Source organism: Arachis ipaensis, chromosome B1 (assembly GCF_059453495.1).
Source record: "Arachis ipaensis isolate K30076 ecotype BB chromosome B1, ASM5945349v1, whole genome shotgun sequence".
Taxonomy (NCBI): domain Eukaryota; kingdom Viridiplantae; phylum Streptophyta; class Magnoliopsida; order Fabales; family Fabaceae; genus Arachis; species Arachis ipaensis.
In genome coordinates, this window is record NC_142436.1 from 25262599 (window position 1) to 25334687 (window position 72089).

At 37.0% G+C, this 72089-nt stretch overlaps 1 protein-coding gene and 2 non-coding genes across 3 annotated transcripts; 1 reads left to right on the forward strand and 2 right to left on the reverse strand.

The window, feature by feature from the left end:
- Window positions 1–17786: 17786 nt before the first annotated feature.
- LOC107627595 (LOB domain-containing protein 38) lies at window positions 17787–19485 on the reverse strand. Its single transcript, XM_016330426.3, has 2 exons — window positions 18833–19485; window positions 17787–18661 (listed from the first exon to the last, which is right to left on the reverse strand). Exons 1-2 carry the CDS (start codon window positions 19014–19016, stop codon window positions 18135–18137), a joined length of 711 nt encoding a protein of 236 aa, XP_016185912.1. The 5' UTR covers window positions 19017–19485; the 3' UTR covers window positions 17787–18134.
- Window positions 19486–32416: 12931 nt separating this feature from the next.
- LOC148576000 (small nucleolar RNA R71) lies at window positions 32417–32524 on the reverse strand. Its single transcript, XR_015903190.1, has one exon. It is a non-coding gene; the product is annotated as a small nucleolar RNA R71 (small nucleolar RNA).
- A 36203-nt stretch (window positions 32525–68727) lies between these two features.
- On the forward strand, window positions 68728–68835 carry LOC148576001 (small nucleolar RNA R71). Its single transcript, XR_015903462.1, has one exon. It is a non-coding gene; the product is annotated as a small nucleolar RNA R71 (small nucleolar RNA).
- The last annotated feature ends 3254 nt before the right edge of the window (window positions 68836–72089 follow it).

Genomic DNA, 72089 nt, shown 5'->3' on the forward strand with positions numbered 1-72089 from the left:
ACCCGTCCTCCCTCAGTTGTTCGAGATCACTCTCTCTCTCTTCTCTCTCTCTTTCTCTCTCTCTTTCTCTTGCTCTCTCTCCTCTCACTCTCTTTCTCTCTCTCTCTCTTCTCATGTTCTCTCTTCGGAGGAGGTGCTGCTGGTGTCACTGCCACTTGCCAGAGCCTCTATTGCCTCCCCATTGGAGCTGTCGATTACCGCCAGAAAGTTTGGAAACGCCGTCACGACTAGTACCACCATGCCTTTAGCATCCTGCAACCACCATCAAAGGTAACTTTAGTGTAGTGTTTTAATTTTATTAAGATTTTTATGAGTTTAGGTTTTTTGTTAAATAATTTATAAAATTATTGATTAAAAGTGTAATGAAGTTTGTGATTAGGATTTGGTATGGTTTTTGTACTATTTTCAGATTTTATAGTGACTTTAGAGTTTTGTTAGGTAGTTTACCAAATTATTGATTAAATTATGGTAATGGTGTTTGTGGTTAGGGTTTGGTTTGTGGTAAGGTTTTGTTATGTATTTTATTACCAAATTATTTATTAAAATAGGGTAACAAAGTTAGTGATTAAGATTTCTTATGTTAATTTAACATAAATAGAAATTATAATTAAGGTAGGTTAAGTAGGGTGAGATTAAGAGTGTTTGACTTTTTATTGGATGACTTTGTGTAGGTTGTTGAATTAATTTGTTTTACGTTATGAGTTTAATAAGTTTTTTTTTATCAGGAGAGTGTTATTTCTCTGAGACTAATTGGATTTTGCTTTTTTCGTATTTTGTGCATCCGTGTTTCAGGTAGATTTTCTATCTCTAACTATAATCAATTATTTAAGTTTTATGTTGGACTTACTTTTTCTAGGATAGCATTTTAGGACGAAAGTAGAAGAAGGTCGCATAGAGGCGCCTTATCAAAATTCTTATTTGCTAGAAAATTGTGGAGTTATAAGGGGTTGCGCACTAGAACGGTTAGGATTTATGTGTTATTGAATTTATGTTTGTTCTAATTTATGCTTGCAGCAATTTTCGCTGTAAAAATTGCTATATTTATTTGATGGATGCCTCTAAATTAAGGAAAAGTTCTGCCGAAATTTTGTGTAATTTGTTTTAAAACTTGTTTGGCTTGTAGAAAATGATAACTGTATTTAGTGGAAGATTCTAATTATAGGGTATGCTCTACTGGATTTTGTAAAAAATTTAATAATTTTGTCTTATTCGTTGAATTCTAGGGTGTGTATTTCAATATGATTTCAAGTCATCGTCGATGGATGTATGATAGGGATAACGGTGGATGGGGGAATTAAAACCTGAATTCTTTGATGGGGTTAGTGCGTTTGTTGTGCATGTGTTCATCATGGAACTGTTTAGGTTTGAAGGGGTATCTAGGTGTCTGTGTGAAAAGTGTCAGCTCACTAAATGGTTAAGACACATAGATATAATGCTCCACCTTTATCGTAGTGGGTTCAAGGATGGATATTGAATGTGGATGGAGCATGGAGAAGTGGACCAACAGGGAGTTAATAGGCCTGCCCCAAATTTGAATAGGCCAGGCTATCAATCAACGAGGATTCGGGTGGAAAGAAAACTAAACATGGAAGACATGACTTGGGAGGGTAACTAAGAGAGATACAACGAGATGGTGTTTGATACAATAGGTGTTAAGAAATTGGAACAGGTTGAACAAGAGCGTAACCCCGAGGCAAAGATATTTTATCATCAGTTAGAATGTGCTGCGAGACCATTGTTTGAGGGTTGCGTTCATTCAGAGTTGTTTGCATGTGTTAGAATGATGACTATTAAGTCGGAGTCAAATCATACCCAAGAGTCTTTTGATAAGTGGGCCATCGTTTACAACGAACTGGTACCTGTCAGGACCACTGGCATCCCCCAAACCACTACGAAACAAAGAAGCTACTTTTGAAATTGGGTCTAAATTCGTTAAAAATTGATTCTTGTTTGAACGGGTGTATGCTGTATTACAAGAGGGATGCAGACCTAGCTGAATGCAGATTCTGTAAATCATCGAGGTTCCAAGTTGAGAGAGAACAAAATGGTAAACGTGAGTTAAAGAGAGTTTCGATGAAATGGATGCACTGCTTGCCTTTGATCCCTAGGCTAAAATGATTGTATCCATCGATGAGTTCGGCCCCTCACATGACCTGGCATAGTAACAATAAGCGGGATGATGTAATTATGACACACCCGTCACACTAAAAATCCTGGAAGCATTTTGATCGAGTACATCCTACATTTGCGAGGGGGCCGAGAAATGTTAGACTAGCTTTGTGCTCTAACGGGTTTGCACCGAATTCTAATTTCGATAACGCGTACTCTTGTTGGGCTGTAGTCGTGACACCGTATAACATGAGTCCCAAAATGTGCATGAAGGACCTATATGTGTTCCTAACTTGCATCATACCTAGTCCCAAAAATTCAAAGGCCAAAATAGATGTCTTCTTGTAGTTCTTGGGGAATGAGTTAAAGGAGTTGTGGATTGATGGTGTAGAAACGTATGATATTTCGATGAAGACAAACTTTCAACTACAGGTTGCGTTGATGTAGACCATTAACGATTTTCCTGCATATGGCATGTTGTCAGGTTGCTCCACTCAGGGCATAATGGCATGCCCTATTTGTATGGAGGATACGAAGGCATTTTCGTTGTCGAATGGCGATAAAAATTTATGGTTTGATTGCCATCAAAGATTTCTCAACTTTGATCATCCTTTTCGGCACAATAGGGACTCATTTAAAAAGAATACAACTGAACACGAAGAGACACCCATAAATTTGAATGGTAGGCAAGTTTGGCATCATGTCAGTAGAATTCCAAGGATCGTAAAAAATAGGACAGGTTTGAGACCTCCGAGATGTGGCAAGGAGCATAATTGGACTAAATAGAATATATTTTAGGAGTTGCCTTATTGGAGAGACAACTTGGTTCGACATTGTCTTGATGTGATACATATTGAGAAAAACGTGTTCGATAATATCATGCGCACAGTAACACACGACGAGCAAACAAAGGATAACGATAAGGCACGGTTAGACTTGATGGACATTTGCAGGCATCCAGATCTAAACTTAAAAAAACTTGATAACGGGAGGTGGGCTAAACCAAAGGCAGTGTTCGCTCTAATGAAGGAAGATAGGCAAAATATTTGTAGGTGGATTAGGGGATTGAGATTTTTTTATGGTTATGCCTCTAACTTGAGTAGGTGTACAAACGTGTCATAAGGTAGGTTTACTGGGTTGAAGAGTCATAATTGTCACATATTCATGGAGTCTTTGCTTCCGATCGCGTTCAGAAAACTTCCAACCAACATCTGAAAACCTCTCACAAAAATAAGTAAGTTCTTTAGAGAGTTATGTGCTACCAAACTTAGCATTAATGATCTCACAGTCATGGACAAGAACATTCCCATCATACTTTGTAAGCTAGAGAGGATATTTCCTCCATCCTTTTTTGACGTTATGGAACACTTAGCAGTGCACCTACCGTTTGAAGCACTACTATGTGGGCTAGACCAATTTTGGTGGATGTACCTATTCGAGAGGATGATTAGTTCATTTAAGCGCATCGTGAATAACAGGGCTCGGATTGAGGGCAGCATATGCAAAGCATTCCTAGCTAAGAAAATATCTGCATTTTGCTCATTCTATTTTCAACCTCATGTTGAGTCACATAGAACAAGAATTGCAAGGAACGATGAGAAGGGAGAATCATCGTCGGGTGGAACAACATGCCCAATCTTTGCTTCAGAAGGAGCTACAATGGGTGCAGGCATGACTACTGGTTAGAGCAGAAGGAAATCGATGCCGCACATCTGCATATGTTGCTTAACTGTGACCAGATTTCACCATACCTCATGTGAGTTTTTTAAGTCATCGTAAATATTGCAATTAGTAACATTATAACTTCTTAATCTAATCAAGACTTCTTTATCCTATTCTATCATATAGGTTATTCTAAGAGGCAAATCCTGATACCTCATCGAACAACTTTCCACGTTGGTTTCGAGAATATGTCAGCGTACATCTATCTGACCTAACAAATTTGGAACTAGTTACACTTAGTTGGAGCCCAATGAATAAGGGAATTAGCTACCCAATGTACATTGTTAATGGATATCGGTTCCATACATTACAGTGGTCGATTGGAAAGAAAACGTATAACACCAGAGTTTGGGTTTATGGAGTTTCAGGTGGTGGTCATTCTGATTGGTTTGGTGCGTTTCACAATATAATTGAATTAGAATATTTCTGTCGCACTACGTACAGGGTGTGCGTTTTTAAATGTGAATGGCATGATCCAAGTTCGCGACAAGGAACACGAAAGCACAAGGATTACGATATCATGGAAGTTAATGTAACTAGAAAATATAGGCACTACGATCCTTTATTCTACCTCAAAATGCACGACAAGTGTATGTACCCTTTGCCTTATCAGAGTTCATGTAAGTCTACTTGGGTAGTTGTAGTTAGGACTAAGTCAAGAGGCCGCATCGAGTCTGATGATAGGACAGAGGATCAAGAACCTTACCAAATTGATGACCTAACTCCTTCGAAAATGGTGGTTGATACCGGTGAGCCAATTACTCTTAGCTCGGCTGTTACGGATGATGATATCATTGACCTTGGAATACATGATGACGCACTACCACAATAGGACGATGATCTTCAAGAAGACGGGGTCGATAGTGACGAAGAAAAGGAAGATGAGTTCGATGATCAGGAAACTATCTCAGAGGAAGAGGATGGTGAACCAGAGGAAGAAAATAATGAATCTGAATATGGTTAATGTAAATATAGTTCAATGATATGTATAATTCCTTACCAAATTTTGAGAAGAATGTAATATAATTAACATTATTTCAGATATATCAATTACCATCATTCTGTATTTTTACTTTGTACGTTTGATATTTCACATTAGGTTTAAAGGATTATGTAAAGCACTCTTTCAATTATGCTATTATCAGGGTACACAATAAATGGACGGAAAATGATTATGTAAAAAAAATTAAAAACTACTACCATCGGCATTCCCGTCAAAATTTACTGACGAAATTTACCAATGGCAACAGCCCATTTTTTTAAATCTCCAAAAACAATTCCGTTAATCCGACAGTAAAATGGCGTGGATACTTACAGAATGGCGCCAACATTACATTCGGATTAATCCGATAATAACTTTCATAATATTTCATTATCTTATCGCCTATATTTCGTCGCTAATTCCCACGGAAATTAGCGTTGGACATTAAAACTCTGCCGATAATTATTTACTGACGAGGTTTATACCATCGCATTTATTCTGCCGCTAAATTCGATGATAAACAGGTTATCGATGGATTTTTTAGACAAATCCGACACTAAATTCGACCGTATTCGATGACTTTCTTCTAGTGACTAATGGCACCTCAACTCCAACTGATGGAGGCAAATGTTACAATCTTAGAGTTGATCCTCTAAGTCATAGTGCAAGCTGATTCACTTGTTCGCAATTTAACAAGGTCGTCAAAAAATGCAAAAATTTTTGCAAAGACGTAAAGTTGGCATGAGAAAGTAGAAGTGGTATTTAGAATGCCATGTGTTGGTTAAGTATTTGTAATTGTATGTTGTACTTTGATAACAATTTGAATTTGTTTGTTGATGTAGTTTCTTAAATATTACAAATGGTTTGCTATGTTGTTTGATAAATTATTTTAATTCCAAGTTGGCATCATGGAATATATCTCACATATTCTCGTTGTAGAACATGATAAATACTTGGATACAATTTAAAAAATATAAACATCATAGACCTCAGGAATTTTGAGCAGCACCTGCTGCACTTGAACTCTCACGTTGTCAGCATCTACTACGTTTGTAGCCCTCCGCACAACATTGCCTACATCACCTTGGATCATGCATCATCACATGTCTATTTCATTTAAGAAGCGGGTTATCATTGGCCGATCTTTAGTCATTCGCTTAAGAAATGGACTTGGTATCAACTGAGGTCCGTGATACACAGGTCATATTATGAAATTTTCAGTGGTCTAACCTTAGCTCTATATATCCTTCATACTTGATCCATCTTGTAGATCTTATGAATGTACACTTGCCAATCCTAGCGCTGATTCGCGCAACAAGTAAAAACATGGTGACAGAGAATTTAATATACTTGGAATTCATCACAATCACAACATCGCTGACGTAGATTCACTGTATACTCCACTCCACTAGGTATCTCACGTACCTTAAATACCTCATTACAGCTGTCAAAATAATTAAGCTGAATATTTCCCGCCATGCCAAGGACGGATTCAGGAATCTAAAAGTGTAAGGGTCGAAAGTTAAAATCTTGTATAATCAAATATAATGTCATATAATTTGATAATAGATATAATTATAATTAGTTTTTAATTAAAAAATTAATAAATACTTGTCAAAAATAAAAGAATTATCTCAGTCTTTATAATTTTATCGTAATTTTTTTTTGGTTTTATATCTAACAAAATATAAAATATCTATTTTTAAATATTTTGTTAATTAATTAACTTTATTAAGTATTTATGTGATGGTGAGTTATATTTTTATATTTTATATCATTAAAAAATATGACATAAAATAATATAAATTAGTTGCACTAACAATTTTGTTATGTGAATTTAAAATATATTAAAGTATTTTTATATAATAATAGAGGTAAAAAATAATAAAAAAATAACTAAATAAAATTAGAAAAAGAATATTATTATAAATAATATTAAATATTTTTTATATGATTATGAATGTTAAAATTAACTTTAAAAAAATATAAAAAAATCTAAATCAAATAAAAAAATATAAATAATATAAATTCATGTAGAGAGATTTGAACCCTAATACATAAAAAATACCAACTCTTTTTATTGTCAATACACTATTAAATTTTACTCTATACAATACGTCTATTATAATAGTATACGAATTTAAAATTTATTGGGGGACAAGGCCACTACTTGCCTCTCCCTAGTCCGACTTCTATTTTTTTATTAAAATTAAATATGAAATAATGTAATCGGGTGTCGATTAGCATCTTAATTTAAAAATCTTTTGTAACTCTCAAATCGGACAGTCCAATTTATATTTCTAGAACTTAAAAAAATTTGACTATCACAAATTGTTGGATCCGATTTAGTTATCCTTAGAAAGCATTTTTAAATCACAAAAATCAAACCACTCGATTTTATTTCAAATGATCAAATTATTGGGTTTAATTTGTATTTTAAAATTAAAAAAAATTATGCATATTAGAAGATAACAGCCAGGAGTTCAAACTTAAAATTTTTTTAAATTTAAAAATAAATAATTATGTTGCCATTTATGGTCTCAATTACCATAAGCTTATATTTTTCTGTCTAGCTAATAATATTATGTTAACAACTCATCTTAAAATGTAGTATATACACTAAACTTCATTTTTAAAATGAACTCAATATGTAAATAATATTTTTTTTATAAATTATTTTAAGGTTATATTTTTAAGAGATGTGAGACTTATAATAATTTAAATAAATAATTATTTTAGACGAGTAATAAATTATTTATATAAGACTGTATTTAATTTTGAGAATAGAATAAGACAATATACTTAAAAAGACATAAATGATCGATCGAAATATAAAAACAAATAAATTATAAAAATCTAATTTATTCTCATTTTTTTTCATACAAAAATTAGTAAAAAAATATAATAATATGATTATAAAAAAATAAAAATAAAAAAAATAAATTATGTCTTTTACTAGTATTTTTATATTTTTACAAAAATATAAAATATATTATTTTAATATTTCAAAATATAACATCTAAATTCATATCTTATTTGTTAAATATAATTTTATAATTTTATATTATCTATATCAGTATTGATCTTTGTACGTATAAATATACACACCTAATTTACTCCTTTTTTGTTCGAAGACACAAAATAATATGTTGTTGCTTTTGGTTTGCTATAATTGTTTTTCTTTTTTTAACAAAAAACTCAACACAACACAACAAGTGGAACAAAAGATAAAATAAAAACCAAAAGAACAAAAGAACAAAAATATTATAAATGTTACTTGTTAGTGTAGTTGTCTATATGAATTGTGAATGTAACTTTTTTTTTCGTTTTGCTAAAACTCTATAGAAATCAGCCTCTTCTCTTCATTTTATCAAATCTACTTTTTCAATTAAAAAGGAATAATAATTATTTTACATACTCTAAAGGTGACATAAGATAGCATTTGATTTATGTTTTTTTATCTTCAGGTAGAGACACAAAACTATAAATATTAAAGACATAAATATAAATTATTAGTGTGTATATATATATATATTGTATTTAATAAAATATTAAATAAGATACAATAAAATTAAAAAAATTTATAATTTATAAAAAATAATAAGAGATAAAAATATAAAAAATTATAAAAATTAAATGTATAAAAAATTGATAAAGAATAAAAATGTAAATATTAATTGTGTAAAAATTAATAAAAAATAAATTATAAGAACTTGCAATTGTATTTTTATATCTTAATATTTTAAAAAAATATTAAATATATGTATTTTATATATATTTATGTATTAATGTATTTTTTTAAATTTATGGTTTAATAAACAAATATTAAATTTGAATTTTTTAAATTTTAAATTTTATTTTAAAAAATAAAATATAATCTATTATAATTTATTTTATAGATGAGACTAAAAAATAAAAAATAAAATATTTAATAATAAAAAATTTTATTTTATTTTTTAAAATAAAAATTTAAAACTTAGAGGATTCAAATTTTAAATAATTGACATATACTAACGTATTTATATCACCAAAAGTTACCGAAGATAACGTGCATCTTGATTGTGATTTTGTTTTTCTCTGGCGACAATTATTGTTCGAGTGTATAATGGCGTAACCTGGCAACAAATGTTCCTAACTGATTCCAACCCTGCAAGCTAAGACAAATAAAGTTTAGAGATCAGAGTAATTTATTATATAATAGAGAAACGTAAGCAAAAGGAATGGGGGAAGAATCCTCTCCATTATGGGATAAAGGTCCAAGATGTCTTTAAAATATTGTATAGTAAGTGGACCATATTATTATGAGAAATTGTTACTTGTTTCGGCATTATTTTGCTTATTTTATGAACAAGTATAATTGTATATTCGTTTTAAATTAATAAAATAACTTTTAAATATTATAAAATTTTAAAACTATTTACTATAGACATTTATTTAAGCACGCACATAATTAAACATATTATCCGATTACATGAATCAGTGTATAGTTGCAAAAACATTTACAGAATTAATTAGGTTAAAATTGATTTTGAAATACGATGCGTACTATAATTTAAAAGAGTCAGTTGTCTGGTTATATGAACAAAAAATTGTAATAATTAACTGTAATTAAAGAATAAATTATTATTTTTATTTACAAAAATTTTAAACGCCGATAAATTTATCTACGAAAAAAATATAATTATATCTATAAAAAATAAATTTTGTACGATAAAATTATTTAAACGTTGAAAAATTGTCTAAAAAATCTAAGTTATTTATCTCCTAACCTTAATTTCAATACCTTTTTTCTAAATTTTAATCATCTGTTTATTTTTTTCAAGAATTTCACCACCTCCTTCAGTAACATCACCAATCCCATTGCTACCAACCATCAGTCTCACCTTCCTCCTTTTTTACTGTCACAATCATAAACAACTGCAAGCAATCAAACCACAAAAGCATTTAAATTTTGTTTTTCAAAAAAAAAAAGTTATAAAAGCGAAGAGAAGCATTGCGAGAGGGCCTCCAATCCATCCAAGTTGCGCCACTGCTGTCCACAATGTCCCTATTCTTTTCGGTTCCGATTTCGCATATTTGGTTTGCAGCAATAGTGTGCTGTAGTTTAATGCACAGTCATCTGCCATGGCGTTTGATGTTGTTAGTTAGAACTGATTATTGATGATTCATTCAGGAAGAATGAGAAATAGAGGAGGAGGAGGAGGAGGAGGTATCTTCTTCTGGAAAGATAAAACTAAAGAGGAAAGCGTTATTCGGAGTTGGTGCTGATAGGGACGTGGAAGTGGAAAAGAAGAAGCAAAAGATTTCGCCGGAGAGTAGTGGTGCTTCTCCTCGCCGGAAAAGGAGTATAGTGGATTTGGAGATGGAGAGGGAGGAGAAGAACGAAATAGAAAGATTGCATAGTTTTCAAGGCAGGAGAACAATTACTTTACTGTGGGATGAGCGATTCAATTTCGACAATCACCTGCGCCAACACTTATTCTTTTACAGCGACTAGGACCAATTTCATCGTGTCGGCAACTCCTCCATTACCCAGTTTGTGAAGGCCAATGCCTTTCAGATTGGGAGGGAGTTGATTTCATGAAATTCGAGATTGAAAGAAGCCGCAAAGAGGTGTGTCGTCTCACATTGAAGTTGGCAGAAGAAAAGAACGCAAGACGTAGAGTAAAGGAGCAGTTGCAAGAAGCAAAAGTTGTAGGAAGCAAATGATCATCATTATTGTTGTTGTTGTTATTGTGACAGTGAAAAAGGAGAAATATGAGGCTGACGGTTGGTGGCGGTGGTTGTGGCTGTGGTTGTAGTGTTGGTGAAGGAGGTGGTGAAATTCATGAAAAGAATAAAAGGAGGGTTGAAATTTGGAAGAGGGGTGTTGAGATTAGGATTAGGAAAAAGGTAATTTAAAAATTTTAGGTAATTTTTGAGCGTTTGGATAATTTTGCAGAACCCATCTTTCATGGTACAATAATTCTTTTTTGTGAATAGATTTATCAGTGTTTAAAACTTTCATGAGTAAAAATAGTAGTTTACTCTAAATTAAATTAGCCTAATAAATTTTATGATAAATTGTGATTTTATTGTAATTTCTTTTTTTATGTTTATTGTTTAAAATTTGTGAATTTACTTTAAAAGAAAATCTATGTTTAGCATAAAAAAATTCTATAATTTATTTCTTATGGATAAGAAACAACAAATTAAAAAAATAAAAAAAGATGAAAAATAAATTAAAAAAATATATATAAAAAATATATATATATATATATATATATATAATAAAGAAGCAGAAGATGACAATACAAATAAGAGTGCATAAATTCTTTTAAAAAAAATATAGTAAGACTTAATTTGATTTAATTATCAAAAGATTTTAACCATAATATTTTTTTATTTGCAATTTAATAGTGAGTTAAGTACTTTTTTTTTGTTTCTAATATTTTGGGACAAATTAAAATTATTTTTGATATTTTTTATTAACATCATTTTTAATATTAAAAATCGTTTTAATTTTTTTTTCACATGAAATGTTAATTTTATGACTATTTTGTCCTTAATAAAACACCACCTTCTACCCACTAACCATCTCTCTCTCTCTCTCTCTCTCTCTCTCTCTTCTCTCTCTCTCTCTCTCTCTCTCTCTCTCTCTCTCTCTCTCTCTCTCTCTCTCTCTCTCTCTCTCTCTCTCTCTCTCTCTCTCTCTCTCAAAATGCTTGTCAAAGTCTTGCATGACATCAACTGTCGTCTCCAAGATGACAACATCGTCATCCCCTTATGGACATCAGGCCCGTCAACTTCGTCGTTTTCGTTGTCGTCATCGGAAATCGTAGTTTTTGTGACAATTTCAATAACATCGTCTTAAAGAAAGTCAAAATTTGAATCCAACAACTACTACACAAGTTTAGCTTGAATTGCATTGTGGAAAGAGAGAAGTGGTGATAATAGTAATGGTGATGATCAAATGACCATGGAGTGATTAGTGAAAGGAAGAGGATATTTTATTAGGGGACAAAATCATCATGTAATTAATATTTTATGTGAAAAAATTAGTTTTAAAATGATTTTTAACGTTCAGAATGATATTAATAAAAAAAATTGTATTAGAAATAATTCTATCCTTTAATAGCAAATGTAAAATAAATGTTTCATAATTTTCTTTAAGTAACCCATAATTGATTGACGCATTATGAAACTCTAACTCATTAGAAAACCAATAACCATCCTCAAAAATGCACATAATTGTTGTCCCTCATATTTAATAGGATGAAGCTTCCTACTAATAGCAGTAGTGACCTTCCAAGCATGCACTTAACTTTAGTCATCCTTTATCAGTACTAAGTATTACTTTCTCAGTTTTAATAAAAATACACATGTAAAAAGGAGTAATGGATTGAATTTATATTTTAAAATATAATTAGAAAAATTATCATATTCGAAATAAAATATAATAAAAAAACAAATTAATATCTTTTAAAATATTATTAGACTCATTCTCTTAACTACTATTAAATAATTTTATTATTGTATTAGTCTTTATAATTTCATTAAATTTTTAAGAATTCAATTAAAAATTTTAAATTATAAATACTAAATTAAAAAAAATGATGAAACTATAACAGAATAACTAAACAATATCAAAACATTATAGATATGATAAAATTTCCTTTAAATAAACAAGAAAAGTAGTAACTAAAATGGAGAAAATAAAATAAAGAAATTTGCTGATAAGTGCTCTAAAAGTATTAGATAGACAAACAAGAATGATAAATTTTAATTTTTTTAATATATTATCAACACATTTTATACATCAAAGAACATTTTATTATATTGCAGTATTTTTCTATGTATTTGAAAACTAAAAAAATATAAAATTTATCTATGATTTATGGTTAAATATTTTCTACAATAAAAATTTATATACTTTAGTCAACTAAAAAATATGTCTAACTTTTTATCTAAATTTAATATATTTATGCTATTTAAATAATTTGACATCTTTTATTAATGGAAATTATTTTTAATATGGAGATGAAGATAATGTTTTAGTTGAATATTAATATTTGAAGCGTATTATAGTATTATAGATGTATAAAAAATGTGTTCAACATATATCTTGTGTGTTGGTTAAAATATTGACTCGTGTCCAACAGACAATATGCATCATAATGATGACATGTATCTAATACGAAGGACGACACGTGTCCAACATACACCCTGCAATACGCATCTTATATGGTAATTTTTCACCTGCAAAATTCAAAGATCCCTAATTATACTAAATAATCTCATTTTTAATAAAAGTATTAATATCTTTTTCATATAAAAAAAATTAACCTTTTATTAATGAATTCTTGCTTACAGAAATAAAAAGGCAAAAAAAAAAAAAAAAGGGTGATGACTGATGAGTCTTGACTCTTGAGTCTTGACTCTTGAGTGTTATTATTGCGCAGGTTCATCATTTTTATTCCAACTAAGGAGGAAAACGAGGGGCAACAAGAAAGAGAGAGTAGTGTAGTGGATATAATTAATAAGTTTATTAATAACCAAAGGTGAGAATATCAAAGACTCTGAGGAAGTAGTGGAAGCTGAGGTGTATGTGGGTCCCACACAACAGAATGGGGAAGGTTCCGTGGGGTCCACGATAAATGCGGCGAGACGCAGCATCGCAGAAACAAAAGAAAGAAAGAAAGAAAGAGAAAGCCATCATCTCAGTTCTCATCTTCTCCTTTGCACTTGCGTTTGCGTTTCTCCTTTCCCATTCAACTCAACCACAATTGCCTCTTCTTTTCTTTTCTTTTCTTTCTTCCACCCCTTTCTTTTCTCCGCATTTTTATTTGGATTATTCATGCTTATTTATTATTAATTTATCACCATCCGAGATTCCCTAAATATTGTACTGTCTTTGGCTTTTTGGTGATGAAGTGGATCCCACTCGCTTCACCCTATTGTGAGATTTGGAGGAGGAACCAAAGAAACTATATAGGAGATATCGATGGGAGAGAAATATGAACATGCATCTTCTAAATTTTTTCTTTAATTATTTTATTAAGTATATTTTTTTATTATATACTTTTCAAATAAAATTAAAAGAAAATATATGAAAAAATATTAAATAATAAAAAATTATAATTACAAATAATTAAATGAAAAATTAAAAAGAACTATATATTCTCGAAATATATTTACATATAAGGGGAACTTGATGATAATATTCATATATCTTTGATGATAATATTCATATAAGTCATGGTATGAAATATTAGAATTTTTTACTCAACCAATCGAATTACTTGGTTATTAATAAACCAATTTTATCATGTTTCATATTTTAAATAATTGTTAGTATATATATATATAAATTCTTAATCGAAATTATTTAAATCATAGATCAGTAAACTTCTTCACAACCTTGGACCTGAATTTCTTGTTTTCATATGTTGCTTTTATTATTATTGTGTATATTATTTTATGATTGTCATTTATCAAAATCAAATTAAATAATATAAACTTTTGGTTACATTTAATGCTTAGATCAAGTTTTAAATTTGTTTTTAATGTTTAAAATATTCTATTTTTGTTTCAAAAAATTTCAAATCGACTACTTAGCGTTGTCGCACCAATAAATATGAGAGAAATGCATAACATGGTTAGTGCATCTGTGCATGTATACTGAAAACATTATTAATTAAACAATCTCCTCTTTTAATAGGTGTGAATATTTTAATATTATGATTTTAAAAGTACGTAAAACTCTAATAATGTTTATGTTAGAATATATAAGAGTTTACCCAATGAATAAATTACATAATTATTGTACTAAATGAATATACACACGTAAATTAAAAAAATATGAAAAAATGTATACCGGGTACCAGCAGGTTTTTATGTTTAGAGACCGAGGCACCGAGCTGTCTTTTGTTCTGCTTATAATTCGATTTGTCCAAAGAGTATTAATGATTGAATTAGGTATTTGTTATGGAAAAGTATATGGAATTAAGAGGTGATTAGCTAAAAAGTAAATAATTTACTTAATTTATAATTATATTTAATTAATTTTATTTGTTTTTAATTTATAATATTTGATATTAATTATTTTTCACTCTAAATTAAAATTTTGAATGATACGTTGGAGAAATAGGGGCGAGGATTATGGAATTTCCAACAATTTCGATTCTTAGTATATAAAAAAATTTATAAAATATATAAAAGAACATCTATTTAGTATGAAAAAAAACATTCTGATATACTTAGTAGAAGAAACATCCTAATGCCTAGTATAAACACCATTTACATAGAGATTTTAGATTCATTCAAAAACATTTAACTTTTTGGCTAGTACCCTCTTAGTTCCTAACATTGTTGATTTGTTATATACATATAACTAACTTGTGTCTTAAAATACATGTTAAGAGCAAAATATAAAAATATTTTTAAATTTTTAATATATTAAAAATATAAAACAATCGTCTTAAAATATTAAATAATTTATTATTTTTTGGCCAATAGTTAGTTAACAAACTAACGATGTAGAAAGAAAGTCCAAATGTATAATAAAGTGTTATTATATAAGAGGGAGTATAGGAAGCTAATAGAGTATCTATACAATGTGTATAATGGGAATATAGGGATGTTCGATTTAGTAGAATATCAGATGTTTGTTATCCTAGTACTTGGATGGTTATTCTGGATAATATGAGTGTATTGTATTTGAAAAATTAGTAGTATTTTATCTTGGATGTTTATTTTTTAATTTATATTGAGTCAAATAAATAACCCATTATACACATTATACAAATACTCCATCGACTCGCTAGCGAGATTCATTATATAAATACAATGTTTGTTAAAAATGTTGGCCAACATATATAAAAATTATTGTTCTCTGAACCTTTTTTAATATAAAAAGTTTATTTTTTAATAATTTTTAGTAAAATACTTTTTTATAATATTTTTAAAATATATCCTTAAAACATATCTAACTAAAAAACTTATTATTTATAAAATATATAATATAATATTTTGTCTCTATCTATTTGTATAGTAGTAAAGTTTCTATTTTTAATTTTTTTAAAAATAATTATTCATTTAACAAATCTTTATAACAATTTTATTTTTTACTTATACCCATCACTAAATGAATAAAAGAGTAAAAAAAAAAAAATTATCGTAAGGAACCATTAGCATATATTAATTAATAAAAAAGGTTCAGCTAAACTAAATTATTATAAATGGATGACCTAATAACATTATATTCTTTTTAAATAAAATTTATTATGATCTTTATTAACAATTTTAGCATATTTGGCCTTTTTTTAACGGTTTTTATTTTTCATAATTCTCCCAAAAATAAACAGTTAAAATAATTAAAAAAATAATTATTAATAAAAATAATTCAATAAATTTATTTATTTTTATCATTTATAATTTTCTTTTAAATTTTAATATTTCAGTATATTTTAATTATTTTTTAATTCAAGTAAATATTTAAAAACAAAAACTTAATTGAAAATATACGGATCTACAAAATTTGTGTATATAAAATATCAGAAATATTTGATAATAAAAAAATTAATAAAAAATAATCATAACTTATTTTATTTAATATTTATTAATTATTATAATAATTAATAAATAATAAATAAAATAAATTTTGACTGTTTTTTTATTTTTCTAAAATTATAATAAAATATATAATAAGATTTGGACAGCACAAGAAAAGAGAAACAAAACTGGAAGCTCGCATAGCTGTACACTTTGAGTCTTTGGCTTAGCCATGGTAAATCAAATTATATACAGTCCAAAAAATATTTAATCCTATCCTTTGATGATTCCTTCTCCATCGTTGTAGTAACATAATAACATGCCTCTTAGCATCCTCCAAAAGACGCTTGCGATTTTAGCTTCTTCAATGCTTTTCTTTTCCCTCAATTATCTGTCACTATCTTCCTACCACTACTGCAACTATGGCCAATGCTCATTTACTCGGACAAACTATCCAACAAAATCTCTGTGCTGTCTCCACAGAGATCCTCGTTCCATTTCCAACATTAATATTAACGCCCAGCATACATTGGAGTGATTTCACATTCTCAGAGAAATTGCTGGTATTGTGGGAACTCGACAACTTTACCCACAAAGGTTGTCTACTTGTGTAGTTGTGTGTTCCAAGTTCCAACCAACTTGTTTTCTCCTTCAGTGACGTCAAAATTCAAACATATTAGTATTTTTTTAATTTGATTTAGTTATTCAACTCCAAGATTCCAACTCACTTCTTTTTCCACTAGTACTAGTGTACTACTTCATTTATATGGGTTTTATTTACGGTCAAACATGGTTTGGAATAGCTCAATCTTCCTAACTGCTTCGAATGCAAGGTCTACGGTGAGGAACCACCGTGTATATTATTATATAAAAATTCCACTGAATGTTATGTTATTGGTGGTTCATTTGCCATTAGTTCAGTACTTCAGTCAAATATGCAGTTGAAATTGGACCACGGCCAAAACTACATGAAGGAAACCTAACTACCACCGAATCATTTCATCTTGTTTCTATTTTAAAGCAGAAATTCGTCACACACAAATTGAATGGACCGCCAAAATATTTTATTTTATAGTAATTCTTTTTAATAATTAATTTTTAAATTTACAACATTGGAATTTCCTCACATGCTACCCTAGTAAAAAATAAAATAAACAATTATTTTTATGTGAAATTTGATATTAAAAAATAGTTTAATAATTTAATAAATTTAATTAAATTATTATTTACTGATTGTCAATTATCAATTCATTATCAACTTCTACTGCATGTGAATTTTTATATAAAATGAATAATGTTAATTTATATCAAGTTCTAAGCTAGAAAAGTAAAAAGCTGTAAATTCTTCCATGAATTGGGTTCATTATAATCATTCAACTTGCAGATCCATCCGTAAAGAGTTAAAAATATACAAGTGAATTCTAACACAAGTTCGTAACAATTTAAAGAACAAAATATTAATTATATTTATTAAAAATTCATGTTCCACGGTCATCACAAGACTGATTACATGTTTCATTTTTGGCAGGATAAAAAAAAAAAAAAAAAAACAAACGGAGAAAGGATAACCGACGAACCATCATCTTTCTCTTTTCCGTAGAGAGAGAAATCCTGTGCCGGTATCTCGCAAAATCTCGCTGAGTTCTCAAACCCAGCAAAAACCCTCTTCCCCAAAACAAAACACAGAGAGAAAACAAAAGAAAAGTAAACCACAAAAGAGACCTCTGCTCCTTTAATTTGATTCATAAAAACATGAATCATTTATAAGAGAGGGAGGGAGAGAGAGTTCTCAAATGAAAAGGTTGAGAACTTTCCGTTCACCGCTGTGACCCCACTGATCTCCTCCAATCTCCGCCGTGGTCGTCACGGACTCCTCCGACGTCATCGACGGCGATCCCGGACGGCGCCGGTAATCGGCGATCTTCTGAAGGAAGATCGGCGTCAGACGAAGATCAAGATCAGCCGCCGTCTGGACCCTCGTCACCTCCTCCAGCCGCTTACGCTTCCCGGCGGCGCCGGCAGCAACACGTGTAGACCGTGAGCTTGTGAACCTGCAACTCGGGTTTGGATCTCGAACCTTCTTCCATATGTCACCGCACGTGACCTCTGCCTCCGATGCTTCGTCGGTGGCCACCACCGGACCCGCCGATTCCATCCCCATAAACTCCGGCGAGGGCCTCAACGTGCCTCCGCGGAGCACCGTCTCCACTGCAGCCTGGCACACGTGCCAGTTCCCTGTCCACAAAAGCCCCACAGCACCATTAACCGGATTCACGGTTCTTCCACATGCTTCAAACAGCAGTGACTGAAACAGAGCTGAATAAGAGAAAAGAAAACACAGAAGCGTTAGTTTCTTTTTTTTTTTTTTAATTTGAATAACAGATACAGAAGTCTCAATGGAGTTGACTACCAAGAGAAGTACGCAACAAATAAAAATGATAGAAGCGTTTGAAGATGGTGTGTTTTATAGAAAGGTGGTATAATTACCGGGTCTTTGGGCCTCCGGTACATTGGAAATGAAAGACATGAGGCCGGCGCGGCCGAAGAACTTGGCGACGAAGACGGTGGCGTGGCCTTGGGCCTCGGGTGTCTCGATCCACTGCAAGCAAGGGCGCAACATGCATGTCTCGCTGCAACCCTTTCGGAGAACTCGGCAACCGTTGCAACTCATGCCTCCGGGTTTCTTTTTTTTTTTTTCGGTTCTTTCTCTTTTTTTAATTTTAATTTTAATTTTGTGGTTCTATGTTGACAGCTAAGTTACCGAATTGCCCTTACATGAACACGAATTAGGAAAGGAGGGTGAGGGCAGACGAGGAACCAGGATGGGTTTCTTTCTTTTTTCTTTGGCTACAAGGAATGATGGTGGACTGGTGGAGGTTTGGGAAACAGAGGGAGGAGAGGGGTAAAATAAAGAAAGAGAGGGAATGAGAGAATGCGAATTGAGGTGCAGCTGGGATATAAATAAAGAGAAGGAAGAGGAGTGAGGTTTGGGGGTGGTTGAGTTAGATTTAACTGTGGTTGGGTTAGTGGGTAGTGTGTGCAAGTTAGTGAGAGGTAGTGCGTGAGTGTGTGTATGTCTAGTGTGTGTCTGAGAGCACTGCTGATTTTTTTTTTTGTGTGTCATCACATGCACTCATACTTCTTTTTGGGGGGTGTGTTGACAGTGTTGTATGTATGGGAGGGTGAGATTCCAAGGTCTTGGGTGTGAGCGGCTCCGTGTTTCCGCGCATGGGTGTTCCTACACCGTTGGATCTCTATTTTTCATCATATCTTTCTTAAATTATTAAATAGAAGAAATTATTAAAATAATATTAAAAAGTTGACGTTGCTAACAAAAATAACTTCAAAATATATTAATAAAAAATAAGTTTTGAAAGGATTTAAAATTATGATTAAAAAAATTAAATATTAAATATATATTTTTAAAATAATTTTAGAAATTAGATTTAGATACAAATATTTGCAAACATTATTTAAAATTAAAATTTTTCCATCTTTAAATTTTGGTAATTTTAGATCAAATAAATATTTAAAAAAATTATTGTAAATGACCACTTTATTTAAAAAAAAATTCTAGACATCAATTTCTTTTGTGTATCTTCTAAATTTTTATTTAAATATTATCACAAAAATTCAAACCAAATAAATAAGTCGTTTGTTAAACATAAAATTTTTTTGTCACTTATAAAAATATAATATTTACTAGTTATTCTTGTTACATTTTTAAATCATTCAAAAATTATTTTGTCGATAATATCTTTTAGGGACTTTTTTATCAATGACTAAATCTTTTTCATGCTGAATTAGTAGTTAACTCTTCTTAAATATCTATGATGCAATTGACACAGACACAGAATACGACATGACACAGAACACGCTGACACGTGAATTTTAAAACATAAATTGCAGTGAGATTTTATATTCTTCTTGATATTAAAACATACAAAATTTTTAATTATTTTTAATGCTTTATTTTAATTATATAAAGGAATATTTATTTTTTTAACAAATAATAATATATATTATTTCTAAATTTATTTTAAGAAGACATGATAAGAATAAAATTAAACACGCTGACACGTGATGATATTTAGGTATGTCCAAACGCGTCCAGAGAAAAATTTTTTATTTTTTATTAAGACACACTTGGACACAGCAGACATCGTGCCAGACAAGTGTCGATGAGTATCGTATTCAAAATGTACTCGACACGCAGATACGATAACTCAGCAAAATGTCCATACTTCATAGTTAAATATTATCTTAATTAGTATCTAATTTTTTTTTATTAAATTGTGATTATGAGAACCGAATCAAATTTGTCAATTCAACCCTATTAATCGAAAATCAGCTACAAAGCCGTTTGATTTAAAATAAAAAACGTTTGCCAATAAACCAATAAAAAAAATCAATAAAATCTGTTTAATTTGTTTAGCAGTAAATTAGTTTAAAATAATAAATTATAAAAAATTATTTTTTTAAAAAAACTTATTTTTTTTATATATAAATACATTATTTTATTATATCTGATTCAACTCTAACTAAGTTTTAATAAAATTTATAAATTTTTAAACGTTCTGAATCTTGATAAATACTTCAATTTTCAACAAAAGTTAAGACTTAAAAATCATAAAAAAATCAACTTGAAATTTCATTCTATTAAAACAAAATTTCCTCCGACTAACAAACATGTGCATAGAAGTCGGATTTTTTACTTAAATAAATTTAAAAAAATATTTTATTTATTAAAATAAATAATTTTAAAAATAATTATAAAAATACATAGTATGTGTTATATTGTTTACAGTATAAATAAGATTAGACAGTGTGAGTGACATGTGTATATCTCGTTTATAGTGTAAACGAGATACATGTTAAATTATAACGTTTACAATGAAAACAAGATACAATAAGACAAATTTTCAACAATTATAAAAGGATGTGCAATCTTTGACATTCTCCAAATACATTTCATATCTTCTACTCTTCCGTTTTTCTTCCAAAAATAAGAAAAAATGTCCAGTAGTAGCGGATATATAGTTGTCTATGTGTATCCCAAATGTCATATGAGAAACAGTGACAATGTGGTGATATTTGAGTGTAATATTCCGTTACTATTGCGCACTCAACGAATAAGTTCCATGTCCGAGTTAAAGACTCTGATATTGAGTAAACTTGGTAGTTTAGGGAGAAAAGAGATAGAAAGGGTTGGGTATAGGTTACTAGCACAATTGGAAAACGGAATTTTTCAGTTTCGTCTATTTTGACTCCAGGACGACGAGCATGTGCGACTCATATTTGACATCCATGGGAGAATCATGGCGGAACAAGTAATGGAGCTTTTTGTCGAGGTTGGTGATGTTGGTGGCGGTGGATCCGTCTGCAGGATAGATGACCCACCTCTCGCACCACCACCGATTCATGTTGCTAGTCCAGTGGAAGACATGGACGTGGATGATGAAGACTCCGACAAAGAGTACGTTGCGGATAGCAACAATAGTGGTTCTTCTGAAGATGATGATGATGAGGAGTTTGTACCCGAGACGCCGACTGAGGCAGCAGTGCACTATGTTTTGCCTCCCCCCACCTGATTCCAGTGCTATCAGATGTACCAAGTCACTATCATGCGTTAGATCTGGACACGATGCATGATAAATCTCTGTTTTCCAACACTGGGAAAGACGATTACAAAAGCAGAGATGCAGTAATGTAGGTTGATAAACCACTATTTTGTGGTTTATCTTGTGCTAATTTGAATGGTTTTTATAAACTCTTCACTCAGTTATTCATACTATTTGCATGGTTTTACAATTTCTTCCTAGTTTTATGCTATGATTGAAAACCTGCTTCCTAAGCCTTTAATTTGTGTATATTAATTTCTCCTTTATACCAGTCGATGCCGTGATCTGTGTGTTAAGTGTTTCAGGCTTTATAGGGCAGGAATGACTTAGAGAATGGAGAGGAAGCTTGCAAAAATGGAAGGAGCACAAGAAATAAAGGAGACAACCAGCGAGAAGTGACGCGCACGCATGGCTCACGCGTGCGCGCGAAACAGAGAAAATCACAGCGACGCGTGCGCGTGCCTGACGCGTACGCGTGGAAGCAAGGACGTGTACGCGTGGAAGCGAATCTGCACAACGACGCGAGCGCGTGCCTGACGCGCACGCGTGGAAAGGAAATTCGGCCAGCGACGCGCACGCGTGATTGACGCGTACGCGTGACATGTGCGATCTGCAGAAAATTCAGAAAATGCTGGGGCGATTTCGGGCCGTGTTTTGAGCCAATTTTCGGCCCAGAAACACAGATTAGTGCCAGGAAACATGCAGAGACTGAGGGGACATTCAAACATTCTCATTACGCATAGTTTTAGTTTAGTTTTGGAATCTTAGAGAGAATACTACTCCTTCCTCTAGGTTTCCTTTGCATTCATAGTTTAGAGTTTCATGCTTTTGTTTTTGGATACTGAGAAGACTCATTACCTCCGTGGAAGTTTCATTTTTCTAGTTTGTTTTCTTACTCTTCTACATTTTATTGCCATTAACCCTATTTGGATAAGTATGTTGCATTTTGGGATTTATTAATATAAGAACCTATTTTATTTTTAATTGCTTTTTAATTATTGTTTATCATGTCTTCCTTATATTCCCTTTTTAATTCTGTGAAGTTTACAATCATGATAATGGAGTAGTTCCCCAACTTGATTGGGAGTTGATTAAAAGGAGAACCTTGAGTTGGAATACTCAAGTATTAATCCTCGCGCATAGTTGATGACTGACAACTCTAATCTCTAACTTTAATCCTTCCTAAGGAGAGGATTAAGACCTGAGGATATAGCTTATTAGTTAGTTACTTGACTTTTCCTTATTCATTAAGGAATGACCAGGTAGATCAACAACGTTTTAGGATTGTACTTGAGAAAATCCAACAAGGATAGAAATTCCAATTAATCATCTCCCGGTCAAGGCTTTTAATTGAATTAAATAAATTCTCTAGTTAATTTCCACTGCTTACTTTTATAATCATTTATTTTCCTGCTTCTCAAACTCAAAATTTCTGGGAAAACCTCTAACCAATAAGCTGCACTCTTTTGTCAACTCGTTGGGAGACGACCTGGGATTCATACTCCCAGTATTTTTAATTCTAATTTTGTGACAACCCTTTTAAATTGATAAGCGGATTTTAGCTGGTTAAGAACTGTACTTGCAACGCATTTCTTTTATTAATTTCTTAACTGGTCAATTTCTGCCTGCATCACAGGTTCTAAAGAATTACAGCATTCGCAAAAGTGTTGAGTACCGAGTGGTCGAATTAGACCGATTCAAGTACCATGTGCATTGCCGCCAAGCTGCAACTGGATGTCCTTGGAGTCTCCGTGTGGCCCTCCGATAGAACTTTGGATACTGGTGAGGTCAAGTTTAATTGTGACGTATTTACTAATTTATGATTGCTATATCTGGTATTGTTTTCAATGATGAATGTTTTATTTTGTTAGGGAGGTTCATAGGGTTGGTGTAGCGCATACATGTTTAGCACCTACCATGTTCTAAGACCATGGACAGTTGGACAGCAGCTTCATCTGTAATGTCATCCTACCATTGATACAGTCCAACCCATCCGTCAGCATCCCTGTCTTGTAGGGTGTAGTTTGGCAAAGCTATCACTTCAAACTCTCGTATATAAAGGTTTGGATGGCAAAGCAAAAGGCAATTACGTAGACATACGGGGACTGGGAGAAGTCATACAACAAGGTGTCGAAGCTGCTACAAGCACTGCAGAGTTGTTATCCCGGAACAATAAGTGAGCTCAAGGCCTTACTTTACTATGATGGGCACCTTATGGTCTGTGACTGTTGCATGCTCGACAAAGTATTCTAGGCCTTCCCGTCCTGTATTGAGACTTTCAAGCATTGCAAGCCGTTTGTTTTTGTCGATGGCATGTATTTGTATGGCAAATACGGTGGTGTGTTGCTTATTGCAGTGGCACAAGACGACAATAGCAATATCCTTCCTATTGCTTTTGAAATTGTGGAGTCTAATAGTATGGACTCATGGTCTTTCTTCCTGACTAATTTGAGACAACATGTCACCCCACAGGAAGGCCTGTTGATTATTTCTGATAGATTTTAGGTGATCAAGGATGCACTAAGGGCCGATGATAGTGGTTGATCTAGTGACAGACGCCATCGGAGGACCCTCTGCTCGTGTTGGTCCCTGCTCTGCTGTGTCAACCCTATCAATTTGTTAACAGTTGCAAGAATAACATGAATTCAATTTACAGAACATCATAACGAACTACAAATTCAGAAACACAAGCAAACCATAAAGGATGGTTACCTCGCTGCCATAGGATACATGAAAACCTGTCGGTCAGGTAGACACCACTGCAAAAATCTCTAGTATATCCAAGACATCAATAGCGGAATATAACCAGTTATGTTTGTCATGCCTCGGTGTGCTGCAAAGCACAACGAATAGTATGTCCATGCAAGCACCGTCGAACCCCAAGACAGACCACGACACGGTTGAAAGTTGGCAAGTAGTGGCAGCCACCGGAGATAGACGAGGTTGTTTGACTTGTCCGTCATCAGATAACCCCAGTCAGTAACATGATGTAACACTTCGTATACTGTTGGAGTGTCTCTAGATCAGCGGTGCTGGGCATATGTCGGACTCGGTCCCGAAGCCATGTCAACTTCAACGAGAAAGACTCCTTCCTCTACGTCCCCTGCTGCTGAGCCACTAGAGGCCTGGCACCAAGTAGTAGCTCCACCAACTCTCACGTCTCAGTGTTGTACCATCAATAGAAATCATGGAAGCACCCCCCACTGGCTCCCCGTGCACGCGTATTATTCAAACAGCAGCACATCTTTATCATTAAGGCATATCTTTCACTTAAAAACAAGTGTATATATATATGCATAACTTTTGCATCAATAAAATAGAAAATTCAGTAGCATCATCAACAAGTAAATACATATTCTATCATTAGTAACACAAGTTCATACTTTTGGTTTACCCAATGAAGTTTCAATAATGTCACCGTCAACAATTACAACGTTAAATCGTCAAACCAATCACCAATTACAGCTATAAATAAACTCAATTCCATCAATTATTCACACAAAGCAACCATAAACTATTTGTAGTTACTCATTTGATTTTATTGGCATTTATAATTTAAAACTTTTACTTTTAAAAATAAATTCCCTACCTCAATTAGCCAAAATTAAAAGGAACCGGAGGTGGAATTAAAGCGTGACGGCTGGTTGGACCACTACTAATACCACAGCAGTTTCAACCAAGATAGTAGCAACATTGCACCCCAAAACAATCGGGACAGCAGTAGCATTAGTTCCCACAGTAGTGACCATGGTTGCAGTAAAATAAAGAATTCAAATTCAATGGAATCAGAAGCAGAAACGGCTCTGAAAATTTAAGATAGAGTAGAGACTAAAATCGAATTAGAATAAGTACAATCGAATTAGACTAATATGTGTTGTTATTGTTATGAAATTCAGTAAGAAGCAAGAAGGGAATTATATAGAAGAATGAATGGTGAGGAGTGAAGGAGCATGGGTGAGTAAGGGAAGGATGAGTGTCACTGATGACCAAGAACCGACTGGTTCTTATAAACGCCGTGGTTTTGAGCCTTTTTTTTAAAAAGAAGAAAACAACGCGTAAACGCATCACCCTCACCACCCTTCCCCCAACACCCCCCTTTTGTGACATTCAGAATTGAAAAGCAAAGCTTGAAAGTTCAAAAATTAGGGTTCTAAGTTCTAACAAAAAATTAGGGTTCTGCCACCACCGTCTGTTGTTGTCGGTGCCTCCGCAGCCTCCTCCTTCCCCCTGTCTCAAACTCAGCCACTCTCTTGTAGCTCAGCATGTCGTCTGGTTGAGGGTTAGAGCTTCTTGCCGTATGTTCGTTGTCATCTTCTCCCCGCTCGTCGTCATCTCGCCGTTCGACGTCATCTATTCGTCACTCTGCTCTCTGTCGGTGGTTAGTGGCATTACTTACTGTAAGACCCAGAACTTTTGAAAAAAAAAATCCTATTTTAAACTAATTTCAAATTATATATTTAATTATAGTTTTAATTTCGGAAACTATTTTATTGAGAATAATTAAAGGCAGTTTTGATTAATTGGATTTGAAATAAATTAAGGTTTTTATCCAAACTCTATAATTATGGATTATTTTCCTATTTATAATTTAAAGTTTTAGAAATCCAAAAATAATGAAGTTTGGCTATTTAAATTAGGATTTTATCTAATTTTATAATTATTGAGTTATTCTCTATATTTAAGTTATAAAGTTAGTAGTTGTTAAATAATGAGAATTTTATATGACTTAATTTAAATACTTTATATTTTCATAATTCAATACTTTAAGTTTTAGGGATAAAGAAAATTAATTATATTACTATGTATTTTCAATTAGAGAAATTGATTAAGTATCAATTAGTATTTTTATACCACAAATAATATTTTGAAGTAATTTTAGAGATTAAATTAGTTTTTCAAATTAATACTCTATGCTCCAATTTTATTAAAATTATCGTACTCAAATTAAACCCAGAAAACCCCAATTTTATACACAAACCCTAATTTTCTACCCTAATCCACCTTCACTCTTCTCTCAGCGCCGCAGCCCCTTCCCTAAACCTTAACACTCATGACTCATTAGTTTCAGACAAAAGAAAAGAAACACAAAAGAAAAGAAAGGAAGAGGGAAAGAAGGAAAGGGGGAGGAAGAGAGGGAGATCCGAGGGTGAAGGAGCGCCGGAGCTGGTGGGCCGCACCGTTGCATTGCCTTGGCCGTCGTCAGGGAGCAGACACGCGCGGGGAGGAGAAGCCGTCACAACCGCGTCGTCGTCGCACACAAAAGGAGGAGAAGGAGAGCGACAAGGAGAAGAGGAAGGCGTCGTTGCCGTTCGCGCGTCATCTCTAGCCTGCGTCGCCACTGTTCGCGTTGTCACCTCCAGCCCACGTCGTCGCCGTTGATGTTTGCTATGCCTCCATGGAGTGCATCGCCGTCAGGAGCTAGAATGTGAGAGAGAAGAAGAGTTGTTGCGTTCTGCCGCCGCTGAAGGACCCGTTGCCGCTGGATCCGTTGCTGCTGGAGCCTTTGGCCGCCGGGCATGCCCCTGTTGCCAGTGAACGAAGCTGTTGTCACCAATAGCCACTGCCGGTAAGGGTTTTAATTTGGTTTTTGTTCCTTTTGAGTTTCTGGAAGCTTTTTCATCGCTGCTTGTTTGTTACAATCGACGGAGTTCTGGTCGCCGCTGTCGCTTGGGATGGCTGTCGGGGCTGCTGCCAAACCGGTTCAGCGGCCACCGCTGTTTCGTTCTTATTAGAGTAAGTGTTTATGTTTCGAAAACTCCTGCGTTAGTATTGTGTTATGTTTGGTTATAAACTCTGAGGTTTTGGGAACATAGGGTCGTGTTCTCAGCGTTGCATGTGACTTTTAAGTTGCTGTGTTGCTGCGGATGAGATCGGGGGCTGAGGTCTCAGTTGCCATTGGTTTCAGGCTGAGAGAAAAGAGTTCCGTTTGCGCATTTGGTTTATGATTTCGACCTATCAAGGTAGGGGCCTTTTTTAGAAACTAAACTTTATATTTCGGAGTTGCTATATATGGATATTGACGTGAGAATTGTGCTTTTAGTGATTGTATAAGTCTTATGTGTTTTTTGGTTGTTTTTGATGGATATGAATGCTTGTTTGACTGGTTGTTGTTGGGTTTTATGAAATGGAATGTTTTTGAAGTGTTTCTTTAAAGATATTTATTCTAAAGTTTTGAAATCGAGTTTAATCCGTTGGAGATTGATTTGAGTTTGAGTTGGTTTTCTGGAAATATGAAAATGGTATACACTTTTGGATTCAGCCTCATTTTGAATTGATTTGGCTTTGAACCCATTAAAGAGGGTTGCAGAATGGTTCGGTTAGGACTAGGAAAGGGTGGCAAAGTCCAAGTTTTAGGGGAGGTTGATGAGCGGATAATTTATACGCTTTTTGACATTGTTTTTAGTATGTTTTTAGTAGGATCTAGTTACTTTTAGGGATGTTTTCATTAGTTTTTATGTTAAATTCACATTTCTGGACTTTACTATGAGTTTGTGTGTTTTTCTGTGATTTCAGGTATTTTCTGGCTGAAATTAAGGGACTTGAGCAAAAATCAGATTCAGAGGTTGAAGAAGGACTGCTGATGCTGTTGGATTCTGACCTCTCTGCACTCAAAGTGGAGTTTCTGGAGCTACAGAACTCAAAATGGCGCGCTTCCAATTGCGTTGGAAATTAGACATCCAGGGCTTTCCAGAAATATATAATAGTCCATACTTTGGCCAAGAATAGATGACGTAAACAGGCGTTCAACGCCAGATTTCTACCCAAATCTGGCATCCACCGCCAGAAAAGGAGCCAAAACCAGAGTTGAACGCCCAAACTGGCACAAAAGCTGGCGTTCAACTCCAAGAAGGACCTCTACACGTGCAACACTCAAGCTCAGCCCAAACACACACCAAGTGGGCCCAGGAAGTGGATTTATGCATCAATTACTTACTCATGTAAACCCTAGTAGCTAGTTTATTATAAATAGGACCTTTTACTATTGTATTAGGTATCTTTTGATCAGCTTTTGATCTTTGATCAGTTATGCTATCTTAGATCACGTTTTAGGGGGCTGGCCATCTCGGCCATGCCTGGACCTTTCACTTATGTAATTTTAACGGTAGAGTTTCTACACTCCATAGATTAAGGTGTGGAGCTCTGCTGTTCCTCAAAGATTAATGCAAAGTACTACTGTTTTCTATTCAATTCATCTTATTTCGCTTCTAAGATATCCATTCGCACCCAAGAACGTGATGAAGGTGATGATTATGTGTGACGCTCATCACCATTCTCCCCTATGAACACGTGACTGACAAACACCTTTGTTCTACATGAAATAAGCTAGAATGAATATCTCTTAGATCTCCTAACCAGAATCTTCGTGGCGTAAGCTAGAATGATGGCGGAATTCAAGAGAATCCGGAAAGTATAAACCTTGTCTGTGGTATTCCGAGTAGGATTCAATGATTGGATGACTGTGACGAGCTTCAAACTCGCGAGTGCTGGGCGTTAGTGACAGACGCAAAAGGAGGGTGAATCCTATTCCAGCATGATCGAGAACCGACAGATGATTAGCCGTGCTGTGACAGAGCATGTGAGCATTTTTTCACTGAGAGGAGGGGATGTAGCCACTGACAACGGTGATGCCCTTGCATAAAGCCAGCCATGGAAATGAGTAAGACTGATTGGATGAAGATAGCAGGAAAGCAGAGGTTCAGAGGAACGAAAAGCATCTCCATTCGCCTATCTGAAATTCCTACCAATGAATTACATAAGTACCTCTATCCCTATTCTATTATTTATTATTCGAAAACATCATTATCAATTTATATTTGCCTGACTGAGATTTGCAAGGTGACCATAGCTTGCTTCATACCAACAATCTCCGTGGGATTCGACCCTTACTCACGTAAGGTATTACTTGGACGACCCAGTGCACTTGCTGGTTAGTTGTATCGAAGTTGTGAACCATGGTATTGGCACCAAGTTTTTGGCGCCGTTGCCGGGGATTGTTCGAATTTGGACAACTGATGGTTCATCTTGTTGCTCAAATTAGGTAACTTTCTTTTCGTTTTCTTTTCAAAAATTTTTCAAAAATATTTCAAAAATTTCTCATCTGTTTTCGAAAAAAAAAAAAAAAATAAAAATGTTTTCAAAAATATATTTTTCTTCAGAATTTTTAAGAATGAATTCTAGTGTTTCATGATGATTTGTTGAATCCTGGCTGGCTGTAAGCCATGTCTAATCTTTTGGACTGGGGATTTCAACTTACCATCACAAAAGAAGAAATTCTCACACACTTAGTTGCTTTATACATGAAAAGTATCAATATCTGCTGAAGCTTGGCTGACCATTGGCCATGTCTAGTGTTTTGGACTGGAGCTTTCATTGAAAGCTTGGCTGGCTAGTGAGCCATGTCTAATTCCTGGACTGAAGCTTTAGACTAACATGGCAAGATTCCTGGAATTCATATTAAAAATTTTGGAATCCTTATTTTTCTTTTTTAAATAATTTTCGAAAAAAAAACCAAAAAAATTAGAAAATCATAAAAATCAAAAATATTTTTCTGTTTCTTGTTTGAGTCTTGAGTCATATTATAAGTTTGGTGTCAATTGCATATGCATCTTGCATTTTTCGAAAATATCATGCATTCATAGTGTTCTTCATGATCTTCAAGTTGTTCTTGGTAAGTCTTCTTGTTTGATCTTGATGTTTTCATGTTTTGTGTCTTTTCTTGTTTTACATGTGCATTTTTCGTTTCTTAGAGTCTAAACATGAAAAATTTCTAAGTTTGGTGTCTTGCATGTTTTCTTTGCATTAAAAATTTTTTCAAAAATATGTTCTTGATGTTCATCATGACATTCATAGTGTTCTTGGTGTTCATCTTGACATTCATAGCATTCTTGCATGCATCACATGTTTTGATCTAAAAATTTCATGCATTGCATCTTTTTAGTGTTTTTCTCTCTCTCATCATAAAAATTCAAAAATCAAAAAAATATCTTCCCCTTTTTCTCTCATCAAATTCGAAAATTTGAGTTGACTTTTTCAAAAATTTTTAAAATCAAGTTGTTTCTTATGAGTCAAATCAAAATTTCAATTTGAAAATCTTATCTTTTTCAAAAATCTTTTTCAAAAATCAAATCTTTTTCAAATTTCTTAGTTATTTTCGAAAATTTCAAAAATATTTTTCAAAAATCTTTTTCTTAATTTTACATAAAATTTTCGAAAATAACAATAACAATTAATGTTTTGATTCAAAAATTTCAAGTTTGTTACTTACTTGTTAAGAAAGATTCAAACTTTAAGTTCTAAAATCATATCTTGTGATTTTTTGTAAATCAAGTCATTAATTGTGATTTTAAAAATCAAATCTTTTCAAAACTAATTTCTATCATATCTTTTCTAAAATATCTTCTTATCTTTTTCAAAAATTTGATTTCAAAATATCTTCTCTAACTTCCTAACTTCTTATCTTTTCAAAATTGGTTTTCAAAATTTGTTTCAACCAACTAACTAACTTTTTGTTTGTTTCTTAACTTTTTCAAAACTACCTAACTAACTCTCTCTCTCTCATTTTCGAAAATATCTTCCCCTTTTTTCAAAATTTCTTTTTAATTTATTAATTATTTTAATTTTTTATTTTTAAATCTTAATTTTCGAAAATTACTAACATTTTTCAAAAACTATTTTCAAAAATCACTAACTCTTTTTCAAAAACTATTTTCGAAAATTCCTTCTCTCTCATCTTATTCTATTTATTTATTCATCTACTAACATCTCATCTCACATCTCTGCCATCCTCACAGTTGTGCTTCTTCCATTATATTACATTCTTTGTCTCCCCCTCTTCTTTTACTCACACAGGGATCCCTATACTGTGGTATAAAGGATCTCTATTATTATTATTTTTCTGTGCCCTCTTCTTTGTCATATGAGCAGGAGCAAGGATAAAAACATTCTTGTGGAAGTAGATCCAGAACCTGAAAGGACTCTAAAAAGGAAATTAAGAGAAGCTAAAATACAACAATCCAGAGATAACCTTTCAGAAATTTTCGAACAGGAAGAGGAGATGGCAGCCGAAAATAATAATAATGCAAGAAAGATGCTTGGTGACTTTACTGCACCTAATTCCAATTTACATGGAAGAAGCATCTCCATTCCTGCCATTGGAGCAAACAACTTTGAGCTGAAACCTCAATTAGTTTCTCTGATGCAGCAGAACTGCAAGTTTCATGGACTTCCATCTAAAGATCCTTTTCAGTTCTTAACTGAATTCTTGTAGATATGTGATACTGTTAAGACTAATGGAGTAGATCCTGAAGTCTACAGGCTCATGCTTTTCCCTTTTGCTGTAAGAGACAGAGCTAGATTATGGTTGAATTCTCAACCCAAAGACAGCCTGAACTCTTGGGATAAGCTGGTCACGGCTTTCTTAGCCAAGTACTTTCCTCCTCAAAAGCTGAGCAAGCTTAGAGCTGATGTTCAAACCTTCAGACAGAAAGAAGGTGAATCCCTCTATGAAGCTTGGGAAAGATACAAACAGTTGACCAAAAAGTGTCCTTCTGACATGCTTTCAGAATGGACCATCCTGGATATATTCTATGATGGTTTATCTGAGCTATCAAAGATGTCACTGGACACTTCTGCAGGTGGATCCATTCACCTAAAGAAAACGCCTGCAGAAGCTCAAGAACTCATTGACATGGTTGCTAATAACCAGTTCATGTACACTTCTGAAAGGAATCCTATGAGTAATGGGACGCCTATGAAGAAGGGAGTTCTTGAAGTTGATACTCTGAATGCCATATTGGCTCAGAATAAAATATTGACTCAGCAAGTCAATATGATCTCTCAGAGTCTGCATGGAATGCAAGCTGCATCCAACAGTACTCAAGAGGCTTCTTATGCAGAAGAAGCTTATGATCCTGAGAACCCTGCAATAGCAGAGGTAAATTACTTAGGTGAACCTTATGGAAACACCTATAACTCATCATGGAGAAATCATCCAAATTTCTCATGGAAGGATCAAAAGCCTCAACAAGGCTTTAATAATGGTGGAAGAAACAGGTTTAGCAATAGCAAGCCTTTTCCATCATCCACTCAGCAACAGACAGAGAACTCTGAACAAAATGCTTCTAATTTAGCAAATCTAGTCTCTGATCTGTCCAAGGCCACTGTGAGTTTCATGAATGAAACAAGGTCTTCCATTAGAAATTTGGAAGCACAAGTGGGCCAGCTGAGTAAAAGGATCACTGAAATCCCTCCCAGTACTCTCCCAAGCAATACAGAAGAGAATCCAAAAGGAGAGTGGAAGGCCATTGACATAAGCAAAATGGCCGAACCCAATGAGGGAGAGGAGGACGTGAATCCCAAGGAGGAAGACCTCCTGGGACGTCCAGTGGTCAATAAAGAGCTTCCCTCTGAGGAACCAAAGGACTCTGAGGCTCATCTAGAGACCATAGAGATTCCATTGAACCTCCTTATGCCCTTCATGAGCTCAGATGAGTATTCCTCTTCTGAAGAGAATGAGGATGTTACTGAAGAGCAAACTGCCAAGTTTCTTGGTGCAATCATGAAGCTGAATGCCAAATTATTTGGCATTGATACTTGGGAAGTTGAGCCTCCCTTGTTAAGTGATCTGGATCAACTGACATTGCCTCAGAAGAGACAGGATCCTAGAAAGTTCATAATACCTTGTACCATAGGCACCATGATCTTTAAGGCTCTATGTGACCTTGGTTCAGGAATAAACCTCATGCCCCTCTCTGTAATAGAGAAACTGGGAATCTATGGGGTGCAAGCTGCTAAAATCTCATTAGAGATGGCAGACAGTTCAAGAAAACAGGCTTATGGACAAGTAGAGGACGTGTTAGTAAAGGTTGAAGGCCTTTACATCCCTGCTGATTTCATAGTCCTGGATACTGGAAAGGAAGAGGATGAATCCATCATCCTAGGAAGACCTTTCCTAGCCACAGCAAGAGCTGTGATTGATGTTGACAGAGGTGAATTAGTCCTTCAATGGAATGAGGACTCTCTTGTGTTTAAAACTCAAGGATCTCCCTCTGCAACCATGGAGAGGAAGCATGAAAAGCTTCTCTCAAAGCAGAGTCAACTAGAGCCCCCACAGTCAAACTCTAAGTTTGGTGTTGGGAGGCCACAACCAAACTCTAAGTTTGGTGTTGAACTCCCATATCCAAACTCTAAGTTTGGTGTTGGAGAGTCTCAACAAAGCTCTGCACATCTGTGAGGCTCCATGAGAGCCCACTGTCAAGCTATTGACATTAAAGAAGCGCTTGTTGGGAGGCAACCCAATTTTTATTTATCTAACTATATTTCTCTTAGTTATATGTCTTTGTAGGTTCATGATCATGTGGAGTCACAAAATAAATATAAAAATTGAAAACGGAATCAAAAACAGCAGAAGAAAAATCACACCCTGGAGGAGCATCTGTCTGGCGTTCAGCGCCAAAACAGAGCATGGTTCTGGCGCTGAACGCCCAAAATGGGCAGCATCCTGGCGCTGAACGCCCAGAACAAGCATGGTTCTGGTGTTCAACGCCAGAAATGGCACACAAATGGGCGTTGAACGCCCAAAATGGCCACCAACCTGGCGCTAAACGCCCAGAGTTGTGTGTAAAGGCATTTTTACATGCCTAATGGGTGCAGGGATGTAAATCCTTGAACACCTCAGGATCTGTGGACCCCACAGAATCCCCACCTACCTCCACTCACTTCTTCTTACCACTCTCTTTCACACAACCCCATAAACACTCTTCCCCAAAAACCCTTCACCAATCACCTCAAACTCTCTTCCCCATCACCTCTTCACCACTCACATCCATCCACTCTTCCCCATAAACCTACCTTATAAACTCCACCTACCTTCAAAATTCAAAACCAATTTCCCACCCAAACCCACCCATATGGCCGAAACCTTTCCCCCATCCCTTCCCTATATAAAGACCTCCATTCTTCATCAAATTCACACAATACACCCCTCTACACTCCTCTTGGCCGAAACCACATCTCCCTCTCTCTCTCTCCATATTTCTTCTTCTTCTTCTTCATTTATTCTTTCTTTTATTGCTCGAGGGCGAGCAATATTCTAAGTTTGGTGTGGTAAAAGCATAAGCTTTTTGTTTTTCCATTACCATTGATGGCACCTAAGACCGGAGAATCCTCTAGAAAGGGGAAAGGGAAGACAAAAGCTTCCACATCCGAATCATGGGAGATGGAAAGGTTCATCTCCAAAGCCCATCAAGACCACTTCTATGATGTTGTAGCCAAGAAGAAGGTGATCCCCGAGGTCCCTTTCAAACTCAAAAGAAATGAGTATCCGGAGATCCGACATGAAATTCAAAGAAGAGGTTGGGAAGTTCTAACAAATCCCATCCAACAAGTCGGCATCCTAATGGTTCAAGAGTTCTATGCTAATGCATGGATCACTAAGAACCATGATCAAAGTAGGAACCCGGATCCAAAGAACTATGTTACAATGGTTCGGGGGAAATACTTAGATTTTAGTCCGGAGAATGTGAGGTTGGCGTTTAACTTGCCCATGATGCAAGGAGATGAACGCCCCTACACTAGAAGGGTCAACTTTGATCAAAGGTTGGACCAAGTTCTTATGGACATATGCGTGGAAGGAGCTCAATGGAAGATTGACTCCAAAGGCAAGCCGGTTCAACTAAGAAGATTGGACCTCAAGCCTGTAGCTAGAGGATGGTTGGAGTTCATTCAATGCTCAATCATTCCCACTAGCAACCGGTCTGAAGTTACTATAGACCGGGCCATCATGATCCATAGCATCATGATTGGAGAAGAGGTGGAAGTTCATGAGATTATACCTCAAGAACTCTACAAGGTGGCTGATAAGTCCTCCACTATGGCAAGGTTAGCCTTTCCTCACCTCATCTGCCACCTATGCAATTCGGCTGGGATTGACATAGAGGAAGATATCCTCATTAAAGAGGACAAGCCCATCACTAAGAAAAAGATGGAGCAAGCAAGAGAGCCCATTCATGGAGCTCAAGAGGCGTATGAAGCTCATCACCATGAGACCCCGGAGATGCCTCAAATGCACTTTCCTCCACAAAACTATTGGGAGCAAATCAACACCTCCCTAGGAGAATTAAGTTCCAATATGGGACAACTAAGGGTGGAACATCAAGAGCACTCCATCATCCTTCATGAAATAAGAGAAGATCAAAAAGCAATGAGGGAGGAGCAACAAAGACAAGGAAGAGACATAGAAGAGCTCAAGGACATCATTGGTTCCTCAAGAAGGAAACGCCACCATCACTAAGGTGGATTCATTCCTTGTTCTTACTTTCTCTGCTTTTTGTTTTCTATGTTATGTGCTTATCTATGTTTGTGTCTTCATTACATGATCATTAGTAGTTAGTAACTATGTCTTAAAGTTATGAATGTCCTATGAATCCATCACCTCTCTTAAATGAAAAAATGTTTTAATTCAAAAGAACAAGAAGTACATGAGTTTCGAATTTATCCTTGAACTTAGTTTAATTATATTGATGTGGTGACAATGCTTCTTGTTTTCTGAATGTATGCTTGAACAGTGCATATGTCTTTTGAAGTTGTTGTTTAAGAATGTTAAATATGTTGGCTCTTGAAAGAATGATGACTAGGAGACATGTTATTTGATAATCTGAAAAATCATAAAAATGATTCTTGAAGCAAGAAAAAGCAGCAAAGAACAAAGCTTGCAGAAAAAAAATTAGGCAAAAAAAAAAAATAAAAAGAAAAAGAAAAAGCAAGCAGAAAAAGCCAAAGCTCTTAAAACCAAGAGGCAAGAGCAAAAAGCCAGTAACCCTTAAAACCAAAAGGCAAGGGCAATAAAAAGGATCCTAAGGCTTTGAGCATCAGTGGATAGGAGGGCCTAAAGGAATAAAATCCTGGTCTAAGCGGCTAAACCAAGCTGTCCCTAACCATGTGCTTGTGGCGTGTAGGTGTCAAGTGAAAACTTGAGACTGAGCGGTTAAAGTCAAGGTCCAAAGCAAAAAAAAAAAAAAGAGTGTGCTTAAGAACCCTGGACACCTCTAATTGGGGACTTTAGCAAAGCTGAGTCACAATCTGAAAATGTTCACCCAATTATGTGTCTGTGGCATTTATGTATCCGGTGGTAATACTGGAAAACAAAGTGCTTAGGGCCACAGCCAAGACTCATAAAGAAGCTGTGTTCAAGAATCATTATACTGAACTAGGAGTATCAATAACACTATCTGAACTCTTAGTTCCTATAGATGCCAATCATTCTGAACCTCAATGGATAAAGTGAGATGCCAAAACTATTCAAGAGGCAAAAAGCTACAAGTCCCGCTCATTTGATTGGAGCTATGTTTCATTGATAGTTTGGAATTTATAGTATATTCTCTTCTTTTTATCCTATTTGATTTTTAGTTGCTTGGGGACAAGCAACAATTTAAGTTTGGTGTTGTGATGAGCGGATAATTTATACGCTTTTTGACATTGTTTTTAGTATGTTTTTAGTAGGATCTAGTTACTTTTAGGGATGTTTTCATTAGTTTTTATGTTAAATTCAAATTTCTAGACTTTACTATGAGTTTGTGTGTTTTTCTGTGATTTCAGGTATTTTCTGGCTGAAATTAAGGGACTTGAGCAAAAATCAGATTCAGAGGTTGAAGAAGGACTGCTGATGCTGTTGGATTCTGACCTCCCTGCACTCAAAGTGGATTTTTTGGAGCTACAGCACTCAAAATGGCGCGCTTCCAATTGTGTTGGAAATTAGACATCCAGGGATTTCCAGCAATATATAATAGTCTATACTTTGGCCAAGAATAGATGACGTAAACTGGCGTTCAACGCCAGCTTTCTACCCAAATCTGGCGTCCACCGCCAGAAAAGGAGCCAAAACCAGAGTTGAACGCCCAAACTGGCACAAAAGCTGGCGTTCAACTCCAAGAAAGACCTCTACACGTGCAACACTCAAGCTCAGCCCAAACACACACCAAGTGGGCCCAGGAAGTGGATTTATGCATCAATTACTTACTCATGTAAACCCTAGTAGCTAGTTTATTATAAATAGGACCTTTTACTATTGTATTAGGTATCTTTTGATCAGCTTTTGATCTTTGATCAGTTATGCTATCTTAGATCATGTTTTAGGGGGCTGACCATCTCGGCCATGCCTGGACCTTTCACTTATGTAATTTTAATGGTAGAGTTTCTACACTCCATAGATTAAGGTGTGGAGCTCTGCTGTTCCTCAAAGATTAATGCAAAGTACTACTGTTTTCTATTCAATTCATCTTATTTCGCTTCTAAGATATCCATTCGCACCCAATAACGTGATGAAGGTGATGATTATGTGTGACGCTCATCACCATTCTCCCCTATGAACACGTGCCTGACAAACACCTCCGTTCTACATGAAATAAGCTAGAATGAATATCTCTTAGATCTCCTAACCAGAATCTTCGTGGCGTAAGCTAGAATGATGGCGGCATTCAAGAGAATCCGGAAAGTCTAAACCTTGTCTGTGGTATTTCGAGTAGGATTCAATGATTGGATGACTGTGACGAGCTTCAAACTCGCGAGTGCTGGGCGTTAGTGACAGACGCAAAAGGAGGGTGAATCCTATTCCAGCATGATCGAGAACCGACAGATGATTAGCCGTGCTATGACAGAGCATGTGAGCATATTTTTCACTGAGAGGAGGGGATGTAGCCACTGACAACGGTGATGCCCTTGCATAAAGCCAGCCATGGAAAGGAGTAAGAATGATTGGATGAAGATAGCAGGAAAGCAGAGGTTCAGAGGAACGAAAAGCATCTCCATTCGCCTATCTGAAATTCCTACCAATGAATTACATAAGAACCTCTATCCCTATTCTATTATTTATTATTCGAAAACATCATTATCAATTTATATCTGCCTGACTGAGATTTGCAAGGTGACCATAGCTTGCTTCATACCAACAATCTCCGTGGGATTCGACCCTTACTCACGTAAGGTATTACTTGGACGACCCAGTGCACTTGCTGGTTAGTTGTATCGAAGTTGTGAACCATGGTATTGGCACCATGTTCTTGGCGCCATTGCCAGGGAAAGAAAGAGCCATGAATTTTACATAATTAAAGTGTAATCACGATTACGCGTACCAAGTTGCTCACGTTGCCAGGGATTGTTCGAGCCTGGACATCACAATTTCGTGCACCAGAGGTGTTACCGAATTTTCTATAAAATTTGAAACTTTGTTTGAAATGTTATTTAGAAAGTTTGAATTTGAGAAATTGTATTATTTGATTTATTAAGAAAATAGTATCTTTTGAATTTAATTTAATTGAGAAAAACATGTCTTGAGTTCAATTTATTCAGAAAAAGAATTACCTTACAATTTTAAATCACTTAAGAAAAGTATTGTCTTAAGGTTGATTTCATCTATAAAAAGAGTTTATGTTTTGAGTTAGACTTAAGGAATTCGTTCAGAGGAGCATTAATGAATTTACAGGAAAACGGACTTTGATGGAATAATGTCGTTTTGTGATTTTTTGGAAAAGGTTGAAAGAATTGGTTTCTAAGAATGAAAATGAGATTGGTTTGGATTTTAACTTGGTTTGGAATTCACATGATTTGGTTTTGATTTGGTTTAGAAACTTCATTGAATAACTCAAATTAAGGAAACAATGACTTTTAAGAATCTTTATTGAATTTATGGAAATGAGTTCAGTTGTTTTTCTCCTAAAGTCTTGAGACCTTGCCGTGAATTTTAATTAATAACTTTTTTTTAAAGTAATTGAGCGAATGGTTTAAAAATGAATGATTTTGAGTTGTTCAGAAGAGATTTTGAATTTGGCATGGTTTTGATGTCATTTGGGAGTTTTGGAAAGATGTTGCAAAAAGTAACTTTGTTGAGAAAGGAAATTGATTTGAAAAAAAGTGGTTCTTTAATACGTTTATTATTTGAAAGTAAGTGGGTCAAGAATGATTAATGAAATAAGAATTTGAGCCTGATTAATTATGGATATTACTGAAAATAGGATGAGGGTTTCTGGCTTGGCAAGGATGGTGGTATAATCCCGCTTGTTCAGTGCGTAAACCGTTGTGCTGGGATGGTGGTTTTATCTTGCCTGCAGTGAAGATGGTGGTTGTATCCCGCTCACATATTGATAAATTGTTTAGTAAGGACGGTGGTGTGATCCCGCTTGCATATTGTTTTGTGTACCCAGTAAGGATGGTAGTTTAATTCCGCTTACTGTGGAGGCAATGATGGTGGTTTAATCCCACTTGTGTGTTCCGAGCAAGGATGGTAGTTTAATCCCGCTTGTTTATGGAACCTACGGATAAGGATGGTGGTTTAATCCAGCTTAACCGAGTCGGGTCTGGCAACATAACCGACGCGTGAGCTCATGACCAGTAGGACAAGCATGCATCATTTGCATCTATGTGACATTGATTGGGTGTGTCTATTGTATATGTGGTTTGCCTATGTGAATAATTATGTTTAATTGCTAACTGCTCTACTTGAAGTAACTGCTTGATTGTGCTTGAACCTTACTTGTGTTTGTGATTGAAAATTGGGTGGATTGTAATGGATTGGTTGTGGATTGAATTGTTTGGGCCTAAGGCCGTGATTGATTATGAGATGGGCCGAAGGCCGTGTTTGGTTTGTGTTTTTGGTTTAGAAAAGTATGAAAAGCTAAACTGGTTCAGCATAGACTTAATGAACCTATGCTTGGAACAACTTGGTCATTCATACTGTCTAGGAAAGACTTTTCGAAAGGCTTTTGAATTTTTGAAGAATTGACCGTTTTTTCTTTCAGAAAGGATTTCGGAACTTTGATATTAAATCTTTGGTTTTGAAAGATGCATAAGGTGGTTATTAATTACTGTAACGGTTTTATTTTCACGTATCCTATTATAGTAATTCTCTAACCCATAATGAGAACCAGTGAGGACGATGTTCTCACTCCCCTACAGGTCTTTCCTTTTTCAGGTCATGGACGACGGAGTTCAGAAGAGCTTATTTCTTTTTGTTTAGTCGATATTTTGTATTCTTTTAGTATTTATGTTTCCTTCTTCTTTAATTTTGCTAGTTCTGTAAGAGGGATAGGATTTTGGTATAAAATACTTATAAATTAATATGTATATGTGTATATATGTATTCCTTGTAAGTATTGTAATTTGCATTATAAGTATAAATGTATGTTTTGAAAAATTCGGTTTAAGTTTTAAACAGGCTCATATTTTAGTATTAAATATTTTAAGAGTCGTCGTAATACCCGAGCTATCAGAGTGGCGCAGCCGGAAGTGTGACATTTTGATAGTTAGGGTGTTACATTATGATATCAGAGCGGTCTTTTCTGTAGAGCCTGAGGAATGGACTGACTATGCTTCAAATTATATATTTAATTACAATTTTAATTTCAGAAACTATTTTATTGAGAATAATTAAAGGCAATTTTGATTAATTGGATTTGAAATAAATTAAGATTTTTATCCAAACTTTATAATTATGGATTATTTTCCTATTTACAATTTAAAGTTTTAGAAATCCAAAAATAATGAAGTTTGGCTATTTAAATTAGGATTTTATCTAATTTTATAATTATTGAGTTATTCTCTATATTTAAATTATAAGGTTAGTAGTTGTTAAATAATGAGAATTTTATATGACTTAATTTAAATACTTTATATTTTCATAATTCAATACTTTAAGTTTTAGGAATAAAGAAAATTAATTATATTACTATGTATTTTCAATTAGAGAAATTGATTAAGAATCAATTAGTATTTTTATACCACAAATAATATTTTGAAGTAATTTTAGAGATCAAATTAGTTTTTCAAATTCATACTCTATGTTCCAATTTTATTAAAATTACCTTACTCAAATTAAACCAAAAAACCCTCCAATTTTATACACAAACCCTAATTTTCTACCCTAACCCACCTTCACTCTTCTATCAGTGCCGCAGCCCCTTCCCTAAACTTTAACACTCATGACTCATCAGTTTCAGACACAAAAGAAACACAAAAGAAAAGAAAGGAAGAGGGAAAGAAGGAAAGGGGGAGGAAGAGAGGGAGATCCGAGGGTGAAGGAGTGACAAACCCCAATTTGAGGATTTATCTTGTGATGATTTCAGGGGTTTTATCAATGATTCCACACACTTTCTATATGAAAATACAAGATTTTGCATTCCTTTCCTAGTTTCGCCTCATGAATGAAAACATGCTTATTTCGCACTAAAATGGATACATTTCTAATCTTCTCTTGATGCCATTCGATGCCGTGACTTGTGTGTTAAGTGGTTTCAGGATATAGAGTAGGAATGGACCGAAAGAGAGAAGGAAGACGGGTACAAAGGAAGGAAGCATGAGGATTGAGCTTTGGAGATTTCCACATGGGCGCGTGCGCGCACCTTGCGCGCCCGCGCGGATAGGGCAATGTGGAGCCAAAGCCAAGAGCCGGCTTGAGAAGTGGCTAAGCCAGGATCTTCATGGGCGCGCACGCGTACATCACGCCTCCGCGCACATTACAAGACGTCTCAACGGCGCGTGCGCGTGCCTTGCGCGTGCGCGCCGATTTGCAAATATGATTTTTTAAGAAGTCACGTGACTTAGGCATGGAGGCAGTTAAGGATCCCACTCTTGGAGAAACACCTTGGCGGGAAAAGCTTAAGAAGACCAAAGGAACAAGGGTTAAGGACACTTAGTTAGTTCATTTTCTAGATCTAGATATTTTAGGGAGAGAGGAGAGTTAGTTACACTTTTTGGGGAGAAGAAGAGGGAGATTCCAAGCTTCACTAGGGTTCATCCTCATCTAATTTCTGAATTTTCAATGACTTTTTGGTGAAATCCATTACAATTCTCACTCCACTTTGTTCATGTCATAGATTTTCTTCTCTAGTTTCAAGTAGTAGATGTAATTGATCCACTCTCATAGATCTAAGATTCAACTTTGTAATTTTGGATTTCATTCCTATTTTGAGAATTTGATTTCCATTGCTACTCTTTGAGACTTGTTGTTAGATCTTTGTGTTGCAATACTTTCAATTCAACTTTTCTTCTCATTTTACTATGACTTTCCTTCTTGCTCATCACATGTTTGATAAAATGACAACACTAGCTATGGAGTAGAATTTTCACACTTGGCATAGGGTTTGGTCCTTGGAAGAAGTTGAATAGTTGTATCAATAGTTGATTTAGAATTAGGGATTGCTAGTTGGCTTGGAGTGCACTAAAGCTAGATTCACATAAGGTGAAGCTAGGACTTGTGACTCAAGTTGATTGCTTCCATTTGACTTCCCTCTATACCTAGGGGATAACTAAATGAAGCAAGGCCTAATTGTTGTCAATATTGAATGGACTATAAGGATAGAAATTCTAATGCCAACCCTAAGCCAAGTCTTTTGATAATTGATTGTTTGTTTCTCATTACTTGCTAAAACCTTCAAAGAATTCCAACAAGGCTTACTAAATCAATAAGATGCACATTTTGGCAATTCCAAGGGAGAACGACTCGGGGGACTAGTACTCTCGGATATAGACTGTAGATTTGTTTGATGAAGGATTTTGCGTCGGTTTAGACTATACTACGATTGATCAATTGATAATTTCTATACCGGCAAAAATCCTATTTGTCAAAATGGCGCCGTTGCCGGGGCATTGCTTAGTGTGCCATGTTATTGTTTTGGATTAAGCGTGTATATATGTACATAGTTGCACTTCATTGTAAATTGCTCAATTGACTAACTCCTCATCGTTACAATGAATTCCATTTCCCCTTCATTGCATGACGCGTTCACAACCGAATCCGAGCTTAGCCCCTTTTGACCCGGAAATAGAACGAACTTTGTTTCATATTAGACAAGCTCGGAGGCGGCTAAGATTTGGAAAAGGTGAAGAGGTTTTCACCACCTCAACCACCTTACTACAAGCGAACATTGAACCGTCACTCAAAGAAGGCATTAATCATACTCCCATCAATCTCATTAACAATTCTTCTTTTGTTTTAGGTACTAATACCATGGACGCTCCAAGGAGAGTTACCATCAAGGAAGCGGGTGCACCGGATTATGTCCTTCAACCCCTTCATGTAACTCACCCCAATTTGAATGCGAATTTTGAATTGAAGACCGCTTTGATCAATCTCCTACCTAAGTTTCACGGGCTTCCCGCACAAGACCCTATTCGACATCTCAAGGACTTCCATCGCATATGCTCAACTACTAGACGGGAAGGGTCCGATGAAGTTGCTATATGGTTGTTTGCTTTCCCTTTCTCTCTTGAGAACAAGGCCAAAGAATGGTTCTACACTCTCTCTAGTGAAGTTACCTCCGATTGGGACCTACTTAGAAGGGGATTCTTGGATAAATTCTTGCCCCCGAAAAAGATGGATAGGCTAAGGAAGGAAATGTCTTGTATTGTGCAAGGTGAGACGGAACCACTCTATGAGTATTGGGAACGGTTTCGCAAACTACTAGATGCATGCCCTAATCACATGCTCGACACTCAAGTATTGCTTGGATACATATGTCAAGGGATGCGAGAACAAGATAGAACCCTCTTGGACACTTCTAGCAATGGTTCTTTGTCCAAATATAAAACCGCGGAGGAGGCATGGCAACTTATTATTGACTTAGCCGAATCCAATCAACATATGAGGCGAAGAGTCAACTGTTCAAGGACCGTGAACGAGGTATCAACTAGTAGTGAAGCCATCGCTCTAACTCAATCCTTGAATGAGATGACATCCGTCTTGAGGCAACTCCAATTGAACCAACAACAACCACAACAACCTCAATCATATCAACAACACCCTCCACCATCTCAACAACACAACCAACAACAATTGGTCCCTCAAAGAGTATGTGGCATTTGCTCTTGCTACTCTCACTACACGGATGAGTGCCCAAACCTTCAAGAAGACAACACTTTGGCGGCCACCCATAATTTCTATGACCGCCCTAATCAAGGGTACTACCAAGGAGGTAATCCTAACCAAGGACACCCTTATCAAGGAGGAGGCTACAACCAAGGAAGTGGACACAATAATCAAAATTGGAAAGACAATCACCAACAAGGGAATAGGGACAACAACAACAATGGAGGAGGTCAAAGATGGAATAACAACTCGCAAAATTTCTCACAAAACCGACCATACAACTTACAAAATCAACCATACAATCAACAAAACCCACAAAGAAACTACCAAACATATCAACCACCACATCAAAGACCACGACCCAACCAATCACAAACTCCTCAACTCACATATGCAACCACCCCCTCCAACCAAGACGAAACACTCCGGACCATTATCCAAGGCCAAAAGGAATTACAAAACACACTTGCTTCCGGCCTCACCGGCCTCACCTCTACACTACAAGCTCTTCTTGCACATATGGACACACCATCGACCCCTACTCCTCAACCCCCAATCCAAAGTGTCATTCCCTCTCAACCTCAACCAAACCCAAAAGGGGGCATCAATGCCATCACCCTTAGATCCGGTACACAACTAAAAGAAAAGGAAGCAAAGGATCCAAGTCCTATCACAACCGCCCAAGGGGAAGAGAGAATAGATATAGAAGAGCTAGTGGAAGAGGAGACACCACAAGCCATAGTTGAGGATGAAGCCCAACCAACAAGGGAGACAACCAAGGCCAAAAGAACCTTGGAAGAAGAAATTGCTCAACCACTTCCATTTCCAACACTTGCAAAGAAAGCTAAAAAGCGCATGGAACTCGACCCCAAAATGGTAGAAATGTTCAAGAAAGTTGAGGTAACCATCCCCCTCTTTGATGCCATCCATCAAGTTCCTAGATATGCCAAATTCCTCAAGGATTTATGCATAAACAAGGATAGAATTCTTGAATTGGAAACCATCCCATTGGGGAGTTCTATTTCCGCTTTGATGGGAACATTACCGGAGAAGTGTGATGACCCGGGCCCTTGTATGGTCACTTGCACCGTCAATGGAGTTCAATTTAGAGATTGTATGTGTGACCTCGGAGCATGTGTTAGCATCATGCCGCTCTCCGTTTATCGGGTATTGAACTTGCCCCCACTAAAAAGGTCGACGGCAAGATTTGTCCTAGCGGATAAAAGCATAATAACCGTAGCGGGTGTTGCGGAAGATGTATTGGTGAATATAAAAGGGTTGGTGTTTCCGATTGACTTCTATGTCCTTGAAATGCCGTCAAGCGAAACCGAGAGAGCATCATCTATCCTACTTGGAAGGCCCTTCTTGAGAACTTCTAGATTTAAGCTTGATGCTTACTCGGGGAACTACTCATTTGAAATAGATGGAAGAATTGTAAGCTTTAGCCTAGAGGAAGCAATGAAGCATCCACCGGAGAACCACTCTCTATTTCGGTGTGACCCAATCGATAACATAGTAGCCAAAGTGCATCTTGCAAGATTAGATGAGAAGTGCATGGTCAAAGAAGCAAATGAAGAGTCAAGCGAACTAAATACCACACATCATACAAACCATCCGGAGACTCAAACTTCAAGGAATGACAAGAAGATGGAATTGAAGCCACTACCACCTCACTTAAGGTATTCATACCTTGATGAAGCCCAAAAGCTACCCGTGATAATTGCACAAGAGTTAACTCCTCAACAAGAAGAAAAATTGCTGAATGTATTGAGGAAAAACAAAAGGGCAATTGGGTGGAGTTTGGCGGATTTAGTGGGAATAAGCCCCCAAGTATGCGAGCACCGCATATTTCTTGAAGAAGGAGCAAGACCGGTCCGACAACCTCAAAGGAGACTTAACCCAACCATTCTTGAGGTGGTAAAGAAAGAAATCACTAAGCTACTTGAAGCGGACATCATCTATCCTATCTGGGATAGTGAATGGGTAAGCCCAGTCCAAGTAGTGCCAAAGAAGTCCGGAGTGACAACAATCAAAAATGAAAGTGGTGAACTTATAGCAACAAGAGTGCAGAATTCTTGGAGAGTATGCATAGACTACCGAAGATTGAATGCGGCCACAAGAAAAGACCACTTTCCACTACCGTTTATCGATCAAATGCTTGATCGGTTAGCCGGTAAATCATACTATTGTTTTCTTGATGGCTACTCCGGATACTTCCAAATTCATATTGCTCTAGAAGACCAAGAAAAAACCACATTTACTTGCCCCTTTGGAACGTATGCTTACAAGCGTATGCCATTTGGCCTATGCAATGCACCAGCAACGTTTCAAAGATGCATGATGAGCCTATTTGCGGACTTTCTAAAGCAATCGATGGAAGTTTTCATGGATGATTTTAGTGTGTATGGTGAATCATTTGAGCATTGCTTAGGTAACCTTGAAAAAGTTTTAGAAAGATGCACCAAAACAAACCTTGTCTTAAATTTTGAAAAATGTCATTTCATGGTCAAACAAGGCATTGTTTTGGGACACATAGTATCAAAGGAAGGCATCTCCGTAGATCCGGCAAAGATAAATGTCATATCCAGTTTACCTTACCCCTCCTCCGAGAGGGAAGTCCGTTCTTTCCTTGGACATGCAGGATTCTACCGGAGATTCATCAAGGACTTTAGCAAGGTGTCCTTACCTCTCTCTCGATTACTACAAAAAGACACCGAATTTGAGATGAGCAAGGAATGTATGGAAGCATATGACAAACTCAAGGTAGCATTGACACAAGCCCCTATTGTACGAGGACCCAATTGGATTCAACCCTTTGAAATCATGTGTGATGCTTCGAACTATGCGATAGGAGCCGCGTTAGCACAACGCGAGGGTAAGATTCCCTATGTCATAGCTTATGCTTCCAAAACATTAGACGGAGCCCAATCCAACTACACTACTACCGAAAAGGAATTCTTGGCTATTGTTTTTGCTTTGGACAAGTTCCGAGCCTATCTTCTTGGTTCCAAGGTAGTAGTGTATTCGGATCACGCGGCACTAAAGTACTTGTTGGCAAGGAATCAAAACCGAGATTAATTCGTTGGGTGCTCTTATTACAAGAATTTGACTTGGAAATCAAAGATAGGAGCGGGTCCCAAAACCTAGTGGCGGACCATTTAAGCCGCCTCGAAAACACAAAAGGTGACACCACTCCTATCAATGATTCCTTTCCTTTAGACGCCTTGCATGCAATCTCGGAAGTGGTTCCTTGGTATGCCCCAATCGCAAACTATTTGGTTTCACGCACTTTCCCTCCCAATCTCGACAAAAACAAAAAGGATAAGCTGAAAAGCGAATCCAAATACTATATTTGGGATGATCCCTATTTGTGGAGGTGTGGAGCGGACCAAATAATGCGACGATGCATACCTCAAACCGAATTCCAAGCAATCTTGGACGCTTGCCATGCTTCCGAAGGAGGTGGTCACTACGGGCCCCAAAGAACGGCAAGAAAAATCCTTGATTGCGGATTTTGGTGGCCAACTCTTCTCAAAGATGCTTCTCTCTATTGCAAATCTTGTCCCCAATGTATTAGGTTTGGAGATATTTCCAAGAAGGACGAAATTCCCCAACAAAATATGCTTTTTTGCGAAATCTTTGACGTATGGGGAATCGACTTCATGGGACCATTTCCAAATTCCAATGGCTTTCTCTACATCTTGCTAGCCGTCGATTATGTGTCAAAATGGGTGGAGGCAATCCCCACCCGAACGGATGACGCTAATGTTGTGTATTCTTTTGTGAGGAACAATATCATTTGTCGCTTTGGCGCCCCAAGAGCAATCATAAGTGACCAAGGATCCCACTTTTGCAACAAAAGAATAGACGGCCTCATGAGAAAATATGGCATCATCCACAAAGTCGCCACGGCTTACCACCCTCAGACAAACGGCCAAGCCGAAGTCTCTAACCGGGAAATCAAGCACGTGTTGGAAAGAATTGTAAAGCCGAATAGGAAAGATTGGAGCATTAAACTCTCCGATGCACTGTGGGCCTATCGAACGGCTTACAAGACACCCATCGGCATGAGCCCCTTCCGGCTTGTATATGGTAAAGCATGTCACTTACCGGTGGAGATTGAACACAAAGCTTATTGGGCCGTAAAGGAGTGTAATATGAGCTTGGGTGGGGCCGGAGTAGAGAGAAAGCTTCAATTGGCAGAACTAGAATGTTTGAGATTGGAAGCTTACGACAACTCTAGACTTTATAAAGAAAAGTTGAAAGCCATCCATGACAAGAACATTAGGAGAAGAGAATTCCAACCCGGTGACCTAGTCCTTCTCTACAATTCAAGGTTGAGATTACTACCCGGAAAGCTTAGATCAAGGTGGGTTGGGCCCTACCAAGTGGAGAAAGTAGAACCTTATGGAGTCTACCACTTGCGCCACCCATCAAACCCGGGCATCTTCAAGGTAAACGGGCACCGTCTCAAATTGTATCATGGTGAGCAAAGAAAGAATGCCAAGGAATTTGAAGTGTTCCTCTTGAAGGATGCAACTCTTGAACAAACACCATAAACCACTGAAAGTCCAACTTAAGGACGTTAAACAAAAGTGCTAGGTGGGAGACACCCCACCATGGTAAGATCTTCCTTTGCGATTTGTACATAGACACTTGACTTCATGTTTGTTAGCTAGATTTTAATGAAAACTCCCCTTCATTTGTTGACTTCCTTGATAGTTTACCAAGTAAAATACCCTGCTATAGTGCTTAAGTGGCTGTATGGGGGGGGGGTTTTGAAATGTCAAAAGTGGTGTAAAAATTTGCAAAATTAGAAAAAAACCACCCCTCGGCGCATGCGCGCACATGGCGCGTCCGCGCACATGAGCGAAATCTGCCAATCGACGCGCAAGCGCACTGTGCGCGTCCGCGCCGATTGCCTTGCTGACCCCCTAGTACACTCTCCAGAGAGTTAAGCCACTCTCAAGCCTACACTAGGCCACCAGCCCAGCACCTTTGCCGCGTGCGCGTACCTGGCGCGCACGCGTCCCTATAAGGCAAGCACGAAATACGCGCGCGCGCCGCAGCCGCGCATGTGCCCTTTCCTTCTACACCCCTCTCTGGGCCAATTCACAGAGAGTTGAGCCCCCTCCAGGCCCCTACCATGCCTGGGGCACAACCACGAGGACGCGCGCGCGCACTGTGCGCGCGCGCGCCAAAAAGCACTGAAGCCATCTCTGGTACTTCGTCCAGAGAGTTATGCCACCCCTATGCCTCGCCTGTGCCCCCAACCCAAGCGCATGGACGCGCACGCGACATGTGCGCGCGCGCGCGGCCCTAGTCACCTTACTCCCTGCGCGAGCGCGCACTGCGCGCGCGCGCGCCGGTGATCGACGCCACCTTTAAGAAGGGCACACTTACCCCTTCATTCTCATTCCACTTCTCTTCTTCTTCCATATCCTTCTCCATCTCACAAGGTATTATACTAGGCCCCCTCTTAGTCCAATAATCTCTTGTGGTTCTTATTCATTTAGTTGCACCATCTTTTAGGTAGTTTCTTTCTTCCTTTTTCTCTCTTCCTTCTTTCTCTAGTTACTTCCTTGGGATGTCTTTGCTCTCTCCTCTCTTTCAATCCAATTCTTCATGAGCATTTGGATCTCAAACTAACTTACATGCATAAATGAATGGTGTTGCTTTATTTTCTTGCAATCAATATGCATTATAATCATTAATAATGGATTGTGGAATGTTACATTGCTCCCACTTTCACATAATCAAATACTACTTCATGGATGCACGCCAAGTGTTCGATGAAAGGCACACTTGAATTTTGGACTTATTGTGACTACCTTGCCTCTCAACCAATCACTTTTGAGTGCATCCCCACTTTCCACAAACCATTCATCCCCATTTTCTTAGCTTGCCTTCCATTTATGGTCCCTAAGGGTGTGTGCTTCTCATGCCTCTTCCTTGCATGCTTAAACTACCCTTGCACCACATAAAAATTATTTGCCTTGCTCTTCACACATTATCCTAGTTACATGTTGCAGCTGTCATGTAACGAAGATACCCATATTCTATGGAAAAACTTTCATTACATAGAGCTCATGTATCTCCACTTCTTTGGGTTTGATATTTTTCCTTTCTTGCTTCCACAGGATGGTCATCAAAAAGGACAAAGGGAAAGGCCCCAAGAAGCCAGTTTCCAATAAAGTGCGCCAAGAACTAACGGCCAGGCCCCTCCTGAAGAAGACTAAGGGCCCCGTTGACATTCTAGAGAAAGACAACCCTCCTAAGGATTCAAACAAGTTTCCCAACCGTTACTGCGAACTTGTCTACTCCAGAATGATTGAAAGGAATTACCATCCGGAACCCCTCCTAGTCTTACCGGCTCACCTCAATCCGATTGTGATGCCACACATTGACCGGAGGCATTGGAGGTTCCTCTTGAGGCAACCAACGGAGGCCAATCTCTCATGGGTGGTGGAATTCTACTCCAACTTCCACTCACCTCATCTCACATCAATATTTGTGTGCCGAAAACAAGTGTCGGTCATAGTGGAAACCATCCGAGAAGTCCTTGGAATTGCACCGTCAACGGATGCTTATGACGCCTACCAAGAAGTCTTGGCTACATGCGTTGACCGCGCATTCGATTGGAGCATGATCCTCCGCGTCATTGCTTTACCCGACGCATATTGGATTCGGGGTACCATAAAGCGAAGACCCAAGGGTTTAGATGTCCGCCACCTCACTCAAGAAGCCATGGCATGGGCCCAAATTCTAGCTCACTACGTGCTCCCAAGCACACATGGGTCATCAATCACTGCCGAGCTTGCCTTATTGATATGGTGCATCTTGACCGAAAAACCGGTCGACGTTCCGCATGCCATCCGCCAATCCATGGGGCGCATTCATGCCAAGGGAAATCTACCATTCCCCGCTTTAGTGACGGCATTAGTTGCGAAAGCCGGCGTCAACCGGGAAACTAAAGATAGGCGAACCTCAATACCGGTCGATGGTGATATCATTCCGACCAAGAGATGCCTCAAGCCTCCGGAAGTCACCAAGGACATCGAACTGCCCACACCAACTGACCACGCTACCACTTCATCAACATCACAAAAATCGGCCGCCCAACGCCTTGAAGACCTTCACAACAAATTAGACCGCTATGAGAGGCGTAACCAACGCCGCTATGCTCATGTGAAGAGGCTTCTCAGCGTAATCACCCCACCTATGGAAGAACCCGATATCTCCACCTCCACCACAACTTCAGGCGGAGATAGCGATGGCATTGGGGATGTGGCACACTCGGCCGAGTGCGCCTAACCTCTAGCACGGAGGACCGTGCTAAGTTTTAAGTGTGGGGAGGTCGGCCGACCGATCTCCGTAGGTAACATCTGAATAAATCCGAATAAATTAGAATAGGTTGCATGATTAGGTTTTAGTTGACACCATTCGCATGATAAATCTGCTTGGTTGGAACAATGAAATTCTCTCTTAGGAAACCAACACTTCGGGATGACCATGGCATTGCAAATTTTAAATGCTTTGATGCCAAAGTTGCATGAAGAATTATATTTTGGAACATGGTTTTGAGCTAAGAACACAAGCTTGTGAGATTTGAGCCTAATGGTGTGGTTACATCTTATAACCACTTATTTTTCCTTCTTGTGTGCATTATTCTCCTCCTATGATTGTGATCTTTGATTTGTTTGATTCTTTATGTCCATTAATTAGTGTATTCATGCATTTATATGATTGAGGCCATCATTTCATTAGCTCACTCACCCAAATGGCCTTACCTTCTATCTTCCTTTGTTAGCCAAATTTGAGCCTACGATTAACCCACTCTGTTCTTAATTTAACACATTACAAGCCTTAAAGCGGAAAACAATAAAAGTCCTTATTTGGATCTTTGATTAGCTTAGGCTAGTGTGTGAGAGTATCATTCAAGTGTGGGAACCCTGGGACATTGGGTGAATAAGAGGGTATTTTGTATTATTAGTGAAAATATTAGGAATTGGGTACATACTCATGTATTGATCAAATGAAAAACCTTATACATTGACGCTCTTGTATATAGAAAAAAAATATAAGAAAAACAAAAGAACAAAAGAAAAAAAAAAGAGAAAACAATATGGAAAAGAAAAGAAAAAAAAATATAGAAAAAGAAAGAAAAGAAAAAAAAAAAAGAAAAGGGGACAAAATGCCCCAAAGTGAAGCTCAAGAGGAATCAATGCATAAATATTGTGAAACGAAAAGAAAATGCATGAGTATGTGAAAAAGTGAGGAATGGGTAGTTAGGATAGTACTTAATTGTATAGGTCATTATATAGGTTAGGTGGGAAAGTTTAATTTAATCAAAGATTCAAACCCTAAGTCCACTAGCCATATATGACCCTACCTTGACCCTAACCCCATTACAACCTAAGGAAAAGACCTCATGATAATTGTATGCATGCATTGAATAATTGTTGATTGTTAGATGAAAAACAAATCTTGGAAAGCATGATTAGGGGAGAATTGAGAGAATAAACCCTAAACACTGAGTGATTAGAGTGCAAACACTTCCGACGAGGGTTCGATGCTCAATCCTTTGATTCCCGGCTCTCGCGAGCATTCCTCATGCAAGGTTGCGCATATTGCATTTGATGCTTAGAAAGTGGCAAGTCCTATGCTTTGACCACCATCGTATCCCATGTGCTCGCATATGTCCTAAGAAGGCTAATTTGCTCCCAACCAAGTGGATAGTGGCACTAGTCATAGTCATAGTTGCATGCATATAAGTAGGTTGCACTTCATGAGTCTTATACTTTTGCAATCCCTCGGTCTTCTGTGTTTCTTCGCATTTCTCTAAGCATGAGGACATGCTAGAATCTAAGTGTGGGGAGGTTGACAAACCCCAATTTGAGGATTTATCTTGTGATGATTTCAGGGGTTTTATCAATGATTCCACACACTTTCTATATGAAAATACAAGATTTTGCATTCCTTTCCTAGTTTCGCCTCATGAATGAAAACATGCTTATTTCGCACTAAAATGGATACATTTCTAATCTTCTCTTGATGCCATTCGATGCCGTGACTTGTGTGTTAAGTGGTTTCAGGATATAGAGTAGGAATGGACCGAAAGAGAGAAGGAAGACGGGTACAAAGGAAGGAAGCATGAGGATTGAGCTTTGGAGATTTCCACATGGGCGCGTGCGCGCACCTTGCGCGCCTGCGCGGATAGGGCAATGTGGAGCCAAAGCCAAGAGCCGGCTTGAGAAGCGGCTAAGCCAGGATCTTCATGGGCGCGCACGCGTACATCACGCCTCCGCGCACATTACAAGACGTCTCAACGGCGCGTGCGCGTGCCTTGCGCGTACGCGCCGATTTGTGAATATGATTTTTTAAGAAGTCACGTGACTTAGGCATGGAGGCAGTTAAGGATCCCACTCTTGGAGAAACACCTTGGCGGGAAAAGCTTAAGAAGACCAAAGGAACAAGGGTTAAGGACACTTAGTTAGTTCATTTTCTAGATCTAGATATTTTAGGGAGAGAGGAGAGTTAGTTACACTTTTTGGGGAGAAGAAGAGGGAGATTCCAAGCTTCACTAGGGTTCATCCTCATCTAATTTCTGAATTTTCAATGACTTTTTGGTGAGATCCATTACAATTCTCACTCCACTTTGTTCATGTCATAGATTTTCTTCTCTAGTTTCAAGTAGTAGATGTAATTGATCCACTCTCATAGATCTAAGATTCAACTTTGTAATTTTGGATTTCATTCCTATTTTGAGAATTTGATTTCCATTGCTACTCTTTGAGACTTGTTGTTAGATCTTTGTGTTGCAATACTTTCAATTCAACTTTTCTTCTCATTTTACTATGACTTTCCTTCTTGCTCATCACATGTTTGTTAAAATGACAACACTAGCTATGGAGTAGAATTTTCACACTTGGCATAGGGTTTGGTCCTTGGAAGAAGTTGAATAGTTGTATCAATAGTTGATTTAGAATTAGGGATTGCTAGTTGGCTTGGAGTGCACTAAAGCTAGATTCACATAAGGTGAAGCTAGGACTTGTGACTCAAGTTGATTGCTTCCATTTGACTTCCCTCTATACCTAGGGGATAACTAAATGAAGCAAGGCCTAATTGTTGTCAATATTGAATGGACTATAAGGATAGAAATTCTAATGCCAACCCTAAGCCAAGTCTTTTGATAATTGATTGTTTGTTTCTCATTACTTGCTAAAACCTTCAAAGAATTCCAACAAGGCTTACTAAATCAATAAGATGCACATTTTGGCAATTCCAAGGGAGAACGACTCGGGGGACTAGTACTCTCGGATATAGATTGTAGATTTGTTTGATGAAGGATTTTGCGTCGGTTTAGACTATACTATGATTGATCAATTGATAATTTCTATACCGACAAAAATCCTATTTGTCAAGGAGCACTGGTGGAGGGGCGCCAGAGCTGGTGGGCCATGCTGTTGTGTCGCCTTAGCCGTCATTGGGGAGCAGAGACGCGCAGGGAGGAGAAGCCGTCACAACCGCATCGTCCCCATGCATAAGAGGAAGAGAAGGAGAGCGACAGGGAGAAGAGGAAGGCGTTGCCGCCATTCGCGCGTCACCTCCAGCTCGCGTCGTCGCCGTTCATGTTTGCTCTGCCGCTGTGGAGTGCGTCACCGTCAGGAGCTAGAATGCGAGAGAGAAGAATAGCTGTTGCATTCTACCGCCACTGAAGGACCTGTCGCCGCCAGATCCGCCGCTGCTGGAGCCTCTGGCCGCCGAGCATGCCCTTGTTGCTGGTGAACAAAGCTGTTGTCACCAATAGCCGTTGCTGGTAAGGGTTTTAATTTGGTTTTCGTTCCTTTTAAGTTTTCGGAAGCTTTTTCATCGCTGCATGTTTGTTACAGTCATCATCGCCAGAGTTCTAGTTGCCGCTGTCGCTTGGGATGGCTGTTGGGGCTGTTGCCAAATTGGTTTAGCGGCCGCCGCTGTTTCATTCTTATTAGAGTAAGTGTTTATGTTTCGAAGATCCCTGAATTAGTATTGTGCTATGTTTGGTTATAAACTCTGAGGTTCTGGTAATGTAGGGTCGTGTTCTCAGCGTTGCATGTCACTTTTAAGTTGCTGCGTTGCTGCGGATGAGATCTGGGGCTGAGGTCTTAGTTGCCATTGGTTTCGGGCTTAGAGAAAAGAGTTCTATTTGCGCATTGGGTTTATGATTTCAACTTATCGAGGTAGGGGCATTTTTTAGAAACTAAAATTTATATTTCGGTGTTGCTATATATGGATATTGATGTGAGAAAATTGCTTTTAGTGATTGTATAAGTCTTATTTATTGTTTGGTTATTTTTTATGGATATGAATGCTTGTTTGATTGGACTGTTGTTGGGTTTTGTGAAATGGACTGTTTTTGAAGTGTTTCTTTAAAGATATTTCTTCTAAAGTTTTGAAATCGAGTTTAATCCGTTAGAGATTGATTTGAGTTTGAGTTGGTTTTCTGGATATATGAAAATGGTATGCACTTTTGGATTCAACTTGATTTTGAACTGATTTGGTTTTAAACCCGTTAAAGAGGGTTGCAGAATGGTTTGGTTGGGACCCTGATGAGCGGATAATTTATACGCTTTTTGACATTGTTTTTAGGTTGTTTTCAGTATGTTTTAGTTGCTTTTTATTATATTTTTATTAGTTTTTAAATAAAAATTACATTTCTGGACTTTACTATGAGTTTGTGTGTTTTTCTGTGATTTTAGGTATTTTCTGGCTGAAATTGAGGGACCTGAGCAAAAATCCGATTCAAAGGCTGAAAAAGGACTACAGATGTTGTTGGATTCTAACATCCCTACACTCGAAATGGATTTTCTAGAGCTACAGAAGCCCAATTAGTGCGCTCTCAATTTTGTTGGAAACTAGACATCTTCGGCTTTCCCACAATACATAATAGTTCATACTTGGCCCAAGTTTTGATAACGAAAACTGGCGTTTAAACGCCAACTTTCTACCCTTTTTTGGCGTTAAATGCCAAAACTGGCATAAAAGCTGGAGTTAAACACCCAAACTGGCACAAAAGCTGGAGTTCAACGCCAGGAATAGCCTATGCACGTGGAAGCTTCAGAGCTCAGTCCAAACACACAACAAGTGGGCCTCGGAAGTGGATTTCTGCACTATCCATCTTAGCTTACTCATTTTCGGTAAACCTAGGTTACTAGTTGAGTATAAAAACTACTTTTAGAGATTTATTTTGTACCTCATAACATTTTACATTAGAACTTGTATTTTCTATGGCATGAGTCTCTAAACTCCATGGTTGGGGGTGAGGAGCTCTAATGTGTTTCGATGGATTAATGCAATTACTACTGTTTTCCATTCAATCACGCTTGTTTCTATTCTAAGATATTCACTCGCACTTCAACTTGATGAATGTGATGATCCGTGACACTCATCATCATTCTCACCTATGAACGCGTGCCTGACAACCACCTCCATTCTATCTGTAATAGCTTGAGTGTATATCTCTTGGGTTTCTAATCTAAGATTAGAACCTTCGTGGTATAGGCTAGAATTATTGGCAGCTATTCTTGAGATCCGAAAAGTCTAAACCTTGTTTGTGGTATTCCGAGTAGGATCTGGGATGGGTTGACTGTGACGAGCTTCAAACTCGTGAGTGTTGGGCGTAGTGACAGACGCAAAAGGATCAATGGATCCTATTCTAACATGAGTGAGAACCGACAGATGATTAGCCGTGCGGTGACAGTGTATTTGGACCATTTTCACTGAGAGGATGGATGGTAGCCATTGACAACGGTGATCCACCAACATACAGCTTGCCATGGAAGGAGCCTTGCGTGCGTGAAGAAGAAGATAGTAGGAAAGCAGAGATTCAGAAGACAGAGCATCTCCAAAACCTCAACCTGTTTTCCATTACTGCATAACAAGTATTATTTAATCCATGTTATTTTACTCATTTCAATTAAAACTGAGAATTATTATTGATATCCTGACTAAGAGTTACAAGATAACCATAGCTTGCTTCAAGCCGACAATCTCCGTGGGATCGATTCTTACTCACGTAAGGTATTACTTGGACGACCCAGTGCACTTGCTGGTTAGTTGTGCGAAATTGCAAAAGTGTGATTGTGATTTCGTGCACCAAGTTTTTGGCACCATTGCCGGGGATTGTTCGAGTTTGGACAACTGACGGTTTATTTTGTTGCTTAGATTAGGAAAAAATTTTCTTTTTGGTTTAGAGTCTTCTATTATTATTTTTTGGTTAAAATTTTAAAATCCTTATTTTATTTTTCTTAATTATATTCGAAAATCTTCAAAACCAATAACTTCATAATTTATTCTTCTGTTTGAGTTTAATTTCATATTTAAGTTTGGTGTCAATTGCATAATTTTATTTTTCTTTCATTTTTTTCGAATCATTAGTGCTCAGAGTATAAAAATTTTTAAGTTTGGTGTCCTTTGTGTTTTTGTTTTCTTAAAAATTTTTCAAAGGTTGCTCTCAGTGTTCATTTTGATATTCAAAGTTTTCCTGTTTGTTTTCTTTGTTTTGATCTAAAAATTCTAAATTTGGTGTCATTTCATTATTTTTCTCTTTCCTCATTAAATTAAAAATATCTTTCATATTATTTAAGTGAATTTTTGAAAATTTCATTTAAAAATTCAGATTTTTATTTTAGAAAATTTTTATTCTATCTTATCTTAATTTTGAAATTTCAAAATTCAAAATCCTTTTCAAAAATCCTATCCAAAGTTTTTCAAATCTTCTTAATTAAGTAATTATTTTAGTTTTCGAAATTTATATTTTAATTTCTAATAATTTTATTTTATCTTTTTTTTATTTACTCGGTTTAGTTTTAATTAAATAAAATAAAAATAAAAATAAAAATATATTTTATTTACAATTCACATCAATTTCCTTTTCTCCATCATGGACCTAAGTGGAAATGAATAGTCCAGAAGGACTCTGGGGTCATATGCTAACCCCATTACTGCTGCATACGGGAGTAGTATCTGTATACCCCCCATCAGAGCAAGCAATTTTGAGCTAAATCCTCAGCTCATTATCATGGTGCAGCAAAATTGTCAGTATTCCAGTCTTCCACAGGAAGAACCTACTGAGTTTCTGGCACAATTTTTACAAATTCCTGACACAGTACGTGATAAAGAAGTGGATCAGGATGTCTACAGATTATTACTGTTTTCATTTGCTGTAAAAGATCAAGCTAAGAGGTGGTTAAATAACTAACCCACAACAAGCATAAGAACATGGAAACAGTTATCAGACAAATTTCTGAATCAATATTACCCTCCAAAAAGGATGACACAGCTAAGGCTGGACATCCAAGGCTTTAAACAAGAGGATAATGAATCTCTTTACAATGCCTGGGAGAGGTACATAGGGATGCTAAGGAAATGCCCCTCTGAAATGTTTTCAGAGTGGGTGCAGTTAGACATCTTTTACTATGGGCTTACAGAAAAAGCTCAAATATCTCTAGATCACTTAGCTGGTGGATATATACACATGAGAAAGACAATTGAAGAGGCTCAAGAGCTCATTGATACAGTTGCTAGAAATCAGCATCTGTACTTAAGTAGTGAGTCCTCCCTAAAAGAAGAGGCTAAAGCAGTATCCACTGAACTTAGTCCTCAAGAACAACTTGCTGAACTCAATCAGCAATTGCTTATTATAACAAAACAGTTCGTAGAATTCAAGGAGATGCTCCAAGACACTAAAAATGCTAACAAAAATATGGAAGCACAATTGAATCAGACAAGACAACAGCTATCTAAACAGATAACAGAAGAATGCCAAGCTGTTCAACTAAGGAGTGGGAAGACATTGAATAATTCAGCTCAAGGTAGCAAAAAGCCAAGAAAAGAACAACTGATAGAGGATGACCAAACCACTGCCCAAAATCCCTTTGAGGACAGTAAGAGCCCAGAGAGGAATAATTCTGGCGTTCAAACACCAGAAAAGGGTGAAAAATTGGCGTTAAACGCCCAGTGGATGCCCACTTCTGGCGTTCAAACGCCAGAAAAGGGTGAAAAAATGGCGTTAAATGCCCATTTCATGCCCAGTTCTGGCGTTCTAACGCCAAAAAAGGGTGGAAAATTGGCGTTAAACGCCAATCTAACCCCTAATCCTGGCGTTCAAACGCCAATGAGGGATCAGACACCTGCAAGTGCTGATTGTAACCCTCCTAAGAAGGCTTCTCAATCTGCCTCTGTAGGAAATAAACCTGCAGCAACTAAGGTTGAGGAATACAAAGCCAAGATGCCTTATCATCAGAAACTCCGCCAAGCAGAACATGATAAACAATTTGCCCGCTTCGCAGACTATCTCAGGACTCTTGAAATAAAGATCCTGTTTGCAGAGGCACTTGAGCAAATACCCTCTTATGCTAAGTTCATGAAAGAGATATTAAGTCATAAGAAGGACTGGAGAGAAACTGAAAAAGTTTTTCTCACTGAAGAATGCAGTGCAGTCATTCTAACAAGCTTACCAGAAAAGCTTAAGGATCCCGGAAGCTTTATGATACCATGCACATTAGAGGGTACTTGTACCAAGACAGCCCTATGTGACCTTGGGGCAAGTATCAATCTAATCCCTGCTACATGATTGTCAAGGTTAGGCCATTTGTCTTTCCCACAGACTTTGTAGTGCTGGAAATGGAGGAGCACAAGAGTGCAACCCTTATTCTAGGAAGACCCTTCCTAGCAACTGGACGAACTCTCATTGATGTCCAAAAAGGGGAAGTGACCCTGAGAGTCAATGAGGACGAGTTCAAGTTAAATGCTGTCAAAGCTATGCAACATCCAGACACATTAAATGACTGCATGAGCGTTGATATTATTGCCTCCTTGGTGGAAGAGATCAATATGACTGAGAGTCTCGAATCAGAGCTAGAGGACATCTTTAAAGATGCTTAGCCTGATCTGGAGGAACCAGAGGAAATAGAAAAGTCTCTGAAAATTCGTCAGGAAGAGGATAAGCCTCCTAAACCCGAGCTCAAACCACTACCACCGTCCCTGAAATATGCATTTCTGGGAGAGGATTGCACTTTTCCTGTGATCATAAGCTCTGCCCTAGAGCCACAGGAAGAGAAAGCACTACTTCAGGTGCTAAGGACACACAAGACAGCTCTTGGGTGGTCCATAAGTGATCTTAAGGGAATCAGCCCAGCCAGATGCATGCACAAGATCCTATTAGAGGATGATTCTAAGCCAGTGGTCTAACCACAAAGGCGGCTGAATCCAGCCATGAAGGAAGTGGTACAGAAAGAGGTCACTAAATTACTAGAGGCTGGGATTATTTATCCTATTTCTGATAGCCCCTGGGTAAGCCCTGTCTAAGTTGTACCCAAAAAGGGAGGCATGACAGTGATTCACAATGAAAAGAATGAACTGATTCCTACAAGAACGGTTACAGGGTGGCGTATGTGTATTGACTACAGAAGGCTCAATACAGCCACCAGAAAGGATCATTTTCCTTTACCATTCATAGACCAGATACTAGAAAGACTAGCAGGTCATGATTATTACTGCTTTTTGGATGGCTATTCAGGTTATAACCAAATTGCAGTAGATCCTCAGGATCAAGAGAAAATAGCATTCACATGTCCATCTGGAGTATTTGCCTATAGAAGGATGCCTTTTGGTCTGTGCGATGCACCTGCAACCTTTCAGAGATGCATGCTCTCTATTTTCTCTGATATGGTGGAAAAATTTATGGAAGTCTTCATGGATGACTTCTCAGTATTTGGAGACTCATTCATCTTCTGTCTTGATCATCTAGCACTTGTTCTGAAAAGGTGCCAAGAGACTAACCTGGTTTTAAACTGGGAAAAATGTCTCTTTATGATGACTGAAGGAATTGTCCTTGGGCATAAAATTTCGAACAAAGGAATAGAAGTGGATCAAGCTAAGGTAGAGGTAATTGAAAAATTACCACCTCCCACCAATGTTAAGGCAATCAGAAGCTTTCTGGGACATGCAGGATTCTACAGGAGGTTTATAAAGGATTTTTCAAAAATCGCAAAACCTCTGAGTAATCTGCTAGCTGCTGATACACCATTTGTCTTTGACACAGAGTGTTTGCTGGCCTTTGAGACTCTGAAGGCTAAGTTGGTCACAACACCTGTCATTTATGTACCAGACTGGACATTACCATTCGAATTAATGTGTGATGCCAATGACCATGCTATTGGTGCAGTATTGGGACAAAGGCATAACAAGCTTCTGCACGTCATATACTATGCCAGTCGTGTACTAAATGACGCACAGAAAAATTACACAACCACAGAAAAAGAGCTGCTTGCAGTGGTTTATGCCATTGACAAGTTTAGATCCTATTTAGTAGGATCAAAAGTGATTATCTACACTGACCATGCTGCTCTTAAGTATCTACTCACGAAGCAGGATTCAAAACCCAGGCTCATAAGATGGGTGTTGCTTCTGCAAGAGTTTGATATAGAAATAAGAGACAGAAAAGGGACAGAAAACCAAGTAGCTGATCACTTGTCCTGAATAGAACCAGTAGCAGGAGCGTCCCTCCCTCCTACTGAGATCTCTGAAACCTTTCCGGATGAGCAACTATTTGCCATTCAGGAAGTACCATAGTTTGCAGATATTGCAAACTATAAAGCTGTGAGATTCAAACCTAAAGAGTACAGTAGATAGCAAACGAAAAAATTAATTTTTGATGCAAAGTACTACTTGTGGGATGAACCATATCTCTTTAAGAGATGTGCAGACAGAATGATCTGCAGATGCGTGCCTAGAGAAGAGGCACAGAAGATCCTATGGTATTGCCATGGATCACAATATGGAGGACATTCCGGAGGTGAGCGAACAGCCACAAAAGTTCCCTAATGTGGCTTCTACTGGCCTACCCTCTATAGAGACTCCCGAGAGTTTGTACGTAACTGTGACAGTTGCCAGAGAGCTGGTAATCTGCCTCATGGTTACGCCATGCCTCAGCAAGGGATCTTAGAGATTGAGTTGTTTGATGTATGGGGTATTGACTTCATGGGACCTTTTGGTGTGCGAAATCGTGATCATTCCATTCCTTGGTAACGACGCTAAAAACTCAGTACGCACGTTCATGATCTTATATCTGTTTCACAACTTCGTACAACTAACCAGCAAGTGCACTGGGTCGTCCAAGTAATAAACCTTATGTGAGTAAGGGTCGATCCCACGGAGATTGTCGGCTTGAAGCAAGCTATGGTCACCTTGTAAATCTCAGTCAGGCGGATTCAAATGTACTAAGAGATTATAGTGTACTAAAAGATAATTAAAATAGGATAGAGATACTTATGTAATTCATTGGTGAGAATTTCAGATAAGCGTATAGAGGTGCTTTCATCCCTCTGAACCTCTGCTTTCCTGCTGTCTTCATCCAATCCTTCCTACTCCTTTCCATGGCAAGCTGTATGTTGGGCATCACCATTGTCAATGGCTACTTCCCATCCTCTCAATGAAAATGGTCCAATGCGCTGCACTGCATGGCTAATCATCTGTCGGTTCTCGATCATACTGGAATAGGATCCATTGATCATTTTGCGTCTGTCACTACGCCCAGTACTCGCGAGTTTGAAGCTCGTCACAGCCATCCCTTCCCAGATCCTACTCGGAATACCACAGACAAGGTTTAGACTTTTCGGATCTCAGGAATGGCCATCCATGGGTTCTAATTTATACCACGAAGACACTAATAACTCGGACTCGGTCCCCTGTATTAGATATCCAAGAGATATCCATTCAATCTCAGGTAGAACGGAAGTGGTTGTCAGGCACGCATTCATAAGTTGAGAATGATGATGACTGTCATGATCATCACATCCATCATATTGAAGTGCGAATGAATATCTTAGAAGCGGAATAAGTTGAATTGAATAGAAAAACAATAGTACTTTGCATTAATCTTTGAGGAACAGCAGAGCTCCACACCTTAATCTATGGTGTGTAGAAACTCTACCGTTGAAAATACATAAGTGATGAAGGTCCAGGCATGGCCGAGAGGCCAGCCCCCAAACGTGATCTAAAGATGAAACTAAATATGAAAACTCAATAGTAAAAAGTCCTATTTATAAAGACTAGTTACTAGGGTTTACAGAGATAAGTAATTGATGCAGAAATCCGCTTCCGGGGCCCACTTGGTGTGTGCTTGGGCTGAGCATTGAGCTTTACACGTGTAGAGGTCTTTCTTGGAGTTGAACGTCAGTTTGTAACCTGTTTCTGGCGTTTAACTCCACTTTGCAACCTGTTTCTGGCGTTTAACTCCAGAATACAGCATGGAACTCGCGTTCAACACCAGTTTACGTCATCTATCCTTAATCAAAGCATGAACTATTATATATTGCTGAAAATCCCTGGATGTCTACTTTCCAACGCAATTGAGAGCGTGCCATTTGGAGTTTTGTAGCTCCAGAAAATCCACTTTGAGTGCAGGGAGGTCAGAATCCAACAACATCTGTAGTCCTTCTTCAACCTCTGAATCCGATTTTTGCTCAAGTGCCTCAATTTCAGCCAGAAAATACCTGAAATCATAGAAAAATACACAAACTCATAGTAAATTCCAGAAATGTGAATTTTAATTAAAAACTAATAAAAATATACTAAAAACTAACTAAATCATACTGAAAACTATGTAAAAACAATGCCAAAAAGCATATAAATTATCCACTCATCACAACACCAAACTTAAATTGTTGCTTGTCCCCAAGCAACTGAAAATCAAATAGGATAAAAAGAAGAGAATATACTATAAATTTCAAAATATCAATGAAACTTAGCTCTAATCAGATGAGCAGGACTTGTAGCTTTTTGCCTCTTGAATAGTTTTGGCATCTCACTTTATCCATTGAGGTTCAGAATGATTGGCATCTATAGGAACTTAGAATTCAGATAGTGTTATTGATTCTCCTAGTTCAGTATGTTGATTCTTGAACACAGCTACTTTATGAGTCTTGGCCGTGGCCCTAAGCACTTTGTTTTCCAGTATTACCACCGGATACATAAATGCCACAGACACATAACTGGGTGAACCTTTTCAGATTGTGACTCAGCTTTGCTAAAGTTTCCAATTAGAGGTGTCCAGGGTTCTTAAGCACACTCTTTCTTTTGCTTTGGACCTTGACTTTAACCGCTCAGTCTCAAGTTTTCACTTGACACCTTCACGCCACAAGCACATGGTTAGGGACAGCTTGGTTTAGCCGCTTAGGCCAGGATTTTATTCTTTTAGGCCCTCCATATCCACTGATGCTCAAAGCCTTGGATCCTTTTTATTACCCTTGCCTTTTGGTTTTAAGGGTTACTGGCTTTTTGCTCTTGCCTCTTGGTTTTAAGAGCTTTTGGCTTTTTCTGCTTGCTTTTTTTTTCTATTTTTTTGCCATTTTTTCTGCAAGCTTTGTATTCACTGCTTTTTCTTGCTTCAAGAATCATTTTTATGATTTTTCAGATTATCAAATAACATGTCTCCTTGTCATCATTCTTTCAAGAGCCAACATATTTAACATTCTTAAACATCAAATTCAAAAGACATATGTACTGTTCAAGCATTCATTCAGAAAACAAAAAGTATTGTCACCACATCAAAATAATTAAACTAGTTTTAAGGATGAATTCGAAACCATGTACTTCTTGTTCTTTTGTAATTAAAACATTTTTCATTCAAGAGAGGTGATGGATTCCTAGGACATTCATGACTTTAAGGCATAGACACTTAAATACTAGTGATCATGAAGACAAAAACATAAACAGACATAAAGCATAAAAATCGAAAAACAGGAAAATAAATAAACAAGGAGATTAAGGAATGAGTCCACCTTAGTGAGGGTGGCGCCTTCCTCTTCTTGAAGAACCAATGGTGCTTTTGAGCTCCTCTATGTCTCTTCCTTGTCTTTCTTGCTCCTCCCTCATAGCTCTTTGATCTTCTCTAATTTCATGGAGGATGATGGAGTGTTCTTGATGTTCCACCCTTAATTGTCCCATGTTGGAACTTAATTCACCTAGGGAAGTGTTGATTTGTTCCCAATATTTTTGTGGAGGAAAGTGCATCCCTTGAGGCATCTCAGGGATTTCATGGTGAGGAATTTTCTCATGCTCATGTTGAGGTCCATGCTCTCTTGTTTGCTCCATATTTTTCTTAGTGATGGGCTTATCCTCTTCAATGAGGATGTCTCCCTCTATGTCAACTCCAGCCGAATTGCAGAGGTGACAAATGAAGTGAGGAAAGGCTAACCTTGCCAAAGTGGAGGTCTTGTCAGCCACCTTGTAGAGTTCTTGAGGTATAATCTCATGAACTTCCACTTTCTCCCCAATCATGATACTATGGATCATGATGGCCCGGTCTATAGTAACTTCAGACCGGTTGCTAGTAGGAATGATTGAGCGTTGAATGAACTCCAACCATCCTCTAACTACTGGTTTGAGGTCAAGCCTTCTTAGTTGAACCGGCTTACCTTTTGAGTCAATTTTTCATTGAGCTCCTTCCACACATATGTCCATGAGGACTTGGTCCAACCTTTGATCAAAGTTGACTCTTCTAGTGTAGGGGCGTGCGTTCTCTTCCATCATTAGCAAGTTGAACGCCAGCCTCACATTCTCTGGGCTGAAATCTAAGTATTTCCTCCGAACCATGGTGAGTCAATTCTTTGGGTTCGGGTTCACACTTTGATCATGGTTTGTAGTAACCCATGCGTTTGCATAGAACTCTTGAACCATTAAAATCCCGACTTGTTGAATGGAGTTGGTTAGAACTTCTCAACCTCTTCTTTGGATTTCAAGTTGGATCTCCGGATACTCATTCTTTTTGAGTTTGAAAGGAACCTCAGGGATCACTTTCTTCTTGGCCACAACTTCATAGAAGTGGTCTTGATGAACCTTAGAGATGAATCTCTCCATCTCCGATGACTCAGAGGTGGAAGCAATTGCCTTTCCTTTCCTCTTTCTAGAGGTTTCTCTGGCCTTAGGTGCCATAAATGGTTATGAAAAAACAAAAAACAATGCTTTTACCACACCAAACTTAAAATGGTTGCTCGTCCTCGAGCAAAAGAAAAGAGAAAGAAGTAGAAGAAGAAGAGAATGGAGGAGATGGAGGGAGAAGTGGTTTCGGCCAAGTGGAAGAAGAGAGGGTTGTGTTGTGTGAAAATGAAGAAGGAATGAGGGGTTTATATAGGAGTGGGGAGGTGTTAGGGATCGGCCATTTAGGGTTGGGTTTGGGAGGGAAATTATTTTGAATTTAAAGGTAGGTAGGGTTTTTGGGGAAGAGAGGATGGATGTGAGTGGTGAAGAGGTGATGGGAAAGAGTGATTGAGTTGATTGGTGAGGGGTATTTGGGGAAGAGAGTTATAAAAAGGTGTGAAGAGGAGAGAAGAAGTAGGTGGGGATCCTGTGGGGTCCACAGATCAAGTGGGGTCAAGGACTTAACATCCCTGCTCCAATTAGGCGTGTAAACTCCCTCTGTAGGCAATCCTGGCATTTAACGCCAGACTGCAGCATGTTTCTGGCGTTAAACGCCACTTCCATGCTTGTTTTGGGCATTCAACGCTAGTCTGCAGTATGTTTCTGGCGTTGAACACCAGTTTTCCTTTGGGGTGCATTCCTGGCGTTTAAACGCCAGAATGCTGCTTGTTTCTGGCGTTTAACGCCAGTTTCATGCTCTGTTCTGGCGTTAAACGCCAGCCAGATGCTCCTTACTGGCGTTTAAACGCCAGTAAGCCCTTCCTCCAGGGTGTTCCGTTTTCAATGCTGTTTTTCATTCTGTTTTTGATTTTTCAGTAGTTTTTGTGACTCCACATGATCATCAACCTAATAAAACATGAAATAACAAAGAGAAAATAAAATAAAAATGATTAAATAACATTGGGTTGCCTCCCAACAAGCGCTTCTTTAATGTCAATAGCTTGACAGTGGGCTCTCATGGAGCCACACAGGTGATTAGGTCAATTTTATAGACTCCCAACACCAAACTTAGAGTTTGGCTGAGGCCTCCCAACACCATACTTAGAGTTTGATTGTGGGGGCTTTGTTTGACTCTGTACTGAGAGAAGATTTTCATGCTTCCTCTCCATTGTTACAGAAGGATAGCCTTGGGCCTTAAACACAAGGTAGTCCTCATTCACGTTCTCCTCCTCCCTTGCAGGTTCGGCCATGATGGTTAAATCAATGGCTTTGCATTCTCTCTTAGGATTTTCTTCCGTATTGCTTGGGAGAGTACTAGGAGGGGTTTCAGTGATCCTTTTACTCAGCTGGCCCACTTGTGCTTCCAAATTTCTAATGGAGGACCTTGTTTCATTCATGAAACTTAGAGTGGCCTTAGATAGATCAGAGACTATGTTTTCCAAGCTAGATGGGGTCTGCTCAGAACTCTCTGTCTTTTGCTGAGTGGATGATGGAAAAGGCTTGCTATTGCTAAACCTGTTTCTTCCACCATTATTAAAGCCTTGTTGAGCCTTTTGATCCTTCCATGAGAGATTTGGATGATTTTTCCATGAGGTATTATAGGTGTTTCCATAGGGTTCACCAATGTAATTCACCTCTGCTATTGCAGGGTTCTCAGGATCATAAGCTTCTTCCTCAGAAGATGCCTCTTGAGTACTGTTGGATGCAGCTTGCATTCCATTCAGACTCTGAGAAATCATATTGACTTGCTGAGTCAATATTTTATTCTGAGCCAATATGGCATTTAGAGTATCAATTTCAAGAACTCCCTTCTTCTGAGGCGTCCCATTACTCACAGGATTCCTCTCAGAAGTGTACATGAACTGGTTATTAGCAACCATGTCAATGAGTTCTTGAGCTTCTGCAGGTGTTTTCTTTAGGTGAATGGATCCACCTGTAGAATGGTCCAATGACATCTTTGATAGCTCAGATAGACCATCATAGAATATATCCAGAATGGTCCATTCTGAAAGCGTGTCAGAAGGGCACTTTTTGGTCAGTTGCTTATATCTCTCCCAAGCTTCAAAGAGGGATTCACCTTCTTTCTGTCTGAAGGTTTGAACATCCACTCTAAGCTTACTAAGCTTTTGATGAGGAAAGAACTTGGCTAAGAAAGCCGTGACCAGCTTATCCCAAGAGTTCAGGCTATCTTTAGGTTGAGAGTCCAACCATACTCTAGCTCTGTCTCTTACAGCAAACGGGAAAAGCATAAGCCTGTAGACCTCGGGATCAACCCCATTGGTCTTAACAGTATCACAGATCTACAAGAATTTAGTTAAAAACTGATAGGGATCTTCTGATAGAAGTCCATGAAATTTGCAGTTCTGTTGCATTAGAGCAACTAATTGAGGTTTCAGCTCAAAATTATTTGCTCCATTGGTAGGGATTGAGATGCTTCTTCCATCAAACTTGGAAGTAGGTGTAGTATAATCACCAAGCATCCTCCTTGCATTATTGTTGTTAGGTTCAGCTGCCATCTCCTTTTCTTGTTCAAAAATTTCAGTAAGGTTGTTTCTGGATTGTTGCAATTTAGCTTCTCTTAGTTTCATCTTCAGAGTCCTTTCAGGTTCTGGATCAGCTTCAACAAGAATGCCCTTTTCCTTGTTCCTGTTCATATGAAAGAGAAGAGAACAAGAAAAGAAGAGGAATCCTCTATGTTACAGTAAAGAGGTTCCTTATTGTTAGTAGAAGAAGAAAGGGAATAAGAGTGAAGAAGAATGGATAATCCAAACACAAGGGTGAGGATAGGAGCAGAGATATGAGATGAAGAGAAGTGTTAGTAAGTAATTAAATAAATAGAAGAAGATGAGAGAGAGAAGTTTTCAAAAATAATTTTTGAAAAGGAGTTGATGATTTTCGAAAATTAAAGGGGAAATAAAATTAAAATTTAAATTTAAAACAATTAATTAATTAAAAAGAATTTTTGAAAAAGAGGGAGGTATTTTCGAAAATTAGAGAGGGAAGAGTAGTTAGGTGGTTTTGAAAAAGATAAGAAACAAACAAAAAGTCAATTAGTTAGTTGAAAAAGATTTGAAAATCAATTTTGAAAAGATAAGAAGATAAGAAGTTAGAAAAGATATTTTAAAATCAAATTTTTGAAAAAGATATGATTTAAAAAGATATGATAGAAAGATATGATTAAAATTAGTTTTGAAAAAGATTTGAATTTTAAAATCAAAATTAATGACTTGACTCACAAGTAATCACAAGATATGATTCTAGAAATTAAAGTTTGAATCTTTCTTAATAAGAAAGTAACAAACTTGAAATTTTTGAATCAAAACATTAATTGTTGATAATATTTTCGAAAATTATGAGATAAAATTAAGAAAAAGATTTTTGAAAAATATTTTTAAAATTTTCGAAAATAAATAAGAAAAATGAAAAAGATTTGATTTTTGAAAAAGATTTTGAAAAGATAAGATTTTTAAATTGAAAATTTGATTTGACTCATAAGAAGCAACTAAATTTTAAAAAGTTTTGAAAAAGTCAACTCAAATTTTCAAAAATTTATGAGTGAAAAAGGGAAAGATATTTTTTTGATTTTTGAATTTTTAATGATGAAAGAGAAAAACATCAAAAAGACTCAATGTATGAAAATTTTGGATCAAAACATGTGATGCATGCAAGAACACTATGAATGTCAAGATGAACACCAAGAACACTTTGAATGTCAAGTTGAATACCAAGAACTTATTTTTGAAAATTTTTAAGAAAAGAAAAACATGCAAGACACCAAACTTAAAAATTTTTAAAGTTGAGACACTAACAAATTAAAAATGCATATGGAAAACAAGAAAAGACACAAAACAAGAAATTTTAAAGATCAAACAAGAGGATTCATCAAAAACAACTTGAAGATCATGAAGAATGCAATGCATGAATTTTTTTTTCGAAAATTTTCAAGAAAAATTAAAAAGATACAATTGACACCAAACTTAAAAATTGACTCTAGACTTAAACAAGAAATACAAAATTATTTTTGGTTTTATGATTTTATAAAATTTTTGTGTTTTTCGAAAATTATTTTGAAAAAGAAAAATAAGAATTTCAAAATTTTTAATAGGAATTCCAGGAATCTTGCACTGTTAGTCTAAAGTTCAAGTCCAAGAATTAGACATGGCTCACTAGCCAGCCAAGCTTTCATTGAAAGCTCCGGTCCAAAACACTAGACATGGCCAATGGCCAGCCAAGCTTCAGCAGGGCATTACATGCATTGAAGTGATTAGTTGAAGCCTCAGTCCAAAAGAATTTAGACATGGCTTTACAACCAGCCAGGATTCAACAAATCATCATGAAACACTAGAATTCATTCTTAAAAATTCTGAAGAACATAGAATAAAATATTTTTTTTTGAAAAATTTTCAAAAATAAAAGAACAAAAACAAAAAGCTTAAAATTAAAATAAAATTACCTAATCTGAGCAACAAGATGAACCGTCAGTTGTCCAAACTCGAACAATCCCCGGCAACGGCGCCAAAAACTTGGTGTGCGAAATCGTGATCATTCCATTCCTTGGTAACGGCGCTAAAAACTCAATACGCACGTTCATGATCTTATATATGTTTCACAACTTCGTACAACTAACCAGCAAGTGCACTGGGTCGTCCAAGTAATAAACCTTACGTGAGTAAGGGTCGATCCCACGGAGATTGTCGGCTTGAAGCAAGCTATGGTCACCTTGTAAATCTCAGTCAGGCGGATTCAAATGTACTAAGAGATTATAGTGTACTAAAAGATAATTAAAATAGGATAGAGATACTTATGTAATTCATTGGTGAGAATTTCAGATAAGCGTATAGAGGTGATTTCGTCCCTCTGAACCTCTGCTTTCCTGCTGTCTTCATCCAATCCTTCCTACTCCTTTCCATGGCAAGCTGTATGTTGGGCATCACCGTTGTCAATGGCTACTTCCCGTCCTCTCAGTGAAAATGGTCCAATGCGCTGTCACTGCATGGCTAATCATCTGTCGGTTCTCGATCATACTGGAATAGGATCCATTGATCCTTTTGCGTCTGTCACTACGCCCAGCACTCGCGAGTTTGAAGCTCGTCACAGCCATCCCTTCCCAGATCCTACTCGGAATACCACAGACAAGGTTTAGACTTTCCGGATCTCAGGAATGACCATCCATGGGTTCTAACTTATACCACGAAGACATTAATAACTTGGACTCGGTCCCCTGTATTAGATATCCAAGAGATATCCATTCAATCTAAAGTAGAACGGAAGTGGTTGTCAGGCACGCGTTCATAAGTTGAGAATGATGATGACTGTCACGATCATCACATCCATCATATTAAAGTGCGAATGAATATCTTAGAAGCGGAAT

Coding starts and splice junctions, on each gene's coding strand:
- LOC107627595 (XM_016330426.3), bottom strand. CDS start 19,016: ATGAGTTGCAACGGTTGCCGAGTTCTCCGAAAGGGTTGCAGCGAGACA. Junction 18,662..18,832: donor ACCGGAGGCCCAAAGACCCG/GTAATTATACCA, acceptor TCTCTTATTCAG/CTCTGTTTCAGTCACTGCTG.